The 72,089-nt window shown below is 40.9% G+C and overlaps 3 protein-coding genes across 4 annotated transcripts; all 3 read right to left on the bottom strand.

Annotated features, from left to right (window-relative positions):
• Positions 1-12,002: 12,002 nt before the first annotated feature.
• On the bottom strand, positions 12,003-13,007 carry LOC138070689 (platelet-activating factor receptor-like). The gene has a single exon (XM_068961920.1). It carries the CDS (start codon positions 13,005-13,007, stop codon positions 12,003-12,005), a length of 1,005 nt encoding a protein of 334 aa, XP_068818021.1.
• A 4,021-nt stretch (positions 13,008-17,028) lies between these two features.
• TMEM35B (transmembrane protein 35B) lies at positions 17,029-20,201 on the bottom strand. Its single transcript, XM_068966699.1, has 3 exons — positions 20,094-20,201; positions 18,450-18,630; positions 17,029-17,501 (listed from the first exon to the last, which is right to left on the bottom strand). Exons 1-3 carry the CDS (start codon positions 20,199-20,201, stop codon positions 17,404-17,406), a joined length of 387 nt encoding a protein of 128 aa, XP_068822800.1. The 3' UTR covers positions 17,029-17,403.
• A 1,817-nt stretch (positions 20,202-22,018) lies between these two features.
• ZMYM6 (zinc finger MYM-type containing 6) lies at positions 22,019-69,153 on the bottom strand. 2 transcript variants are annotated; one of them, XM_068964554.1, is made up of 16 exons: positions 69,049-69,153; positions 67,980-68,141; positions 57,025-57,109; positions 55,960-56,209; positions 52,229-52,403; positions 51,939-52,130; positions 46,643-46,793; positions 45,904-46,019; positions 44,795-45,067; positions 44,474-44,624; positions 43,720-43,892; positions 42,110-42,260; positions 39,443-39,577; positions 38,963-39,003; positions 25,755-25,899; positions 23,193-23,350 (listed from the first exon to the last, which is right to left on the bottom strand). In XM_068964554.1, the coding sequence occupies exons 2-16, from the start codon at positions 68,070-68,072 to the stop codon at positions 23,313-23,315; spliced, it is 2,169 nt and encodes a 722-aa protein (XP_068820655.1). In that variant the 5' UTR covers positions 68,073-68,141; positions 69,049-69,153; the 3' UTR covers positions 23,193-23,312. The 2 variants fall into 2 exon arrangements, with proteins under 2 accessions (XP_068820654.1, XP_068820655.1); XM_068964553.1 differs by lacking the exons at positions 51,939-52,130; positions 52,229-52,403; positions 55,960-56,209; ... (1 more) ...; positions 67,980-68,141; positions 69,049-69,153 and having other exon boundaries at positions 22,019-23,861; positions 46,643-47,479.
• Positions 69,154-72,089: the final 2,936 nt, after the last annotated feature.

Raw genomic sequence — 72,089 nt, 5'->3', positions numbered from 1 at the left:
ATCAGCAGGTAGTGCCAGAAGGGACTCTCCCTTCTAACAAGATTCTCTGTTCCATTTGCAATGGAAATATGTGAACACTTCTTTTAGCAGAGGATATAACCTACTATCCCTGTTTGTTTAAGCCTGTCCCACTTCTTAATAACAACAGCCTTTTCAGAGTGGTCACTCACCTGCGTCAGCCAGAGGAACCTGTTTTTTTCAGTACATCCTCTTGTTTTAGTTAAAATGCATAATGTAGAAGATCAGTTACAATACAAAAGCTCAAACATCTCCACTTCTGACATTGTGCTAACAATAAGTTTCTTCTTATTGTTACATTCCAGCTTCTCTGTTTCATGTTGAAAAATATACAGATATAATTCATTTTTACATATCCAAATTTCCTATTCAATATTCAGCTTCAGTGTCTGTCCTGATTGTGACCAGTGTTTAGATGCTACATTTTATATTCCATTATATTACACTTGGGCTTCCTTGGTGGCTCAGCGGGTAAAGAATCCGCCTGCAGTGTGGGAGACCTGGGTTTGATCCCTCGGTTGGGAAGATCCCCTGGAGAAGGGAATGGCTACCCACTCCAATATTCTGGCCTGGAGAATTCTATGGACTGTATAGTCCATGGGGTCTCAAAGAGTCAGACATGACTGAGTGACTTTCACTTTCATATTACACTTTATTCCTACAGCACTATAGAAGCAAATCTATGCAAAGAAGTCCAAATTAAAAACAAAATTTTCAAACTGAGCATTTAATCTTCAACCACTAGTTCATCACAATTGCAAGAATTAGCACCACTATCTTTTGACACCTTTCCATATTTAAGTATTTTAAAATTTTTTATTTACTCATTTATTTGGCTGCCTGAGGTCTTAGTCTGCATACAAAGGTCCGTCTAGTCAAGGCTATGGTTTTTCCAGTGGTCATGTATGGATGTGAGAGTTGGACAGTGAAGAAAGCTGAGCACCAAAGAATTGATGCTTTTGAACTGTGGTGGTGCTAGAGAAGACTCTGGAGAGTCCCTTGGACTGCAAGGAGATCCAACCAGTCCATCTTAAAAGAGAACAGTCCTGGGTGTTCATTGGAAGGACTGATGTTGAAGCTGAAACTCCAATACTTTGGCCACCTCATGCGAACAGCTGACTCATTAGAAAAGATCCTGATGCTGGGAAAGATTGAGGGCCGGAGGAGAAGGGGACGACAGAATATGAGATGGCTGGATGGCATCACCGACTCAATGCACATCAGTTTGGGTGAACTCCGGGAGTTGGTGTTGGACAGGGAGGCCTGGCGTGCTGCAGCTCATGGGGTCGCAAAGAGTCGGACACGACTGAGCAGCTGAGCTGAACTGAGCTGAGGTCTTGGTTGTGTCATGTAGGATCTTTTATTGCAGCACACAGAATCCCCAGAACACAGGCTTAGCTGTTCTGCAGCTTATTGGGTCTTACTTTCCCAATTAGGGATCAAACACTTGTCCTCTGCATTGCAAAGCAGATTTTTAACCACTGGACTACCAGGAAAGTCCAATATCCAAGTATTAGAAGAGACACCTTATGAGTGTTATCTCATCTTTTACATCTGAGTAAAATTGATTATGCGAAGGGGCAGCACTTTGCCAAGGTCCTGTATCTGGAACACGGTAAAGGTGGGATTCTATCCTGCTGCTGCTGCTGCTAAGTTGCTTCCATTGTGTCCGACTCTGTGCAACCCCATAGACGGCAGCCCACCAGGCTCCCTCATCCCTGGGAGTCTCCAGGCAAGAACACTGGAGTGGGTTGCCATTTCCCTCTCCAATGCATGAAAGTGAAAAGTGAAAGTGAAGTCGCTTCAGTCATGTCTGACTCTTAGCAACCCCATGGACTGCAGCCTACCAGGCTCCTCCATCCATGGGACTTTCCAGGCAAGAGTACTGGAGTGGGGTGCCATCGCCTTCTCTGGGATTCTATCCTAGGTCTCTCTAACTCCAGATCCCATGCTTTTCCCCCTCTGTATCCCATGCTTCTGTCATGCGTTAATTTACAAGAAAAATTTAACAATCCAAGCAAAATAATTTGAACGTATTGGAATATTAGATTTTGCATTTTCTTCCAAATCATAGTAATATATCATTTTTTTCCCCTCAGTTGACACTTTTACAAAGACAGTTTGCTTATATGGCTTAGGCCATCCCTATGCAAACTGCTGCCAGTTTTGAATTTTCAACCCCAGCTCTGATTTTCTCTGATGCTCCAAGACAGAAGCCTTGACAGGCTACAGCTAAGAAGGTTATTTGACTCTTCGTTTTGTGTGCCAGAGGCCAATAAATTATTTGATGACAGACTTTTCCTATGTTGTTTCCATCAGTGTTGAAATGCTAATGATTTTTTCTTCCCGCCAAAATTACGATGGTAAAAATTTATCATGTAACACTAATTACTCATGTTTATTGATAGATTTGCTTCTAGCAAGAGATTAATTTTTTTAACCTTTATATATAGGTTTTTGACTGGATGAAATTAGATATGTGAATTATGCTTGTTAACTGTTATTTTGTTAATTAAAAAATCCCAAGGTTGCCAGTATTACCTTCTCTCTATTGTTCTCAAATCAATCATTGGATTCCTTTTTGAGAATTCTAATTCTCCACTGAAAATGTCTATTTTTAATATATTTTGTCCTTATTTTCCTCTATTTTCTTTAATCATTTTAGTTAATTTTAAATATTTAAAGTCTTTGTCTTATACTCCAACACCTAGATCATTTACGGATCCATTTCTATTTTCTGTTTATTCTCTTGATGATCAGTTTCATTTTCCTACCTCTTTGCATGCCTAATAACTTTATTGTGCCAGACATTGTCTGTAAAAGACATGTAGAAGCTCTGTATGATATCTCCCATCATAGAAAAGTCCATCTTTTATCTCTTAGGCAGACAGAATAAGGGACTGGTCACCTCAGTCCAGTCAGAAGTTAACTAAGACAGAACTGGGTGACAGTTTTAGTATGATTTGGTCCACTTATGATTCATTTCTGCTTTCAGGCTGGTGTTTCTCTAGATTTTGACCAAGAGTCCAGAGGCTGTCTGTCTCCTCAACCCTGAAAGACATACCGGAGATTCAGCTCTGCCCTTTAATGATTCTGCACCTAGCCCTACTTCCTATTTACCCTCACATCTTCTAAGTCTGGAAACTTTCTTGAGGGGAATATCAGCAATGTTTTTACATCAGGCCTTATTCTTCTAGTTGGACTTTGTGTCCTAAGCATCTCAAGATTATGAGAGACTTCGCTTGGGCTTTTGGAAGCCCTCATCCTAGCTTCCCAGCCTTTCATACTCAAATTCTGAACTCAGAAAATGTCCTGTAGTTATAACCAGCATGTTTTAGAGATCCCAACTTTTCACAACAGCCCCACTTAACTGCCAAAAGACTTGTAGTTCCTTTTTTCTACCAGCAGAAGCTCTCTGCATGAGTCAAGCTCAGTTCATGAATAGAATGAGCAAATGCCCAGGGAAGAAAATATCCAGTGACTATCAACCCAACTTAAAAGGAATCCTTGCTATCTGAATTCCCATTCTCCTAGTCTTTGCTCCTCCCACGGCTCTTCAGTATATTTAACGTATGATTTTTGTAATTTATTTAGCTTTTTCTAGTTATTACAAACAGAGTGGAATATTAGGGTGCTGTATCCTATGCAAATCAGAAGCCCAGAACACAAGTTTGATTTGAATTAAGAGCTAAAGAAAAAAACAGCTTTCAATTTTCAATGCTGACTTAAAAGATTGTCAAAGATAAATCTATGGTCATGATGCTGATGTGATTAATGAAGATAGGTATACAAGGCAAAAGCTGGGCCAAAATCCAGAAATATTCTTTGGCCATGTATTGTACATTGTTTGGATTTACTAAAAGACATAGTTTCAAATTTTCACATTGTTCATGGGGTTCTCAAGGCAAGAATACTGAAGTGGTTTGCCATTTCCTTCTCCAGTGGACCATGTTTTGTGGGTCATGGCATCCAGTCCCATCATTTCATGGCAAATAGATGGCGAAACGAAGGAAACAGCGACAGACTTTATTTTCTTGGGCTCCAAAATCACTGCAGATGGTGGCTGCAGCCATGAAATTAAAAGATGTTTGCTCCTTGGAAGAAAAGCGATGAAAAATCTAGACAGCATATTAAAAAGCAGAGACATTACTCTGCCGACAAAGGTCTGTACAGTCAAAGCTATGGTTTTTGCAGTAGCCATGTATGGATGTGAGAGTTAGATCATAAAGAGAGCTGAGTGTTGGAGAATTGATGCTTTTGAACTGTGATGTTGAAGAAGACTCTTGAGGGTCCCTTGGACACCTAGGAGATCAAACCAGTCAATCCTAAAGGAAATCAGTCCTGAATATTCATTGGAAGGACTGATGCTGAAGCTCCAATACTTTAGCCACCTGATGCAAAGAACTGACTCACTGGAAAAGACCCTGATGCTGGGAAAGATTGAGGGCAGGAGGAGAAGGGGGCAACAGAGGATAAAGTGGTTGGATGGCATCACCGACTTGATAGACGTGAGTTTGAGCAAGCTCTGGGAGTTGGTGACAGACAGGAAAGCCTGGCGTGCTGCAGTCCATGGGGTCGCAAAGAGTCAGACACAACTGAATGACTGAAATCAACTGAACTGATAGTTTCAAACTGTTCTGATAGCAGTGACATTTTTTGGAGTAATTCCGATTATACACAATACTTTCTGGAAATTCCCAAAGATAGAATACAATGATGAAATACAATAGATATGACCTCAGTGTCACTTTCAGACACATGGTAGAAATCTCAACTAAATGCCATTAATTATATTTAATTTATTTAAGATATATACCAGAAAATTAAATGAAACAACTAACATTCTCCAATAAAGAGCAAACCATACCCATTGATGGAAAAATATATTAATTTTAAATAGGTATTACCAAGTTACTTGATTTATACTATTGCTTGTTAATTAAAAATATTAGTAAAAGTTTATAGAAACAGCTGACTAGTTCAGTTTTGAAACCAAAAAATATTTCTATCAGTTCAGTTCAGTTCAGTCACTCAGTCGTGTCTGACTCTTTGCGACCCCATGGACTGCAACACGCCAGGCCTCCCTGTCCATCACCAACTCCTGGAGTTGACCCAAACTCATGTCCATTGAGTCGGTGATGCCTTCCAACTACCTCATCCTCTGTTGTCCCCTTCTCCTCCTGCCTTCAATCTTTCCCAGCAATGGGGTCTTTTCAAAATAGTCAGTTCTTCGCAGCAGGTGGCCAAAGTACTGGAGTTCCAGCTTCAACATCAGTCCTTCCAATGAATATTCAGGACTGATTTCCTTTAAGATGGACTGGTTAGATCTCCTTGCAGTCCAAGGGACTCTCAAGAGTCTTCTCCAACACCACAGTTCAAAAGCATCAATTTTTTGGCACTCAGCTTTCTTTATAGTCCAACTCTCACATCCATACATGACTACTGGAAAAACCATAGCCTAGATTAGACAGACCTATGTTGGCAAAGTAATGTCTCTGCTTTTTCATATGCTGTCTAGGTTGGTCATAACTTTCCTTCCAAGGAGTAAGAGTCTTTTAATTTCATGGCTGCAGTCACCATCTGCAGTGATTTTGGAGCCCCAAAAAATAAAGTCAGCCACTGTTTCCCCATCTATTTCCCATGAAGTGATGGGACTAAATGCCATGATCTTAGTTTTCTGAATGTTGAGTTTTAAGCCAACTTTTTCACTCTCCTCTTTCACTTTCATCAAGAGGCTCTTTACTTCTTTGCTTTCTACCATAAGTGTGGTGTCATCTGCATATCTGAGGTTATTAATATTTCTCCTGGCAATCTTGATTCCAGCTTGTGCTTCATCCAGCCCAGTATTTCTTATGATGTACTCTGCATGTAAGTTAAATAAGCAGGATGACAATATATAGCCTTGACATACTTCTTTTCCTATTTGAAACCAGTCTGTTGTTCCACGTCCAGTTCTAACTGTTGCTTCCTGACCTGCATACAGATTTTTCAAGAGGCAGGTCAGGTGATTTGGTATTCCCATCTCTTTCAGAATTTTCCACAGTTTAGTGTGATCCACACAGTCAAAGGCTTTGGCATAGTCAATAAAGCAGAAATAGATGTGTTTCTGGGATTCTCTTGCTTTTTCGATGATTCATCAGATGTTGGCAATTTGATCTCTGGTTCCTCTGCTTTTTCTAAACCCAGCTTGGACATCTGGAAGTTCACAGTTCATGTACTGTTGAAGCCTGGCTTGGAGAATTTTGAGCATTATTTTACTAGTGTGTGAGATGAGTGCAATTGTGCGGTAGTTTGAGCATTCTTCGGCATTGCCTTTCTTTGGGATTGGAATGAAAACTGACCTTTTCCAGTCCTGTGGCCACTACTGAGTTTTCCAAATTTGCTGGCATATTGAGTGCAGCACTTTCACAGCATCATCTTTTAGGATTTGAAATAGCTCAACTGGAATTCCATCACCTCCACTAACTTTGTTTGTAGGGATGCTTCTTAAGACCCAGTTGACTTTGCATTCCAGGATGTCTGGCTCTAGGTGAGTGATTACACCATCATGGTTCTCTGGGTCATGAAGATCTTTTTTGTACAGTTCTTCCGTGTATTCTTGCTACCTCTTCTTAATATCTTCTGCTTCTGTTAGTCCATACCATTTCTGTCCTTTATTGTGCCCATCTTTGCATGAAATGTTCCCTTGGTATCTCTAATTTTCTTGAAGAGATCTCTAGTCTTTCTCATTCTATTGTCTCCCTCTATCTCTTTGCACTGATCGCTGAGGAAGGCTTTCTTATCTCTCCTTGCTATTCTTTGGAACTCTGCATTCAAATGGGTATATCTTTCCTTTCTCCTTTGCTTTTTGCTTCTCTTCTTTTCACAGCTATTTGTATGGCCTCCTCATACAGCCATTTCATGTTTTTTGCAAAATTGTATTTATATTTCTATACATATCAGAAAATGTTTTTTTGAAATAAAAAAACACGGCATGTGAAATACACAACCATAATGAGATCTCACTAAAATATAAGGCAGTAGGAACAATGAAAGGAAAATATTTGTCTGACAATGAATAAGATTCAGACCAATAATCTCAAAACAAATTACTATAGAGACTACTTTGTGGCCACTGTAGATTGAGTTATAACCCTGATTGAAGAGAGAGCTGAAGAAATTTAGCAACAAGGTGTCCTTTTCTGTTATTTTAAAATTAAATTCCATTATTGAAGTTTTTGAAAAAAAACTCAAGAATTTCTGTGTGAGAATAGAAATGGCTTGAAGAAATGGTAAAAAAATAAAAAGATTATAAATTATAGTAACACATATAATGAAATTAAAGTAACATTTTTTCTGCAATAATAATTTATTAAATACCACCCAAATATAATATTTAAACATAATATGTAGAATTAAATTCAGTCACCTTTGATAATTTGCTTTCAGTCTTGAAAACCACAGCTTTAAACATATTTTTCTAGTCTGTCGTTATAAAGGTATGTTTGTCAAGATAGATGGATGAAACACATTTTATTTAACAATGTGTTTGCTTAATTAATTTGCTTAATTTTGGCTTAGCAGTAATAGAATCCACCAGCAATCAGGAGATGCAGGAGACATGGGTTCAATCCCAGCATCAGGAAGATCCCCTGGAAGAGGAACTGGCAAGCCATTCCAGTAGGCTTGCCCAGAAAATCCCATGGACAGAGGAGTCTGGCAGGCTACAGTCTGGGGTCACAGAGAGTCAGACAGGAATGAGCACGCACACTTCCATTGCTTATTTAATTTATAACTTGCAAATATTTAGACATATAATATGTGGGCCTCCATCCATACTTTTGCCCAGGATCCCACAAAGGCTAGGGACGAGCATGAGCCCAGCAGCCCAACCAGTACATTTCAGAACTAGACTGGTGCTCACTAAGAATTAGAGGTGAGGAAGTATGCTTTAATGATCGCATTAGGGGACTTCCCTGGTGGTCCAGTGGTTAAAGAATCCACGTGCAAATGCAGGGGACATGGGATCCATCCTGGGTCCAGGAAGATTCCACATGCCACAGGGAAGCTAAGCCCATGCACAACAAATACCAAAGCCTGCATACTCTAGGGCCTGCAAGCCATAACTAGTGAGCTCCTGTGCCAACAACTACTCAAGCCTGCACATGCCCTAGAGTAGGTGCTCCGCAACAAGAGAAGCCCCCGCAAGAAGAAGCCGTGCACCACAACTAAAGAAGAGCCCCTACTCGCCACAACTAGAGAAAGCCTGCACACAGCAACCAGGGCAGCCAAAAAAATATTTTAATGTTAAAAAAAAATGATAGCATTAGGGCCAGGTGGTGGACATGTGCCAAACCAGTGGCAGAACAGTCCTGGGAGAATCCTAGGATGACAGTTCTGGGAAGAAGGCCCCAGTCCCTGAAGCTGGAATGTAGTCCATGGAGCTGGTTTCAGGGCCAGTGAAGGACAGCTGCAGCCACAGGGGCACCTAGGGGACCCAAGGGGAAACACTATACTCCCGCTAAGTCTAGAAGAAAGGGAAATAGATAGCAAGGCAAAGAATCAGCTGTAGAGAGCACACCTGGGGCCAGGACCTGAGGACAAGAGAGAAACCAGCTGAAGTCTGGTTTCCCTACAGAGGTGGAAGGAGCAGGTGGGGCCTGGTCTCCAGGGGAGGACTCAGGAAGAGCAAGCAGGGTCGCAGAGGATGCAGGGCTGGCTGAGGGACTCTAAGCAGGTGTTTGCAGAGCCCAAGGGTTGGATCCAGAGACCTGGACAGTAACTGAATTGAGGGAAAGAGCGGGAGTCAGTAGAGAAGGGAAACTTTCTTCTTTCTGAGTCAGGAGCAGCTTCTCTGCACCACATGTGCACCCCACAGCCACAGGGTGTAGCCTGGGTGGGTCGGGGTAAGAGTTGGGCATTTCTGGCTTGATTAGAGGGACAGGGCCCTAGGGCATACTGAAAACATGCCCTAGACGCCACCAGCTTCTGGAAACAGTTGGCAGATGAGTTTTTCCTGGATCCTAGAGAAAGTGGGTGTCCAGCATCTAATCAAGGACCAACCTGGGCTCCTTCTTTTTCATCCTGGATTGAGAGTGGGTCTTAGGTCAAATTCTTGAAGGTTTAGAATAAATGAGGCAACCAAGAATCCAAAAGGATTGACAGTGCAAAGCAGTCTAGTCTCTCTCATCCCTAGGCTCTTTGCCTCTGGGTTATCTCCCCAGGTTCCCACTCCTCTGAGTCAGCAGGGAGAGAATTCCAACACACAGTAACTCCAGACAGATGCCTTCTTTCCACTGTGCCTGACCTCCCAGAGGCAATCGACTCTCAGTTCTTTTTCCCCAGGTCAGACAAAGAAGACTAAGTTAGACATCTCCCAAAGGAAACTACTTCACTAAGGGAAGAGTCACATCAAAAGCAAGATAGTACAAGACCACAGGGATGGATGATGCCACAGGGAATCATTTTTTATTTGGACAAAATAAAATTCGGCCTCAGGAGATTCAGCTGGCTCTAGTGCGGACACAGGATCATTTCTCAGACTCAGCTTTGCACAGTCCCTGGGGATGAGCAATTCATTCCACCAGAGCAAGTGAATTCATGATGTGGACTCAAGCTGTTTCTGCTGGCCTTGGCTTGAGATGATGGTCGGTGTTGCATGGAATGAGCCAACGTAACTCCCAGGGAAGGAGAGATGACAATTACTGCAGACCTACCAATGGGTATTTGGGCTCTTGCTTAATTCCTCCAGTGAGAAAGACAGAGTAAAGTTTGGCTAGTGCAAGGTCTCAGGTGATACCCTTTCTCTTCCTACTCCTGCCCCAGACAGGTTTCAAACAAATATGGAGGAGACTGAGAAGCCTTCTAGGAAAAAAAAAAAAACAAATTAACTATGCTCACAGTTGAAATACAGACAGAAGTCCAGAGAGGCAAGTGAAAATATCCATTTCTAATGAGGGTGTGGTAAAACAGGGAGTGTTACAAGCTGTTGATTGGTATGTAATTGGTACCCCATTTTTGGAGGCAATTTGGTGATGTGATTAAACAATTTAAGTGCACATACATACTCCTTGACACAGCAATATTATTGCCAGGGATTTATTCTATAGATTTACAAGTATGCAAAGATTTTTGGACAGCGACACTCATTGTATCATTATTTATCACAGTAAAACAGTAGAAACAAATGCCCATTAACAGGGGGATCAATTGAGTAAAATAAATACTTTGCATTTATTAAAAAAATGAGGTTGATCAATATGTGCTGATATTTTTAAATGTACAAGATATATTAAATGAGGAAAGCACAGAAAAACCTTGTACTACTATCCCATTTGTGGATTTTTGGAGGAAATTGACTATACATACATTTGTACTGAAATAGAAAACCTCTGGAAAAATATACACTACAAGAAACTGTGAACAGTGGTTACCACTGGGAGACCTTTATTTTCTATTTTGCATTTTTCTCTACTACTTTGTATTTTTATGAACGTGCATTACTTTTAAAATGCAATAGAAAACATTTAAATAAGGAATAAAGGACCAATGAAAGGTAATTTATCAAAAATAAAAGGAGAAATTTCTCAAACTTATTAGAAGGCAAATTCAGTAATAGGACCGGAAGTCAGCAAGACATGGTGGCTGATTGGTGAACTTGTCCTGACCCAGCTGACTTGGCAACATGAATATGCTGCCCTCACTCATTAAACTAAACTCAAGCTTGAGACCCAAGCAGTCTTGCTATGGAGCCCCCAATAACATGGCTAAAGAGAGGGAGAGGTTCCCTTTCCCACTTGAAGCCAACTGCTAAGTCATCAAGGCACAAGGAGAGAAAGAACCAGAGGCCAGAACCATTGGCAGGGATTTGCACCCAGTGGACAGAGTCTCTGCTCAGCTGAAGCTGAAGGCAGCAAGTCTGGCCAACCCCTCTCCCAGGTAATAGCAAGATGGATATCCAGCTTGGTTATCACCAAGTCAGCCCAGGAATCTTGGCATATTGGAGTTTATGGACGAGTTGCAGATAACCAGCAACAGCAAAAGGAAGCAATCTTCAGTACTCAGTCAGGAACGCATCTGGGTAATATAAGCTTAGAGAATCCCGGAAACACTTGAAGAAAATCTGAGACTGGAGTGTCTGAATGAGTCCTTGGGCATTTTAAGCTAATGAAATTCACATTTCATGCATTCATCTGACATAGTGAAGTGTTACTACGTGCAAAGAACAGTAGCAAGCAGTAAATAAGGCAAACATGGAATTCATTAAGGTGAATTGGATACAAATAAACCTGCCACTATTCAACCTTTCTGGGTCTATAAAAATGGCACTTTCTTATGGATCAACATAAACACATTCTGAAAAGAGAAAGAACTACAGGGAGAAAAACAAAGGAAAAAAAAAAAAGGATAGAACTATCCAGTTAATTGCTTGATTGCAGTTATGGAAAGACCTATAAGGGAACAATCATTTCTAATCCAGTCTAGGGTATGGTGTATGTGGTGCTGATCAAGAAAGCTTCCACCTTTGAGGAGGTGACAATGAAAAGGAATTAGTGAAGGAGACCGAGGGACATCATTCCTGGCAATCAATTCCAAAGGCCCTGAAGGGCAGGAAACTGGTCTGTTCCAGGAACTGATAATGTGACTCAACCCATGGAGACGGGCAGACGTGGTAAAGAGGGAAGATGCGGATGAGAAGATGCTGAGAGTGAAGCTGGAGCCAGTCAGGCCTTGGAGGACCTTTTAAGGACTTTGGGGTTTATCCCAAGAGATTTTAAAAACAATGGCATACTATGCGTATCCAAACACTGGTAAAGTCTAGGGAACTTTCGGGTTACAAAGAACGTTTTTTCCCCTTTTGGCAGAGCCTGGAGGTCTACAGTTACAGGCGGCTAGTATGTGGCTGTGTCAGAATTGGAATCCACGTCCTTGCAAAGAGCTTCCACCACCCAGGACTCGGCTGGGAGGGTCCCAGGGGTGAAGCAGGCAGCGGGCCAGGGACCCTTCTAGGAAGAGGCCAAGGAGGCCGAGTGCACCCCAGATGCCCCCACCCCCAGACGGCAGCTCAGCGCCCAGCAGTCCTGGCGGAAGCGGCGCACTGAGAAGCAGTAGATGAGAGGGTCCAGGCAGCTGTTGAGACTCAGCAACGCCAGGCTGAGGGTGTGCAGGACGTCGAGCGTGGAGGTGGCCCGGCATCCACCGCCTTCGCGGCTCGCGGCGACCTCCTGCCCGGTTACCCAGGGCGCCAGCAGCAGATGGTAGGGTGCCAGGCAGAGGGCGAAGACCAGCAGGAGCCCCAACACCATGGTCCTGGCCGCGCGCCGGTGCGGACCGGCGGGGGCTGGGCCCGGGCCCGAGGGCGAGGCGAGCGCCCGCGCCAGGCTCAGGTAGGCCGCGAGCACCAGCAGGAAGGCGGCGGTGAAGAAGGCCACGGTGGTGTAGGCCAGGCCGGCGCGCGCCCAGCCGCGCTCCAGGCAGCGAGAGGCGCCGCCCGGCCCGGGGCGCAGCGCGTGCGGGGCGGCCAGCGAGGGTGCGGCGCAGGCCAGGCCTGCCAGCCAGGCGGCGGCGCACGCGGCGCGGGCGGGGCCGCGGCGGCGCAAGGCCGGGCGGGCGGCCGCCTTGGGCCCGGGCCGCTGCACGGAGCTGCAGCGGCACACGCTGATGAGCGCCGCGAAGGCCACGGCCGCGTAGGTGGACACATAGTAGGCGGCCCCGGCTGCGCGGCAGACGGCCTCCGGAAAGGGCCAGTGGGCCGGGCCCAGGTAGTAGGTGAGCCACAGCGGCAGCGTGAGCGTGAAGAGCACGTCGGCCAGGGCCAGGTTGAGCAGGTAGAGACGCAGGGCCTGGCCCAGGCGCCTGCCGCTGCGGACGAACACCGCCAGGGCCGCCACGTTGGCCGGCAGCCCCAGGCCCAGCGCCAAGGCATAGGCCGCGGGCACCACAATGAAGCGAGCAGGGTCGTCCCAGGGGCTGCAGCCGCCAACACCCAGGTCCCCCACGCTCCTGTTCATCTCGGACCTTGGACTAGCAAGAGGAAGAGAGGTCACTGCGGAGGCCAGCCGCACAAGAAGCCCTCCACCCCGCCTTTCCTCGCCAGACCCGTCCTCTCTTCCAAAATCCGTGGTGGGAGGAGACTAGAAGCCGGGAAGCCCCTGTGAGGGGCTGAGGAATTAGTTCCGCCGGCACCCGCTGGAGGTGGAGCAGGGAGGACGCCAGTTAGTAGAATGAGCTTGGTGAAAGATGTGGGAAATGAGGGTGGGTCAGGAATCCCAGACAGCTTGGAAATTTTTCACCTTGGTGACTGGGAAGGTGGAAGTGCCCCCTTATAGGTGGAGTAGGGTTCCACTTTGTGGGGCACTGGCATGTGCATTAAGCCCCAGCAAGGCTGAGCCAACAGGAAGTCATAGAGAAACCAGGGTGGAATACAGACTCCTTCCCCGAAAGCCTCCAGCTCCAGTGCCATCCAGGTCAGTAGGGGAGACGCATGGATGGAGTTACGGCCGTAGGATGCAGAGACCCAGGAGACAGGCCCCTGCACAGTGACCTTGGACTTACCTTGGTGAATGTCCTCTCTGGGGCTTGCCTGGAGCACCTTGGGCAGGGCTGAAAAGGTTTCACATCTCAGGCTTTCCAGCCTGTTTCCTTCCCCCTCGTCTTTTGACCACAAAGAAGTCCGGAGTCTGATTTGGAACTTTACACAGCAAAGCAAATGGAGCACAGGCCCAGAAATCAGGCAGATTCTAGATACACACATTTATCTGCCGTGTGACCTTGGGCAAATTACTCAGCTTCACGGAGCCTATCTTCTCTGCTGTAAAATGGAGACTAAAATACCTACCTCACAGGGTTGTTCGGAGGATTATGAGAAAACATAAGTAAAACTCTGAGCACTGGCTGACACTGGGGAGATACGTCATAACCATTAGCTCCCTTCCCCTCTAGGCAGCACACAGATAAATGTGTGCACCCACACAGGCACACACACAGCGTTAAGAGACAGACACCTCAGTCAAACAGCACAAAGACATCTGGGCATACTGCCCCTCTCTCCAAGGGGGGATAAGCACACAAGCCTATGTCCTGTTCCTATTTTTGGCATACAGTCACACTCCTAGGATATCCCAAAACTTGGTTCCTCCAATACCAAAATTTGTACTTCTGCCTTTGAACTTCGCAGGTTCATCCTTTCTGGGATCCTGAATGAGTCTATCCCTTTCTCCCCCTCCCTCCAGGCACTGTCCACCAAGTCTCCGGCCCTCCACTTCCCCACTCTGAACCTCTCTCTGCCATCCCACCAGATCACTCCTACCTCTTGCTGCTCTGGCTGCTACAGCTCTCTGGGGCCCTGGGTTTAAGCAGCTGAGACAAAGCAGAATCCACTCCCACCCACACATTCTAGACCCTCCCATCAACCAACTAATCCTAGACAGGACATGAAGAATGGGAGCAACAGCTGGAGGGGCAGGGGTCCACCTGTGGCAGCTATGAGTGGGGTTTGTGGGATGCAGCCAGAGCCCCAAAGGAAAGGAGTATCATTGCAAGGCATGGGGGCACAGGGAGGGAGACAGAAATGTATAAGGAAGGCCTTGCTGCTGAATGTCATTCTGCTGACCTGACCAATGCTTAGGCTGTGGTTTGGGGAGGAGGGTGCCATTTCCTAAGGCTTGGCTTCTCCTGCGAGTGAGGCAGCACTGCTAAAGCTGAAGATACTCCTGCTGCTGTCAATCCCAACTACTCCTCCATACCAGCTGGCCAGCCTACTTCTCCAGCACCCTGCCTTTCCTGCAGCTGCTGGTTGGGCCCTAGAGTCAAGCTTGCAGGGCCCTGTAGCTTCTCATCACCTTACAGGCCAGGCCTTCAATCTAATGCCAGCTGTGAGAGATTTTACTCAAAGTCCCGGCTGGAGACAGGCTGGCTGTGGAATCCTGGAAGGGGTGGAAATGGGAAGAGGCCAGGCTCCTAGGGTGTCCAGGCTCTACTTTCAAGAGCTTCAAAATATCCATGCAGAGGGGCAATTCCGGGAAGCAATGCAGATTTAATTACGTTGGACTGATCATCCCATTTACCTTCAAGTTGAAGAGCAGGGGTGCCACGCCTGCCCACTTCTGACTTTGGCAGCTGGTGCGGTGGGAAGTGTGGGTTCTGGAGTCAATCAAGCCTTAATTCTAGTCTCAGCACTGACACGTGGGCACTTAAGCTTTCTGAATCCACTTTCCCATCTGTAGAACTGCTATTTAATAACAGCATTTACTGAGCACTTATTATGTGCAGGCACTATTGTAGCACTTTAACTCACTAAGTCTTCGCAGCAACTCTATGAAAACATTTGCCATTATTACCCATATTTTGCAAGTAAGCTGTAAGAGGCACTACCTACTCTCTCCCTTCTCTTTGCTGACCACTTGACCAGTGTGGGTAAATCTTAACTAGTCTAAGTCCATCATGGGAATTCCATTCCCCATGCCAGTGATGTAATTCTGTAGAGTGGGATATGAGGGGAAACCTAGGGGTCTTCTAAAAGAGCTCTCCTCTTTCTTTTCATCGTGGTATATTATATGCAAATGTGTTATCTGGAGCTACTGCAGCTATTTTGCAACCCTGATGTCAGTAGTCAATAAACTGAAAGCAGCAGAGGACAAAGTTGAAAGAATATCAGTCTGGTGTCATCGTAAAGCAGCCAAAATATGCAACATTGAAACTGAAGCTATGTTATCTCTGGACCTCTCATGACAGAAAAAGGTTCCTCATTGTTTTGACACTGTATATGTCGTGGGTTTCCCAGATGGCTCAGCAGGTGAAGAAACTACCTGCAATGTAGGAGACACAAGTTTGATCCCCAAGTTGGGATGATCCACCAGAGAAGGAAATGGCAACCCACTCCAGTATTCTTGCCTGGAGAATTCCATGGACAGAGGAGCCTGGCAGGCTACAGTCCTTGGGGTCAGAAAGAGTCAAACACGACTGAGCAGCACCGGCGTATGTAGTATGCATATATATACACATACATACCCACACACACCTACTATAGATAGACTGCATCACTGTGTTTTCAGACACCAAAGAGTGCCAGTTCGCCTGAGATTCCCAGCTTGTCAGTGTCAGAGCAGAAATTAGTGTTCTATAGTGAAGATGAAATGGAGTAATATACAGAGATTTCTTTTACTCCTGTGGGCTCCAAAAAGCCACTGACCCTACCCGCAAAAGCAATTTGTAGGCTGGTGGCTAGCGTATTTGTATAAGTAAATGAACATTTTTTCTTCATTATTTCCCTTGATAGGAAGCACATCATTTCCCTACCTAGGTGAAGACAGTTGGTGATATGACAGTAGGCACCCTAACATGGTCACTGTCCCTTGAGAACTGTCTCACACACACGCTTCTGAGTCCCTAGGGCTTCTGCAATTCATCCCAGGTTTCCGGCACTGCTTTAACACGCAGCACCTTTTGGAATTGGCTGTCCCCTGCCTCTACATAGATGTCCAAGGAGCACTGCACTGAGTGCCCTGGCGGTTTCAGATCCTGTAAAATGATGACTCAATGCGCATTTTTGTTAGCTTTGTGACTCTAAAGTGCATGAGATAAAAAGGAATAGAAGGGATTATCTCATGTGGCTCAGCAGGCAAAATCAGGTATTTGTAATATTCTGCCATACTCAGTGTGTAAATTCTAAGCTTATAATAAAATCTTAAAAACATGCATGCCTTTTGAATCAGCCCCTCACTTCAAAGGAAAGAAAATAAGTATGTAGAGGTGATTTACTGTGAGGTTTACAATAGCTAAAAAAATTGGGAACAATCCAAATGTTCCTAGTGGGGGCTTTTATAAATACATCACACTGTACCCTTACAGTGGACTACTACGCAACCATTAACATCAATGAGATAAAACAGACATGGGGAATGGTGTTAGTTACAGTGTGTTAGGTTTAGAAAGCAAGCAAAATAAAGTAGTACATACAGTCTCATTTTCATTAAAAACATCTGAATAAAGACACAGAAAAAAGTTGGGAGGTACAGTTATACAAAGGAATAGAAAGTATCAATAGTTATTTGGGGGCATTAAAAGTTCGGGTGATTTAAATTTACTTTCACATGACATGAGGAATGCTAAGAGTATGTAACATGGACTCTTCAAAAAAAGAGCAGTAAAATGTCCGAGTGAAAGGCAGGGCCAGGCAGACCAGATGTCTACTTGAGAAAGCAGAGCCAGGTAGACCAAATGTCTACTTCAACACTGGCCACCCTTGGGTATACGGGTAACAAGGTGATGCTCTGCGTCCCACCACATTTCTGCTTTGACAGTGACATGGCCTGAAGGGACAAGACACTCTACTCCCAGGATTCCTTGAATGGACTTGGAGACTTCTTCCTAGTGGGTCTGGACATCTTTTCTGGTTTGGACTTAGAGCTAGCAGATATCCAGCAGCAGCAGGAGCCCCAGGCAGACGATGGCTGGGATGCAGGTGTTCAGTGACTCTTTTAGAGACATCAAAGTGAAGATAGCCCCTAGAATGGAAAATGAGGTTTCTGAAGCTCCCTGGAAATGCCTGGGAGATCCAGATCAAGGCCCTCCAGCCAAGGCTGACCCACTCCAGCCTAAGCCCTCTCTTGAACACCGTCCCCCTCCCCCCACATACACACCCTAAACTAGCTGCTCTCAACCCTCTGATCCCCCAGAAAAAGCAGAACCAGAAATCAGAAGCTTCTTAAACTAACACAGCCCCTCTCAGATGGCAAGAAAGAAAACAGGAACAATCCAACCAAACAGGGCATGGAGTGAGTAGGTGGGCATTTTCTGAAGGATCAGATTGCCCCTGATCCTTCTCCTTCTCATCCCCAGGGAAGGGAAGGGAAGGCCCATGGACTGGTGGTGGATATGGTGGGGAAGAGCTGAAAATGGGGCAAGCTGCGGAGATGGAAAGCAAGCCTGGAAGAAGGGCAGGAGCACCAGCAGCAAGGGTGACACAAAGCCAGGGGATACAGAAGAGCCTAAAGATGTCTGGCCTTTGAAGCAGCAGCTGTCTTTGTACACTGGCAGTTCCTGTGGGGAGAGCCACTAAAAGGGGGCCCTCCAGGAATCATCTGCCTTTCTGTTCAGGGGGCCCAGCTTTCTTGCTGTTCCACCTGCCAGACACATGAGTCCAGTAGCAGCTGCTACTCCCTCCCCTCATCTCAGGGCAGGGGGTGAAGAGAATGGGGTAGGGGCTTTTAGGTTCCAATATATCCTTATGACAGAAATATCATGCAGCCAATAGAACTGCCGACAATTGTTATAGTGTAAGTTTTAAAAGCACCTATCCTAATCTGAAGACCATGGAAACTGCAATTGAGCAGAAAGCGCTTCTGGTTCCAGAGAAAAAAGGGTGGCAACAGTAAACAGAATAGTCAGATTTTTTCCATCACCCTCCCCCAGAAGTCCCCATTTCACCAGCCCGGGTGCACACCCCCCCTTACCCATCATGAGCAGTGTCAAAATCAAGTTACTCATCTCTTGCAGCATCGGTGGGCCCAGGACCAGCAGCAGCCCAGCCAGCAGTTCCAGCCAGCCCACAGCCACTTGGTAGCTCATGGGATCTGGCTGGTAGCCGAACACCTTCAGCGGAAACACCTCAGCGAACTGCACGAACAGGGCTTTCTAGGGGTGGCAGGGAATGCCTGTCAGCCACAGTCACCAAGGATCCACTGCCCAGATGCTCCGCAGGGGCATTCTGTGCCAGCACCCTTAACTCCCCCAGCAAAGGAGCTGGTACTCTAGGCCAGGGCCAGGGCTGACCTCAGCCAGCCTGGAAAGGAGAGGGCCTCCCTGAGGGGCTGAGCTTTGGCATCAGAGAACACTTTATGCTCCAAAAAGGGCTGGATGGTGGTACAGAGATGGACAAACTTTCTCACCAGTTTACAACCCAGCCCCAGATTCCAGGAAGAGGAAGCTAGGCTTGGCCCCTCTCATCTAGTGCCAAGACTTGGGAACTTCATGACTTCTCTTTCCTTCTGCCTGGCCTGGTTTCTCTTCAGGCTACTACGCAGGGAGTATTTGGAGATGAGGAAGGGGATGGAAGGAGAGACTTTTTTGTTCATTAAACAGATTCTACTGAATATCATATGCTGGGACCCAGATCTCACTGCAGCAGACAGAACAGGAGGTGACGGGTTCAGAGTGAGTGACTCAACTCACTGAGTCAAACTCTGTCCTGAGCCACATGACTTCACCTGGACCCTTAGCGTGGCTACTTTTTCCTGCTCCCCAACCTCAGTTCTACCTCCCCTACTCAGGGCTCTAAGGAAGAAACTTTAAGCCGTCAGGCTCTGAGGATGTTTCCCCAAACAACCCACCCTAAGCCAGGCCAAAAGAGGGCAGGGGCGGGGAGGTGGGGTGTACTTTGTCTAGAAAGTCTGGCTGGTTTAAGGGGCTCGGTGGATTGGTGTGCAGAAGGACATGTCAGCATTCCCGAGTGGAACTAGACAGGGAGCCGAAGGGCGACTTTCTAGGCCTCCCTCTCCGGTTCCGGGAAGGATTCCGGATTCTAAGTTCAGTTCAGTTCAGCTGCTCAGTCGCGCCGACTCTGCGACCCCACGGAGAGCATCACGCCAGGCTTCCCTAAGGTAGTTGAAGGTCTAAAGTTTGGGTCCTGCTTCCTGACTAGCTGTGTAACCTTTAGCAGAAACACTCCACCTTCAGGGCAAGTTTCCTATCCGGCTAAGCGGGGATTAGTTAAACCTCTGCCTCGTGAACTTTCCAAGAACTCAAGCAAACGAAGGAGGGCAGCAAGGGAGCTCGGTCCTACTCCCTCCCGCAAAGGGACCCCGAGCTTTCCTCTTCCGGCTCTAGATTTGCCTGGAAAGGGATACCCGATGGGAAGGGGATGCCAGAGAACTCGGAGGAACTCCCCAGGCCGGTGCCCACGTGTACGCCGCGGGGCAGGCGCTCTCCCCCAGCGCTAGCGCCATCTAGCCCGAAGGCAGGCGGGTCCGCGGGTCCGCGGGGCGCGGGCAGGAGGGGCGGGCCGGCCGGGCACCTGGGTAACGGCCGGGGTTGCAGCCCCCGCTGCCGCGCGGTCGATCCCCCGCCCGAACGCCCTCCGCCCACGCCGCGCCGCTCACCATCTGCTCCGACACCGGAGCCGAGATCTGCTCCGAGAGCTTGGCCGCCCCCGTGAGCGCAAAGAAGCTGCCCAGCAGCACGCGCAGAGCGGTGAGCGGGAGCGCCATGGCCGCGCAGGCATGCGGGCCGCGCCCGCCCCGGGGTAGGCGCCGCCGAAAACCCGCCCCCTGCCGCCCGGGCGTTGCCTCCCTCCCCGGGCGGCCGGAAGACTTCACCTCCCAGCGGGGCTGCCTCCCTCGCTCGGCCCTGCACCGGCTGCGAGAAGAGACGGCGCTGAGGCAGGGCATCCCCATCTCACAGCTGGGGACACTGACGCCCGCTTGCTTTCACACTAAACGGTCCCTTCTGAATTTAGGGAAAGTTTCCCAGCCAATATGGACAGAGCAGAAGAATCAAACATGGGTATCTGGACGTGGCTTGCAAAAGAGCTCCATTTGGGTCAAAAGACGTGGGGGGGGTGGGGGGGGTAGGGGGTCGCTCCTGCCCCTGCCACGCTAGCTTGGCGATCGGAGCTGTCACCTAACTTCAGCGGGCCTCAGTGGTGTCCTCATCTGAAATGTGGATAGCGCCGTATCAGTCCTGAGATACAGCACAACGCCTGGCACAAAGAATTATTTGTAAATTATTTGTGAAATTATTAGGAATAAATAATTGCCAGTGATTATAAAATCAGCTGTTTCTTATCTTTGCCTGAAATATATTTTCGCTCTAATATCTCTCAGTTGAAATTACAATGTGAAAGGTGTTTGAAAATTCAGCTATGTGCAGCGGTGGGTAGAGACGTTTTCACTGAACAAAACCCTACAGTCCACTCCTGGCCCATTTTCTTTTACTGAAATCTATCTAAACCTGGATGAGAAAACTGAGACAAATTCAGAAAGTGCTTTTTTTTTTAACCAACCCCCCCCCCCAGCTAACAATGCTTGTTTACATTTTTTAATGATTTTTTTAAAAATTTAAGGTAGCTTTCATGACACTTGAAAATATATGAAATTCATATTACAGTGTTCATAAGTAAGCAGTTTTATTGAACCAGTTTGTCTGTGTATTGTCTACCACTGCATTTGTGATGCAACAAGAGAATTGAGTAGTTCCCACCGCATTGCCTGCAAAACCTAACATAGTCACTACCTGGCCTCTTACGAGAAAGGTTTGCTAAGCCAGGTCTAGAGACAGAGAGGCCCCTAACAGGGGTCTCAAATTCTCCTGCTGCTTCCATTTCCTGTTAGCCACTCCCCTTGGATCTGGTTTTCTATCTACCCATGTGTTTCTAAAGGCCAAGCAGTTTCAACATCCAGGTGTGTTAGCTATTACACTATAAACTGGGCCTTTCACTGAGTCCCTTTGCTGTCCACCTGAAACTCACAACACTGACAACACTGTTAACTGGCTATACCCCAACGAAAAATAAAAAGTTAAAAAAAAACACCAAAAAAAACCACAAAACCTTGGCCTTTCATTACCTACATCTTTGTCACTAATCCAAATGACTGATCCATCAATAAAATAGCTAAGTTCTCTACCTTGGACTATTAAAATTATATATAGTTATGAACTTCCCTGGTGGCTCAGATGGTAAAGCGTCTGTCTACAATGCGGGAGACCCGGGTTCGATCCCTGGGTCGGGAAGATCCTCTGGAGAAGGAAATGGCAATCCACTCCAGTACTATTGCCTGGAAAATCCCATGGACAGAGGAGCCTGGTACGCTACAGTCCATGGGGTCCCAAAGGGTTGGACACGACTGAGCGACTTCACTTACTTACTTATGTATAAATGTGTAATTATTAAATTCCTCAACAAAAAGAGAAAAATTATTAAAACACATATTTAATCACCAAGAACATATATCCACATTAGGAAATTATTATTTTCAGATACTCATACAAAATTCAACACAAAATTATAGACTCTGATAATAAGGAATATGCAGATTACTATTCTTTCTCCTTTACCAATTTTTCTATCCTTGGAATTAAAGATGTGACAGCAAGTCGTAGTGCAGGGCCAGAAACCAACAGATTTCTTTGTTTTGACTCAGTCAAAGCTGAAAAGGTAGCATCACATAAATAAATAGTTGAAAAAGGTAATAAGCATTTCATTGCCTTTTCATGAAGTTCTGGGTAACTTGCCTTTGCGTTTATCCAAAACTGAGTTACAGACATTGATTTAAATACTGATTGTAACCTTAAATCTGATGATAATTGTGCTAATTTTTCTTCTTCAAAGTCCGTGAGATTACTATTTTGGTGATTTGTAAAAGGATTAATTATCCACAAATTTCCTGAACGCAAGTCGTCTTCTGGTGGATAATAGTCATTGAGCATTTGAGAAAGTCCTTCCAGGTGCTCTAATATAATGCTTGCCATACCACTCATATTTAAGCCTGATGAGCTTGAGAATTCAGAAAATGAAGGGAACATGTCATAATCATTCTCTTGTGTGCGCTTCAACCACGTTTTTAACTTTTTCTTAAGCATATCCATTTTATTATACAAATTGAAGAGTGTAGTCATAGTTCCTTGGAGACTTAAATTTAACCCATTTATAAGTGAAAAAACATCTGATAAATAGGCCACCTTTGCAACCCATTCCTCATCAAAAAAATACTTGGCCAAATCTGAATGCTTCTGATTTAAAAATATTTCAATTTCATGTCGTAATTCAAATAATCTTGTTAAAATTCTTCCTCTTGATATCCAACGTACTTCAGCATGAAGTGGTAAATTCACGTGCTCAGACCCCATCTCTTCACACAAAATTGTCAACATTCGTGAATTCAATGCATTGCTCTTTATAAAGCTTAAAATTTGTGCTGACTGCAAAAGAATTTCATGTAAGCATGGAGACAACTTTTCTGCTGCCAAATGTTCACGGTGAATAAAACAATGTGTAAATGCCACTGTATTCGTGGCAACTTCTTGAATTTTTGCCCTTAAACCAGAACACCTACCAGTCATGCTTGCAGCCCCATCTGTACAGAGACCAACACAATGCTTCCAATTCAGAGATTTACTATCAATATATTTATTTATTAGTTCAAATATTTCAAAACCCGTCATTTGGGAAGGTATTTCAATGCAACATAATAATTCTTCTTTTATATCATTACAACCATAATCAATGAAACGAATATAGCACAAAAGAAGGGTGGTATTTGAGATTTCTGATGATTCATCTATCTGGAGGGCAAACCACTTGGACTCCCTGACTTTTTGAATCAGCTGATCTTCAATGTCTGCAGACAGTTCATCAATCCTGTGTCCAATTGTATTATTAGAAAGAGGAATGGTTTTCATTTTGTCTCCAGCACTGGAACCCAAAACTTCTGAACACATTTCTACTAAATATGGTTTAATTAATTCTTCAGCAATGGAAAATGGCTTTTTGCTGGCAGCAATTTGGAAAGCAATTAAATAAGAAGCTTTCACAAGTGACTTTTCAACTAGTAAACACTTTTTTAAAGCACTGTTTTGACATTCCATTTCAAGAGATTTTTCTTCAAAAAAATCTACTGGTTTGTTTTCTAATTCTGAATGCTTTGTCTTCAAATGATGAGAAAGATTTGCTGGCTTCATGTTTTCACTGGATAAAATTTCTCCACAGATGACACACTGTGGCCTCGGTGAGCTTTCTTTTGATCCCGGACAGATAATAAAACCAACTTTTAAATATTCCGCATCATAAGTCTGGAAAAAACCTATTCTTTTTTTCTTTGCAGGTGGAGAATCAAGTTCCACATCATTTTTCTCATTAGGCATAGATAAATCTGAATGAAATATTTGAATCAGTTATTTTCAAGAATAAGCAATTTATGTTTATCCCCCAAGCATTTAAAATTTATATTTTGTTACTATTTATATTTCTCAAGAGCATATACTAATTAAGGTTTAAACACAAACCATAATACTTCCATGATGCCATTTTTAATTCAGCTTTTAGTTGAATTTCTGTTTGTTCAAAGCTTGGTCACTGACAGTAGTATTAATAAAGCTGTAGGCAGTCATACATGTCCTAGCAATGCCATGTATTTAATACGTTAGTGGAATTAGGGTGATGTCTACAGAATACACCAAGTTAAAAATAAACTATTTTACTTTTTAAAAGATGTGGGGACAGGAGTAAGAGGAGAAAAAAAATGCTGAAAAAAGTTAATATTTAGTGAATCTAGACGAAGGGTATATTCATTGTGTATATTCATATACTCATCCAAGGGTGTTCATTGTGCTGTTATTTTCAATCTTTCCAAATTTTGAATTTTTCAAAATTAAAGTTGAGGGGAAAGGGGTTTCATACCCAGTGTCAAAGTGCTGAGAAATGGATGTTCCCAAACATTGCTAGCTGGAGCATAAATTGATATAACTTTTCAGGAGGGTAATTCTGCAGTAACACATTAAAATCTAAGCCTTAACAATCTATGACAGCTTTTGAATCAGTAATCCCACTACTTAGGATTTATCCTAAGGATATAATTATACAAGTGAAGAAAGATCTGTTTATACACCCTTAACTCAATACTGTTTATAACATTAAAAAACAGGCAGCAATCTAAATGTTCAACCTTAGGAAGATGGATATACGTTATATATATATTCATATGTTATATACACTGGAATCTATGCATCCATTAAGAATCTCAGTATATATTTAAATTTATGTTGATATGAAATGTTTTCATGCAATGTCAAGTAAAAAAGTAGTTTACAACAGTATATGGAAAACATCCTAATAGAATCTAGAAATTCAAAAAATGTAATAAGCACACACATACCCACATATGTAGTTGTCCACAGATCCCTTACTACCTTCCATATGTGGATGTGTATTTAATATAAAATATAGGTAAACAAAGAGTGTATCATTTTAACAGGAATATAAAACAAATCAGATTTACTGAGGAAGGAAAACAGAATTCTCCTTGACTCCTACCAAAAGAAAGACATCCTACATAAAAACTTATGGTTAGTTGTTGACAGAATAAGCTTTTAAATATAGTATATTCTGTGAAGTAAAATTATCATTAAAAAGAAATAGCAAAAAACGTTTTCGGCAGTATATTTATGGCTGAGTACCTTTGCTGTCCACCTGAAATTATCACAATATTGTTAACTGGTTATATATTCCAATATAAAATAAAAAGTTAAAGAAAATGTTTCAGGCAGAATAGGCTATAAAAATACTTGAAAATATAAGGGTAGTGGGATTAAAAGCAGTTAACATGGATTGGGGCAAGAGTATACAACATTTTCAAGTAATTTTCCTGATCACCAATACCTCAGACATATAGTTATACTTTTAGTAAATTAATTCAGTGTTTAAAAAAGAACCAAGGGTAATCCACTAAGGCTTTTAACTAAATTTGTATTTAGTAATTATAATAGCCTGTCAGTACATCTCAAGAGCAAGGCACATGTACAGAAGATGCTTGTTCAGAAGATACTGTCCACATAACGCTTTGGTACATATGGATTCAATTTAGTAGTTATTAGTGTTAATGACAATAAATACAAAAGGAGTAAATTAGATGTTCAAAGTAGGTGATCCAAGAATTAATGATTTTCACATTTAAGAAACTGTCAATGACTCTTCTTTCTTAAAAAATCAAAAACAAGCACACAAAGCAGAGAACAAACTTACTATATGTGGAAAGCACAACACATACCTGTCTGACATTCCTTGTGTTGTGTATGTGGTTTGCAAGAGGTAGCCTTGGTCTGTGTGACAGGCTTGCACAATAACGCTTTGTTCTTTAAAACTTTTGAAGACTGGGAAGACAGAAGTTTCATGGCATCTGTCTGCACACTTCCCTAGTTAAAAACAAATTCAGAAACCAAAGAGAGATTTTTTTTTTTTTTTAGTATCTTCTCACTGACTAGAATTGCTATTGATTGAAAGGTGATATATATAAAAAGAAATATAATTCTCTGAAAGAGTGGTACAATAAAATTGCTTTGGATAATATATATTAATTACTAATTCTTCTTCAATCAGTATCAGTACTATTTATTGATTTTTAAAAGTATTCTGCCTACAGTAAGTACAACGAAAACAATCTGCAGATTAGGACAACTGGATATTCAGAAAAACTGGATTGCTGGGAGCCAGCATGAGGAATTCCACCTGTGACAAGGTCATGTGGCAGAGCTCTGATGGCAAGGCTAATCAGATCTCAGGTTTTCCCCCTGGAATTTCCTGAGCATCCACCCCCCAAAAATAATAATCTGCCTACTTTTCCACTCTTCTAATATTCTCTGGAAAAAAGTCAACTCAGGGCTTTAGTCTTCTGCATTTGAAACGGATGTTTCAGTTAAACCCCCTCTGATAACTCTCTAGCTTGCCTAACAGGTTCCGCCCCCACGCCTCCCTCCCCGCCCACCCCCCCACCTCTTACAGCTTGTGAACTGCTTGCAGCCCCCAACTGCGAGAGGCACAAAGCTTGAAGCATCTTAAAGATACACAGCCTTTTCTAAAGAGTTAAAAATTATATTGGTAGAGGGTTTTCACTGTTGACTCAATGACTACTGCCAGGCCTCCATATTCTTTATCTTTTAGGCACCTGGGAGGATGTTAATCAATGTAAACGGGATATGGAAAAAGATATATAGTAGTTTTGATGTTAGCAACACTAGACTTTTGAGTTAATTACTTTTCTCTTTGTTATATATCACTGCACTCCTCTTGTGTCCTTACTATGTAAAAATGTAACTTTATTTAGTGCTTTCTGAGAATGGCACCAGACTTTGGGAAGATCAACACCAATAAGTCTTCTGGTTGACAAACCCTTATCAGAAAAAAGGCTGTAAAATGTTAATTGGCCTTTTTGGCCAGAAGATGATGTAAATCACCTAACACTTGTGTATACAATTAGGTATGCAGAGAGAAAAGCCTGGTTTTTGAGAAGAGTCTGGGCTGCTAACGCTGCATAACTTTGTGTTACCCACTGATCTCCAAGTTTTATCAAAAGTATAAAAGGCCTTCTAAACAATAGAGGACGGAGCCAGTTGCTGGACTGGTTTCCCCCGCGTCTCCTCTTTATTCTAATTTCGGGCTGAATTCCCACCTGGAGCCGGGCGGCTCACTAAGTCTACTTACTTGCCCGGGCTTTTAAGACCTGCGCGAAAGGGAGCCTAAGGAGGGGCACCCTTAGATATTCAAGTGGGCGCCGGTGGCCCAACGTAGATAGTGCAAGCTCCTTGTCTGGAACTTTATTGGCCTTCCCCGTAAGCCAAGTTATTCAGCCTTCTTTCTCCACTTAATTTTCCTACTACACTATTTCTTCCTAATCTAATCTTATATTCTTATATTAATAAACAATTAAGTTTTCCTCTCCGACTCCGTCCACCCTTCGAATTCCCTGGATCCACCGGGGCTGGACCCCGGCACTGGATCAAACTTCAGACCATATGCAAAAAAATACTTCATATTGATTAGAGCCCTCAACACGAAAAAAAACAAAACTTTAAAATTAATGGAGAATTTTCAAATAACCAGAACTCAGAGAAAATACTGTTCATCTAAGAAGGCCTTCTCATCTCTCCTTGCTATTCTTGGGAACCCTGCGTTCAGTGTATCTTTCCCTTTCTCTCTTGCCTTCTTTCTCCTTTCCCATTCTTCTGTGCCTGGTTCAAAATTGGGAAAGGAGTATGACAAGGCTGAATACTGTTACCCTGCTGATTTAACTTAAAAGCAGAGAACATAGGGCTTCCCAGGTGGCACTAGTAGTAAAGAACCTGCCTGCAAATGCAGGAGAAATAAGAGATCCAGGCTCAATCCCTGGGTCAAGAAGATCCCCTGGAGGAGGGCACGGTAACCCACTCCACTACCCTTGCCTGGAGGATCCCATGGACAGAGGAGCCTGGTGGGCTACAGTCCATAGGGTCCAAAAGAGTTGGACATGACTGAAGTGACTTAGCATGCATGCACACAGATTACATCACACCAAATGCCAGGCTGGATCAATCACAAGCTGGAATCAAGACTGCCTGGAGAAATATCAACAACCTCAGATATGCAGATGATACTAGATGGTAGAAAGTGAACAGGAACCAAAGAGCCTCTTGATAAGGGTGAAAGAGGAAAGTGAAAAAGCTGGCATAAAATTCAACTTTCAGAAAACTAAAGATCATTGCATCTGGTTCCATCACTTCATGGGAAACAGAAGGGCAAAGAGTGGAAACAGTGGCAGATTTTATTTTCATGGGCTCCAGAGTCACTGCAGATGGTGACTGCAGCCATGAAATTAAAAGACACTTGCTCCTTGGAAGAAAAGCTAGGGCAAACCTAGGTAGTGTATTAAAAAGCAGAGATACCACTTTGCCAACAAAGGTCCGTATAGTCAAAGCTATGGTTTTTCCAGTAGTCATGTACAGACGTTAGAGTTAGACCATAAAGAATGCTGAGCGCCAAAGAATTGATGTTTTTGAATTGTGGTGCTGGAAAAGACTCTTGAGAGTCCCTTGGACTGCAAGGAGTTCAAACCAGTCAATCCTCAAGAGCAGTCCTGAACATTCATTGGAAGGACTGATGCTGAAGCTGAAGCTCCAATACTTCGTCCATCTGATAAGAGCTGACTCACTAGAAAAGACCCTGATGCTGGGAAAGACTGAAGGCAAAAGGAGAAGAGAGCAGCAGAGGATGAGACGGTCAGATAGCATCACCGACTCAATGAACATGGATCTGAGCAAACTCCAGGAGATAATGAAGGACAGCCGAGCCTGGTGTGCTGCAGTCCAAGGGATCGCAGAGTCAGACACGACTTAGCGACTGAACAACAACAACAGAGAAAGTATTCTTAAATAAAACATGAAAGACTACAAGTAGAAAAGGCTGATACAATTGACTACCTTGAAATTTTAAACTTTTGCAAACAATGGCCTTTAAACCTGAAGGACAAACAACAGAATGGGCGAATGTATTTAAAACATGTTCTTTCATTCAGTAAACATTTACTGAATATTTACTACAAGCCAGGCACTGTTCTTAGCCCTGCAAGGTCTTAATTTAAAAACAAAACCCAGAAAATTAGGATTGTATTTTAAGAGTGATAGGGAACCACCAAACGGTACATAGCAGTCCCTCCTGTCTGCAGTTTTGCTTTCCTTGGTTTCAGTTACCCATGGTCAACCGCAGTCTGAAAATATAGTATTACTCCGGAAATACACAATTCACAAGTTTATGTTATGGAACTGTGCACCATTCTGAGCAGCATGATAAAATCTCCTGCTGTCCCGTTCTGTCCTGAAGAGGAAGTCAACCATTCCTTTGTCTGGCATATCCTGCCCCATTAGTCATTTCGTAGCCCTGGTGGTTCAGACAGTAAAGAATCCGCCTGCAATGCAGGAGACCTGGGTTTGAAACCTGGGTTGGGAAGAGTCCCTGGAGAAGGGAGTGGCTACCCACCTCAGTATTCTTGCCTGGAGAATCCATGGACAGAGGAACCTGGCAGGCTACAGTCCATGGGATCTCATAGTCACACATGACTGAAGCAATTAACACTTCCACTATTTTTTCCACTTTCAGCCATCAACGATGTCAAATGATTGCTGCGGTATCACAGTGCTTGCGGTCAAGTAACTGTTACTGTATTTAGGCTCCCAGATAGCTCAGTGGGTAAAGAATCTGCCTACAATGCAGGAGACACAAGAGACGCAGGTTCAATCCCTGGGTCGGGAAGATCCTCTGGAGAAGGCCATGGCAACCCACTCCAGTCTTGCCTGGAGAATCCTGTGGACAGAGGAGCCTGGCGGGCTATAGTCCATGGGGTCACAAAGAGTCAGACACGACTGAGTGACTGAGCACAGCACAGCCTAACTCTTACTGTACTTGATAATGGCATCCCAAAAGGCAAGAGCAGCAATTCAGATATGCCAAAGAGAAGTCCTAAAGTGCATCCTTCAAGTGCAAAGGGAAAAGCGTAACACTTCATCACAACGCCTGCGTACTTCACCTCACTTAATCATCTCATATCACGACAACAATGCTGATACAGTACAATAAGGTATTTTGAAACAGAGACCACATTCATATAACTTCCATGATAGTATACTGTTATAACTGTTCTATGTTATTGCTATTGTTGTTAATCTCTGTGCCTAAGTTATAAATTAAACTTTATCACAGATGTGTAGCACAGGAAAAAAATTAGTGTATATATTGGGTTTGGTACTGTCCATAGTTTCAGGCATCCACTGAGGGTTTTGCAACATTTTCCCCACAGGTAAGGGGAAGACTGTTATTTAAACTTACTTTTAAAATAGATTTTGAAAGAAAATAAAGTGAAGTCGCTCAGTCATGTCCAACTCTTTGTGACCCCATGGACTGTAACCTACCAGACTCCACTGTCCATGGGATTTTCCAGGCAAGAGTGGGTTGCCATTTCCTTCTCCAGGGGATCTTCCCAACCCAGGGATTGAACATGGGTCTCCGGCATTGCAGGCAGGCACTTTACCATCTGAGCCACCAGGGAAAGCCACAAAAGATGTTAGATGCAATAATTTTGAATGATGTAGTCATTCATAAAGTATATGCGTGAAAAGTAAGTTTTCTACAACTGTGTGCCATGTGTCCAAACTCAGTCTTGAACACAATGTTCTCAGTCTCTTATACATCCTTCTAGAGATGGGCTATATAATTAAGTTGCTTCTGATTACACATGATGTTGTTGTTCAGTTGCTCAGTCGTGTCCAACTCTTTGTGACGCCATGAACTGCAGCAAGCCAGGCTCGCCTGTCCTTCACTATCTCCTGGAGTTTGCTTAAACTCATGTCCATTGAGTTGATGATGCCATCCAACATCTCATCCTCTGTTGCCACCTTCTCTTGCCCTTAATTTTTCCCAGCATCAGGGTCTTTTCCAATGAGTAGGCTCTTCACATCAGGTGGCCCAAGTATTGAAGTTTCAGCTTCAACATCAGTCCTTCCAATGAATATTCAGTGTTGATTTCCTTTAGGACTGACTTGCTGTCCAAGGGACACTCAAGAGTCTTCTCCAGCACCACAGTTCAAAAGCATCAATTCTTCAGCACTCAGCCTTTACACATGGTAGCATATTATTAGCAAGGTTCAGCACCTTGCTTTGCCACTTAGCTAACTATCTTGGAGGTATTTTCATATAACTATACAAAGCTGCCTGTTAACACTTTTATACACTGAATGCACTATATGTAATTTGAAGAGTCCCTGCTGCTGAACATTAAATGTTACAAATCTTTTGCTACTATTAACAAAAAAAATATCCTTACATACAAATTGATTCTGCATGTGCTAGTGTATCTATAGACTGAGGTCTCTTCTCTTTTCCTGCAAAGCTTTTACTGTCTCCATTTGGTCCATGGCTTGGGAGAGGGCTCCTGGGTCATTAAAAAGCTGCCTAGTGGCTGCAGGAAGACACTCAGGCAGAAGTCCTGACACCTGGGGAGTCCACAGTGGCCCCTCAAAGGCAGCTGGGCCAGAGGCTCCGAGCCCTTCTTGAGTTGAGGTTGACCCCTCAAAGGGACACTCGCCAGCCCAACGGCAGCCAGTCTGTCAGGTGGATGCCCAACTTCTTGCTGAGTTTCACCTCCTCATCTATGAAGTGATTCTCTAAGACGTCACAGAGATGGGGGTCTACACAGGCAGAACCACGGTATGAAGATCCAAAAGGGCTTGGTTCAGGTTCTTCTCCACGACCACAGCAGTGTCCATGGTGTCCAGGGTTTTACCTCACTCATCTTGGGACAGCTTCTGCACACCCTGGAAGAGGATACAGCCACTGCACCAGTTTTGTATCTTCAAGAGACCAACTCTCAGAATAAGTGGCCCACATTCTCCAGAGCCACAGTGCCATGGTGGAAATGGATGCTCAGAGAACAGTACGTGTAGGAGGCCTGCAGATGCAGGCTGACCACACGTTTCATGCTGGCCTCCACCTTGGTGGAATAATTCTGATTAATCTGGGAGTTCTTGGTTGACTGGTCCTGGAGACAGTGAATAGCTGAGAAGATGGTTCTGAAGGTTAGGACTGGAAAAGAGGTTGGAGGGTAGTCAGAGGCTGGAAGAAGAAGCATCCCTGGGTCTAATCCAGCTAGACCCTATTGAAACAAGAGAGATCTGCAGGACCACCAGGCGTGCTGACTAGAATAAGGTCGTATAAGTGCTATTTGGTGGGTCAAAGTATATGAAAATCTGTATATTACAATGTATAGGAGTCTGTTTCCCAATACTGTTAAACATCATCAAACGTTTTTTGCTGTTTCTCAGTAAGTGAGAAATTATATAATAGTAGTATGGTTAGATATTTTTCATGTTTAAGCATTATTTATATTTCCTCTTCTGTGAACTGTCTACTCATATCCTTTTCCCGGTTTTCCTTTATCTTTTAATTCTATGCATGTTTTTGAATGGGCAGCATAACACGGGACAAATCCAAAAATTCAAATAGCAAATAATGAAAAAAAAAAATTCTCCCTGTTAAAATTCTCCCCCAGTCTTTCAGTTCTCCTCAGAGGTAATCACTGCTGTCTCTTTATTGGCTGCCTTCCAGAGGTATTCTATACAAACATACAAGCATGAAACATATATAAGACTGCTTTGTGTCTGTACATAAAAGAGCCACCACATTCTTTTTAACTGCATGATATTCCACTGCACAGGATATGGTATATATAACTACAGTCTGAAAAGAGCAGCTGTGTATGCGTGCAAGGAACTCCACTTGCCACACCATGTGACTAAGTGTGGGATTGGAGAGGATGCACTTCAGACTCTCTATTTAGGGCTATTTTCTTTTTTTCTAATTTATACAATATCTCAGGATGAACTTACAACAGCCCTGATCACTGATGAAACAACTAGGATGTTTATAGGCTTTTCCCACTACAAACAATACTGCAATTGTTATCCTTGTACATCATTTCATAAATGTGCAGAATATATCTGAAGGGTAAATTCTTAAAACTGGAGTTCCTGAGTAAAATGGTATTTACATTTTAAATTTTAACAGGTTTTACTAAGTTGCCCTCTGTAGCAGTTTTACCAACTGCTATTGGCATTTTTATCTTTCCCATCTGATAAAACTATAGTTCTAAATGGCATTTCTCTAATCTTGAAGCTGAATTATGTTTGTGTATATTTAAGAACTATTTTTTTTCCAAGTCTGTAAAATTATGGCTCATACTTTTACCCATGTTCCTAATGGGTGTTGGATCTTCTCAATGACTCACAGAAACTCTTTACATATGGGAAAAAATAGCCTTCTACAACATAAATTGCAACTTCTTCATTTTTCTCATGTGTCCTGACTTTGAAATGTAGTTGAATTTTCCTCACAAATCTTTATGGCTTTTGGGTTCTGTGACATATCTAGAAAGACTTTCCCTATTTCTGCATTAAAATTCTTTCCTATACTTTTTCCTAATACTTTCATTATTTTTTAAACTTGAAACTTTTCTCCATCTGGGCATCATTTTGGTTTAACTTAGGAGGTAGAAATCCTATGGTATTTTCTTCCATATGTCTACTCAGTTGTCACAACACTGTTTATTGAATAATCTAGATCTCTCCTAATGATGTGAACTGCCACCTTTATTATTTCTAAAATCGTGTGTGTATATATATACATACATATATATATTTACATATATATTTATGCATGCATGCACGCATGCTAAGTCACTTCAGTCATGTCCGACTCTGTGCGACCCTATGGACAGCAGCCCCCAGGTTCCTCTGTCCACAGGATTCTCTAGTCAAGAATACTGCAGTGGGTTGCCATTTCCTTCTCCAGATTTATATATAATATATACATAATATTTCTATAATATTTATAATTATATATAATTTTAAAATGTTTTTATTAAATATATATTATACATTTATAAATATAGAATATATTTTTATATATTTAGGTCTATTTCTGGACTTCTTTTCTATTGAATTGTCTATCCATGGCTTCCTGTTGTTTCAACTATGTAGCTCTATAAAATCTGTTGTATAAATGATTCACTTAACATCTAAAACTACCACAGCATTGTAAATCAACAATATGCTAATAAAATTTTTTAAACTTTTTTTCCAAATGTGTAGTTATAATTTGGGGAACTAGCTCTTCCCCTTCTTTATTCTTCTTTTTCAGAATTTCGTTGAAGGTTTTTAAAGCATCAGAGTGACAATCTGATTTGTGTTTTAAAATGATCATTCTGGCAACACTGTGGAGAAAAAAAACTGCAAATGGCAAGAATGGAAGGAGAAAGACAAGTAGGAGGTCACTGCAATAATACAGAAGAAAGATGATGATGGCCCAGACTAAGAAGATGGCACCAGAAGTGATAAGAAGGAACACTGGAGAGGAAGTAAAAGGACTGGACGAAATAAAAGGACTCTGCTTTACCTGAGATGACTATTCATCATCTAAGAGTAGTTGGATGGATACCTGAACCTACAGCTCAGAGGTCACGGCAAGAGAAGTCAGTCTGTAATCAGCCACTATCCAGGTGGTTTAAAACCAGAGGACTGTATGAGTCCCCTATAAAGAAATGTGTAGACTGACAAAAGGGATAAGTATGATGACCTAGAAGTTGAAGGTATTTCAAGGAAGGGAAGAGAGATCAGCTGTATCAAATGTTACTGAAAGCATGAGGAGAAGGAGAACTGAAAACTGACCACTAGATTTGGCAAAATAAAGACTGATGGAGGTCTTGACAAGACATATTTCAGCAGAGTGGTACAGACAAAAGCCTGACTAGAGTGAGTTAAGGAAAGAAAGCAGATTTAAAAAATGATGCAACAAGCAGAGGCCACCCTTAGAGGATTTCTTTCCAAAATGGAAAGCAGAAAAATGGGACAGTAACTGAAAGGCCATGGTATTAAATAAGGATTTTTTTCAGGTAGGAAATAATACCACATGTTTTTGTGTTGATAAAAATGATGAGTAGAAATCCAGAATACAGAAAGAAATCTATAAGAAAAAAAAATACAAAAATGAAAGAAAATGTAGATGTTCAGAAACAGAAATATAAGCAAACTCACTAGTAATCAGTGACATACAAAATAAAACAATAAGATATTACTGAAGACTGGCAAAAAAAAGTTTAAATCTGAAAACATAAAATGACAGTAAGGCTATAGGAAATGAGTACAAACATAAACTGCTGGTGGAAATAAAAACTGGAACACCCACTCAATAGGGCAATTTGAAAACTAAAAATGTAAATACACTTTGTCCTCAAAATTCCACTCTTCCATGTCTACACTAGACAAACACACCTGTCACATGCACAAGAAGACATATACAAGAATGTTCATTCATTGCGGCAGATATTTTTGATAATGAAGCAACATATGTTTATCAACAGGGCAATAGATAAATAAAATGTGGTATCTATAGGCAATATAGGAGATCAAACCAATCAATCCTAAAGGAAATCAACCCTGAATATTCACTGGAAGGAGTTTGGCTGAAGCTGAAGCTCCAATACTTTCGTCACCTGATGCAAAGAGCCAACTCATTGGAAAAGACACTGATGCTAAGAAAGACTGAAGGCAAAAGGAGAAGGGGGCAGCAGAGGTTAGACAGTATCACTGACCCAATGCACCTGAATTTGAACAAATTCCGGGCGACAGTAGTGGAGAGAGGAGCCTGGCATGCTGCAGTTTATGGGGGTGCAAAGAGTCAGACTACAACCGAGCAACTGAACAACAACAAAATATACAATATTATACAGTAGTAGTAGAAATGTACCAAATCTATTAAGAATCAGATGGATATTTTAAAAAATAATATTACTTTCGATGGATGTGTATATATGAATGCGAAAGATTAAAAACAGTCTGAAAGGACACACACCAAATTTGTAACAGTAGCTGCATCGAGGGATGTGAAAAAGGACTGGGGGCAGTGATTCATTGTTTAAAAAGGGAGGGTAAGAAAAGAAAAAACTATGAGCAAATAAGCCAAATCTATCAATGGTTAATTATGGATGGAGGGAATATAGTAGAACATGGAGTTGGCAAAGCTTGGTTTATGGGCCCATCATTTGTTTTAAAGTTTTACTAGAACAGAGCCACTTACTTATATATTGTCGACGGCTACTTCTCCACTACAATGGCAGAAGTAAGGAGCTGCAACAGAGACTGCATGGCCTGCAAAGTCTAATTTATTCTCTAGACCTTTACAGAAGAAGTTTGCTGACATTTGCAGTATGTTTTCGTCTTTGCACTTTCCAATACCTCACCTTTCCCCCAAACTTAAGACCACTTAAATAACCTGAAGGAATCCAGACCAAAGTCCCAGAGAAACAAAGAAAAAGATTCTAAAACAGTCTGGTTTTCTTTTTTTAAAATCATAAAAATACATTATTTATTATTATACTTTTTATAGACTAAACTGAAAATATTAATCAGAACTATTCTGTAACACAGTTTAAATGACTGGTGAATTACAGAAGTACTCCATATAGGGAAAACATATATAGGGCAGTCACATTTAATATGAGAGATATGCTTCTGAATAATTCAAAAAACCAACATAATTTAAGACTAATTGTCCCATACATATAGAGGAAGAATGCATTATCACAGAATATACACTTGTAATATAGAATATTTTTATAATATATAACATAATAAATAACAATACTTACTTCATAACAATAATATTAATTTAAGGCACAATGCATTAATAATTCATTATATAATTAAGCAGTTAATAAAATTATTAATTCTATAACAGTGATTTTTTAATCATGTAATTTTAAAATATAATTTAAAGTACAATACATAATATACATATAAATATGAAATTAACTTAATGACAGTTCATTAACTAATGTGGTATACTGCCTAAAAATAATTAACTAGTGTTATCATTATCCTCTTCCAGCCTTAATAATGGAAGAGTTAAGAGATATCAAATTAAGTAGGATAAACTCTCTCTCCACATTATGGTGAAGGCTGGTCTGACTTCCTAGAAGACTTTCGCTAAAGAATGAAGCTAATGAATCTAACATGGTTTGGGTTTTTTCTCTTTTTCTTTCCCACTGAGGATTTCTTCATATGCAAAGACACTTGTCCATCTTTCACCTCACCACCATGGAACTGCAATCCACCTATGGATCATCTTCAAAACTAGCAACTGTTGCTGAAATATGGTCAAAAGTCTATGCCAGTCACTTCATTGCTAGCTGATGTGCTGAAGACCCAGGCTAATTGCTGGGGCCCTCTTCCTATTACCTCTGTTTTTCTAATTCTAGCAAGTCCTCCTTCATTAATCCCTGGGAAACAACCCAAGCAAAATCTCAACATCCCTTCCATCAACCTTGCACAAATTTACCTTCTTTACCATTTTAAAATCTTCTTTATTAGCAGATGTTATGTTGTCTTCCAAGTTAAAGACTCTTTAAATTCTGGTAAAGCTGAAATAACCAGTCCATCCTAAAGGAGATCAGTCCTGAATATTCACTGGAAGGACTGACGTTGAAGCTGAAACGCCAATACTTTGGCCACCTGATGCGAAGAACTGACTCAATGGAAAAGGCCCTGATGCTGAGAAAGATTGAAGGTGGGAGGAGAAGGGGACGACAGAGGGTGAGATGGTTGGATGGCATCACCGACTCAATGGACATGAGTCTGAGTAAACTCCGGGAGTTGGTGATGGACAGGGAGGCCTCGCATGCTGCAGTCCATGGGGTCGCAAAGAGTAGGACACGACTGAGCGACTGGACTGACTGACTGACTGAAAGCTGAAATGTTTTGATAGCTTCAGCGCTCCAGATATAGCTTGCTTGCTCATTTTTATATTCTTAAAACCCTGGTGGGCTTTAAACTTGAAAAGCCAGCCATGACTTGTAGTAAACCTTTTTGTCTCAGTGTCACCTCCTTTCAAATCATCAAAAATACTTCATGTCTTAGCACAGATGAGAGCTTGGCCTTAGGGGCACATTATAGCAGCATTGATCTTACATCTGTGTTGCCAGGATTTCTTCAATTTATTCCATCATCCTTGCCTGGTTACAAGATAATTTTGTGAACTGAAGGGTGTATCTGCTCTAAAACCACTTTGGGGCTTTTTGAACATTATCTCTAATACCCTGCAGGGTGCACTCTCCTAAATTAACAGCATGAGATATCATAGCAATGGTCTAGCCTTCTTCACAGAGTTTTATGACATCTAACTTCTCCAAATTTATTGAATTTGGGGCACACTTTTTAGTACAGCACTACCACTTAATGAACCTGAATCACACTGTTATATGATATTTTTTTAAATACTTTTAATTGTATCAAGAGCAAATATTAAGAGAGCAACACCGTAATGAAAACATTAACCCAAGATCTGACACATTAGGTTTTGTGTGATACTGATAAAGGACGATAGGAATTTTGTTTTCCTGCTAAAATGATGCTGACATAAGACAATGACAAAGTCTGCAATTCTTTCAGCCTGCCAGAAATTATGCATTTCTTTACATTTTTTTTAAATTTCGGGAAGTTTCACAATAAAAAGAGAATTTAAATATTATTTTACTTTGCACTATTTTCAGCTTCACGTAATTCAAAGATGCATAAAACAATAATACAGTGAACTTTTTCAGAACCTTCTAGTCGAAAAGAAAAATACTTAAAAGTAGTAACAGGAAAATAACCACCCAGATGGAATTAACAAGTATTTAAAGAAACTAAGGAACCAGAACACAAACAGTAAAATAAATGAGAAATGCATTATTAATGAGCCAAGTTTAAAATTCAAAAACAAAAATTAGTGCATAATATATTACTCCACTTTTTAAAACAACTAAGTAGCAAATAGAAATGTACTCAGACATACATTAGAAGCTATATATTAAAATGAAACTAAACACAAAGAATATTAATCAGGAAGATAATTAATAAAACTTACATTTTCAATGATCTTTGTTGCCTCTTCAGTAACAACTGCACCTGTTATAAATTAAAATACATTATTATCCCTAGAATATACACAAGTAAACACTGAAACCAAGAGGTTACTTTCCTCTCTCTAAGGTGGTCTAGAGTCTAGTCCAGAATTTCTCAAAAAATAGTACAAGGAAATTTGGCATCAATATCACCTGGGGTGCTTGGTAAAGGCAAGGGATTCCTGGGTCGCAATCCTAACATACTGTGTTAGAATCTCTGATGTTAAAGGCAGCTATATTAAATCACTGGGGTTCCTTAAAAAATAAATTATATATACCACTTCCTTCTCTATGCACGCCACCCTGCTTGCTACCCACTTCCCTCAGAGACAGAGGGCCATGTTTCTTCATATAAATGTACATGTGAGTATTACCAGTAAGCGCTATTTACACTAGGAAAAAACCTCTACAGTTTACCCAAATGCCTTTACTTCAAGTCATACCTTTTAAAACACCACTCCCTGTGTGCTGGGCCGGAGATATTTTTGCCAATGACACCACATTGGTTATAACTGGTGTTGTATTTGTCCTTGAAGCAGGGAGCACCGCTGGAGCAATGTGTGCCTTAGAAATATTTGCTGATTAAAATAAACAAAAAGGTAAGACAAAAGGATCACATGCACACATTAAAAAAACTCTAACAACTAAGTTTCAAGGCAGTACAAATATATAACTGCATAATGTTGGGTTTCCCAAAGAAAGGCAATGCCAAAGAATGTGCAAACTACCGCGCAATTGCACTCATCTCACATGCTAGTAAAGTAATGCTCAAAATTCTCCAAGCCAGGCTTCAACAATACGTGAACCATGAACCTCCAGATGTTCAAGCTGGATTTAGAAAAGGCAGAGGAACCAGAGATCAAAATGCCAACATCCACTGGATCACTGAAAAAGCAAGAGAGTTCCAGAAAAACATCTATTTCTGCTTTATTGACTATGCCAAAGCCTTTGACTGTGTGGATCACCACAAACTGTGGAAAATTTTTCAAGAGATGGGAATATCAGACCACCTGACTTGCCTCTTGAGAAATCTGTATGCAGGTCAGAAAGCAACAGTTAGAACTGGACATGGAACAACAGACTGGTTCCAAATAAGAAAAGGAGTACATCAAGGCTGTATATTGTCACCCTGCTTATTTAACGTATATGCAGAGTACATCACGTGAAATGCTGGGCTGGAAGAAACACAAGCTGGAATCCAGATTGCCGGGACAAATATTAATAACCTCAGATATGCAGATGACACCACCCTTATGGCAGAAAGCGAAGAAGAACTAAAGAACCTCTTGATGAAAGTGAAAGAGGAGAGTGAAAAAGTTGGCTTAAAGCTCAACTTTCAGAAAAGTAAGATCATGGCATCCGGTCCCATCACTACATGGCAAACAGATGGGGAGACAGTGTAAACAGTAGCAGACTTTATTTTCTGGGGCTTCAAAATCATTGCAGATGGTGACTGCAGCCATGAAATTAAAAGACGCTTATTCCTTGAAAGAAAAGTTATGACCAACCTAGACAGTATATTGAAAAGCAGAGACGTTACTTTGTCAACAAAGGTCCGTCTAGTCAAGGCTACAGTTTTTCCAGTGGCCACGTATGGATGATAGTCAGACTATAATGAAAGCTGAGCACCGAAGAATTGATGCTTTTGAACTCTGGTGTTGGAGAAGACTCTTAAGAGTCCCTTGGACGGGAAAGAGATCCAACCAGTCCATCCTAAAGGAAATCAGTCCTGAATATTCACTGGAAGGACTGATGTCAAAACTGAAACTCCGATACTTTGGCCACCTGATGCGAAGAACTGACTCATTTGAAAAGACCCTGATGCTAGGAAAGATTGAAAGCGGGAGGAGAAGGGGATGACAGAGGATGAGGTGGTTGGATGGCATCACCGGCTCAATGGACATGAGTCTAAGTAAACTCCAGGTGTTGGTGATGGGCACGGAGGCCTGGCATGCTGCAGTCCATGGGGTCGCAAAGAGTCAGACACGATTGAGCAACTGAACTGAACTGAACTGAATGTTGGGTTGGGTGATCCTGTTTAGATTAGTGTTCACTAGGACTTAAAGGGTGCTTAATTCTCTAAAATTAGAAACTTCAAATGATACTCAATGTGTAAAAATACAGTTATCGGCTTCAGGATTAACAGGACTTTTCCATTAGCGAATGTTAAAATTTCTACACTTAAAGCTTGATTCAAATAAAAATTTAACCTGGTAATTTTTATGAATAAGTTGGTGACGTAGCTCTCCATCCACATAAGAACACTGATTTTGTTAACCCACATTATACAATGAAAATTCCACCATTACTGGTCTTAGGGAATGGATGATAACACAAAAGATTAGCACAAAGCATATGTGGTTAAGGTGATGATTAATAAGACTGCAAAAGTAGACAAAGGCCACACCATAAAGCCAGAGCATATGAATTCTGTCAATTCAGGAGCACTCCAGGCTTTGATGACAGAACATAACATCAAATGTTTTTAGCCTAACTCAGAGAAGTGCTACTTCAGAGAGCTACTTTCAGAACATGCCATGTATCTATTCATCTGGATATTTTGACCACATTAGCTGTCCTACTTGCAAAATTATTTTATTCTTAGCCGGGAAAAGCTTTGCTACCCATGAAGAACTGGTCTACTTTATTTTTTCTGATATAATTAATGTGTTGTTCTTTTTCCCTTGGCTACAAGCAAGCTCTGAATCAAATCTTACACCAGTAACAGCCACCATATTACTATATCCTCTTCCTTTGTTTGCCCTGATTTTCTATTTTTATTTCTGCTTTATTAACTGAATAGCAATATATCACTTAGTGTAAGTTATTTATATACAGATAAATTCAATCAAAAGCAAGCAAATCTAATTTTCCTAAAAAATTATTGCTTACATATTTATTGATTCCCTGGTATGTTTGATTTTGAAAACAAAAAGCATCAAGATTAATTTGCCCACTAGGGCAATCTTTAAGGATTCTTAAAGGAAAATTTAAGTAAATTTAGGCTATGTGAATGCAGTGAAATTTTGTTATTACATTATTTACAACTTTGAGTGCTGACAGTAACTTAGCACTGACGGAAAGATCCCATTAGCCAAGTTTAATTTTACCTTTATTTTGTGGAAAAGGGTCATTCATAATTTGCTGACGATGACAAAACTCCAAAACACAAAATAGGTTACAGAAATGTTTGATGTTTCCTCGCCATTTTATGGACTCACTTAGCTTTCCCTGTCGTTTACAACCATCACACTTGGCCATCTGAGAAAGAAATGTGAAACAGGATAGGCTGAAAACTATAAAATAATGAAAACATAACACTAATCATAAAACCAGAAGGAACTATGAAAACAGAATGTGTGAGTCAGTTGAGATCACAAAACGTAAGGTTCCTACCTTAAGATACTGTAGTCAAAAATATACACACTATTCGTTTTATATAGATGCCCTCAATTGAGAGGATATAAAAATTGATCTCCTGTTTTCAAAATTACTGGTGAAGGAATCAAAAGATGGGGTTTGTTTTTTTTTTAAGGTTAAGAGGCAGCCCACTGCAGTATAAAGAATATGGGCTGTGGTCCCTCTGCTGTGCACCTGGACTGATACATCATTGTTAATCAGCTATACTCCAATATAAAATAAGTTAAAAAAAAAAAAGAATATGGGCTTTGTAGTCATAAAGACTTTGATTCATTCGACAAATATCTAACTAGGTTTCCTTCGTCTTGAGCATTGAGATAGGTCCTAGTCACATAATTATGAAAATGACATACCTTCTCTCAAAGAAAACTATAGTTTAGGTAGGTAAACAAGTAAACAGATGATTTTACTGGAGTGTTACAGGTGCTCTTCCTCTCCTACCAAATTCTTCATGGGAACATTACATAACCTCCCTGGACCTTATTCTTTTTCCTTATTTATAAACAGGCAATACCAGAACAACCTAACAATAGCAATACTATACCTTATCTCTTAGGACTGTGAAAGTGTTAGTCACTTAGTCGTGTCCAACTCTTTGCAACCTCATGGGCTGTAGCCCACCAGGCTCTTCTGTCCATGGGATTCTCCAGGCAAGAAAACTAGAGTGGGTACCCATTTCCTTCTCCAGGGATCTTCCCGACCCAGGGATCAAACCTACATCTCCTGCACTGTGGGCACATTCTTTTACCATCTGAGCCACCAAGGAATGTGGTGAAGATTAAATGAAATAATATTTATGAAGCACCAGACAGGTATTAGTGGTTTAATCAATTGCAGCTTTTGTTGTTGGGCTTTCAAGAAAGTAATTTTTTAAAAAAGAAGGTAGATGAAGGGTAGGGAGGTCAGAGTCATTTAACTCATGAAGTGAGAGCAAAGGCTCACTTCAAGTTCCTCAGAACTCCTTCTGAATGAGAGAGCCACTTAAGGCAACATAACTGTGTAAAATTCCAACTATAAAGAACTAAAAGTTATAAATAAGATCCATGTGCCTTACAAGAAAGCAAAAATTAAAAGGAACAGTTCCCCAAACAACAATAAAAATCTCCAAAAATCCTATCTTCTTGACCCCAAAGATTTCATGTTTGTAGTCAACTGAATTTTGCTTTAGGAGCCCACAGCCCATAATTTATTTATTTACCTAGTTCTAAACAACCAATTTCTCTTCACATAATCTGAATATATTTTAAATAGAAAATAATGGTACCAACTTCAGAAAGTCGAAGAGGCACATCATATTTACCTGATAAAACAGAACCGTAAATTTGGTCATGCAGTCTTCACAACAGAACTCTTCCAACTTGCCCTCCAGTCGATTTTCTACCAAATTAGGGGATGTCTGTGAACAATAACTGCACATCTTACAGTAGTTTCCCCATCGTTCTCCAAAGTCACGGGCAGAGAGGAATCTGCAAACTGAGAACCAGCAGGATAAAACGAAGAGACATCAAGTTTACATTAACCAGAAGGCAGTGAAGTGAATTTCTACAGTCTTCAATAATACCAGCCTTAAGCTAACTTTTAAATCTGGACACAATTATTTGGCTCTAGGTTAAAAGAGAGTCCTATCTGTATTCACAAAACAAACTGATATCACCTTTGAAACATACACTGTAAATATTAGGTTATCTATATTCAGAAACATAAGAGGTATAAAAGTTCCTTAAGACAAGAAGCAGTAATTGCCCAAGTACCCCATTTATGAAAGGGTACAAACAATGATCTTTGAAGTTAAACTTAACAAAGAGATTTTCTATACTCCATACCAATACCATTGTTCTAATTATATTTGGAAAGGTTTTCTTTACTGAGATTATTATAACATTTAAAAGGATAGACTGAGAAGTGAGTTAACTATACACTCAATAAAAAAGCTTCAAATTATACCTCAAAAAAGAAATTTCTTGAAAATTAATTGTGGATTAAGAGCCCAACTCATCACGAGTTACTTCATAACCACCACATGCTCTGTGGCTACAATGAGCTTTTTTTCTTACCTTCACTACAGAATGGCTTATCAACCCCTGAGAATCGTACAGTCTCCTTTATAATTTTTTGTAGTTTACAGTAGTCACACATTGCCATAACTCTGTTTTTCTTTTTGTATTCATCAGAGCAAAGCTTGCCACAAAACAGAAACATCTTCCCCTGCAGAGGAAGAATAGTCATTAATATCTAATTAAAGTGTTGCTTTATTTTTAAGAAATCTTTTTCTTTCTCACTTCAAAGCAAAGTGAGTGACTGTCAAAGATGAAAAGACAAAAATGCTTCTATTGGATAAACTCATATATTCAATCCCTTTTATGATCTCTCTTTACCTTGTAGAAAAGAAGTTCTGGTTTTGTCGCAAACAGATAGTTACAGTGCTGACACCTGAGTCTGACAATCCTGTGGGTTAAAGCAACTTGCTGGAACTGAGCAGGAGGCTGGAGACTGGTTGCAACAGACCCACTGATGGAGCGGGGGGGAAAGGCAGAGGTGTGAGCTCTTCCGGCTGACACTGCTGACCCAGAGGGTGGGCTTACGATCACTTGGGTCTGAGATACGGGCACTGCTGAAGAGTTTGCTCCTTTTGGCTTGTTAAATACATTCTGAATAAATACAGATAAGGCAAAGATTGTATCAAGTAAGAAATAAGATAACTTGGTCATTTTCATTTTCTCACTTTAATAAATTAATTTCCCCCAATGTTTCTGCAAAGTTTTCCTAAGGAGTTCACAGAATGAGTTGAAATGGCATATTCCCAGAATAGGACTGAGGAATGTAACACTAAAAGGTTGCAAAAAGAAAAAAAAAAGGCTGCAGACTAAAATTCAGGCTTTCCAGACAAAGATCTCTAGTACATGACTCTAATAAATAAGAGCAGGCCTCTCCTTTCCCTCCACCTGCACACCTATTACCAACCAGAATCTCCTAGCTATTAAGAGCACAGTGGACACTTTGCTTTCTCCCTGGGGCCAAGGATACCACATGAGGGATCTTCCCACCCAGGAGGATCACTAAATTCTACCCTTTCTCTGTGTATTAGAGAGTAAGGAGAGAATGCGACAAGTGGAGGCTTCCAATTCCGTGCTGGGAGTCATGATGTATCTGGCCCAGGATGAGAGGAAGGGACACAGGAACCCATCACCATGCCACCTATCCAAACCACAGCCGACTTCCATTCTTTTGAAAGGGAGACAGCCAGGGGAGAAAGTGGAAGAGAAAGGTAGTTAGGTGAGAAGGCTGAATAAAGAAGGATTAAAGCTCAAACCTTGGGCTCAGACATTCTGCAGAAACGGCCTCCTGGACTGTAACTGAACAGAATCTCTTTCCTTCCTACCCGAAGCTTAATCTTTGATAAGGATGGTCCCTTCAGCAGTTAACATTTTGCCACAGACCACTGCCTGAGAGAACTGCAAGGGTACAGTACTACCTAAGGTCGTACCTGGAAAGCCACCACGCAACTGGAGTTGCAGAAGCTATGTATCGTTCCATTGGACATGGCCAGGTGATACTGAGGGACTGCTTTAGTTTTACAGCTATGGCACAAAACCTGGACACCTTGGTAACAAAACACAAAAACCAATGACTAAGTTACACAGATGAACAAATAAACCAAAAATGTATTAGGGGAGTAAAAATATCAAATATTCAGTAATATGCAGAACAAAAATGAAAGAACTTTACAGTAACATGTACAGCTAACTACAATTAAGTCCCACTTACACAAAAATTAACTTGGAACATACATGTGTTTTTCTCTCTTTTCACATATGAAATTACAAAATAAATACTTTGATCAAGAAAATCATTGAAAAACTTTGTTGCTTAAAAATCAGCTCTTTGAGGGACTTCCCTGACATCCAATGGTTAAAACTTTTACCTTCCAATGCAGGGGGTGTGGGTTTGATCCCTGCTTGGGGAACTAAGATTCCACATGCCTTGTGGCCAAAAAACAAAACATAATACAGAAAATATTGTAATAAATTCAATGAAATTTTTTTTTAATGGTCACATCAAAAAAATCTTAAAAAAAAAATTCAGCTCTTTGAAACTAAAGCAACCTTGGGTCTTTATTTAAACCATACAGATTGCTTTAGTTTTGTAATAAAGTGAAAAAAAAAAGCAGTTACATTCCTCTTCAATAGTTACAAAATCTATACATGTATGGAATTAAACATTACCTGAAGAAGTAACTGTCTTAACTCTGTAAGCAGATAAGCAATTAATAGAGCAGAAAAGCTCTGTTTTCCCTGAGTCATTCGTAGTCTCAATCATCTCAGCTGAGGGCCTCAATGATTTCCCCAAGGCATATGGAGGAGTTTGGGCTGAGTTCTATTAAAATAAAATAACATTTAAATACCGAGTACAAGTATACATATATATATATGCTCTAAGGAAAGAAAAAAGGAAACGCTACCTACGACCAAAGCCTTTGGCTAAAATATTTGAGCACGATATTTGACAATGATAGCAGCTACACTAAGTATAGGTTTTCCTAAAACTGGGATGTGGGAAAAATAAATTCTTTCGTCTACTAATACAGGCGTACTTCATTTCATTGTGCTTCGCTTTGTTATGCTTTGCAGACACTGCATTTTTCACAAATGGAAGCTTCGGTGGCAATCCTGCATCAGGCAAGTCTATCAGTGCCATTTTCCCAACAGCCTTTGCTCACTGTGACACATTTTTGGTAGATCTCGCAATCTTGCAAACTTTTTCATTATTTTGTTATGGCTGTCTGTAATCAGTGATCTTTAAGGTTACCATTGTACCTACTTTGGGGCTGCCATGAGCCACAGCCATTTAAGACAAGCTTAACTGGGAAACGTTGTATGTGCTCGGACTCCTACACTGACTGCTCGTTTCCCGTCACTCTCCCTCTCCTCAAGCCTCCCTATTCCCTGAGACACAATAATATTTCAATTAGGCTAATTAATACCCTACAATGGTCTTCAGATAGTCAAGTGAAAGGAAGAGTCACATATCTTTCACTTCAAATCAAAAGCTGTAAATGATTAAACTTAGAGAGGAACACAGAAAAAGCTGACGCAGGCCTAAAGCGAGGCCTCTTGTGCCAGTAAGCCAAGTTCTGAATGCAAAGGAGAAGTTCTTGAACGCAATTAAACCTGCTGCTCCAGTGAACACACAGATGTTAAGAAAGCAAAAATGTCTTACTGCTGATATGGAGGAAGTTTTAGTGTCTGAAAAGATCAAAGCAACCACAATCTTCCCTTAAATCAATGCCTAACCCAAACCAAGGCCCTGCTGCTGCTGCTAAGTCGCTTCAGTTGTGTCCGACTCTGTGCAACCCCATAGACGGCAGCCCACCAGGCTCCCCTGTCTGTAGGATTCTCCAGGCAAGAATAATGGAGTAGGTTGCCATTTCCTTCTCCAATGCATGAAAGTGAAAAGTGAAAGTGAAGTCGCTCAGTCGTGTCGGACTCTTTGCGACCCCATGGACTGCAGCCTACTAGGCTCCTCAGCCCATGGGATTTTCCAGGCAAGAGTACTGGAGTGGGTTGCCACTGCCTTTTCCAAGTAAGGCCCTACCACTCTTCAATTCAACAAAGTCTGAGACAGGTGAGGAAGCTTCAGAAGAAAATTTTTAAGTGGGCAGAGGTTGGTTTATGAGTTTTAAGGAAAGACACCATCTCTATAACATCCAAGTACAATGGGAAGCACCACGTGCTGATGCAGAAACTACGAGCTATTCAGAAGACCCAGCTAAGACCGTTAACAAAGGTGGCTACACTGAACAACAGATTTTCAACACAGATCAAATAGCCTTCCACTGGAAGAAGATTCCATCTAGGACTTTCACCCTACAGAGAAGCCAATGCGTGGTTTCAAAGCTTCAAGGAAAGGCTGACTCTCTTGTTAGGGGCTAATGCAGCTGGTAACTTGAAGTGGAAGCCAATGTTCACTTATCATTCTAAAAATCCTCAGGCCCTTAAGAATAAGGCTAATTCTACTCTGCCTGTGCTCTGTAAATGGAACAACAAAGCCTAGATGACAGTGTATCTATTGACAACACGGTTTACTGAATATTTGAAGCCCACTGTTGAGACCAACTCCTCAGAAAAAAAGATTCCTTTCAAAATACTACTGTTCAATGACAATGCAACTGGTCACACAAGAGCTCTGACAGAGATGTACAATGAGATTAATGTTGTCTGAAAACACGCCTCCTAACAAAGCATCCATTCTGCAGCCCATGGATCAAATTCAAGTTTCATTATTTAAGAAATACATTTTATAAGGCTATTCCTGCCATAGTGATTCTTCTGACAGATCTGGACAAAGTAAATGAAAAGCCTTCTGGAAAGGATTCACCATTCTAGTTAGTGATTCATGGGAAAAGGTCAAAGTATCTACATTAACAGGAGTCTAGAAGCAGTTGACTCCAACTTTCAAGGATGACTTTGAGGGATTTAAGACTTCAGTGAATAAAGTAACTGTGCCTGTGAAGTCGCTTCAGTCATGTCCGACTCTTTGCCACCCCATGGACTGTAGCCCACCAGGCTGCACTGTCCATGGGATTCTCCAGGCAAGAATACTGGAGTGGGTTGCCATGCCCTCCTCCAGGGGATCTTCCCAACCCAGGGATCGAGCCCGTGTCTCCTGAGGCTCCTGTACTGCAGGCGATTCTCTACCGCTGAGCCACTGTGGAAGCCCCTGCAGATTGGTAGAAATAGCAAGAGAACCAGAATTAGAAGTGGAGCCCAACGATGTGACTCAGTTTCTGCTATCTCATCATAAAACTTTAATGCTCACAAAAAAGTGATTCCTTGAGATGCAATCTACTCCTGTAAAGATTCTGCAAAGATCACTGAAATGTCAACAAAGGATTTAGAATATTATGTAAGTTTGGTTTAATAAAGCAGTGACGAGGTTTGACAGGATTGACCCCCATTTTGAAAGAAGTTCTATTTTGGGTCAAACGCTATTGAACAGCATTGTATGGCTAGAGAGAAACTGTTCATGAAAGGAAGAGTCAATCCATGCAGCAGACTTCATTGTTGTCTTATTTTAATAAACTGCCATAGCCACCCCAACCTTTAGTAATCATCACGTTGAGCAGTCAGCGGCCATTAACATCAAGGCAAGACCTTCTTCTAGAAAAGAGATTATGACTCTCTGAAGGCTCAAATGAATGGTTAGCATTTTTAAGCAATAAAGTATGTTTAAATTAAGGTATGCACATTATTTTTTAAGACATAATTCCACTGCACACAGCATAGTATTTACACAGTATAATGTAAATAAACTTTTATATGCACTGGGAAACCAAAAATTCATGTGTCACTTTATTGCAATATTTGCTTTACTGTGGGGGAATGGAAATGAACACATAATATCTCTGAGGTATGCCTATAAACGCTCTCTTTCTAAAGGTGAGGAAAAGACACATTCTGCATAAGTTAGTTATCTAGTAAGCTGCTTTCCTAGCTACAGAAACTGGATGAACTCAATTATGCCTCTAAAACTCTGAACTGATGAAAACTCATTAATACCATCTTGGAATTATTTAAAGATAAGTTGTTCACTTTTTCAAAGGACCCAATGAGACCTGAAACATACCTCTTTAAACCAAATATATATAAATGATATATATGTGTGTATATATATACATTATATTTGTGTGTATATATGTATATAAGAATTGCTAATATACTCTTCCTTTATTGCAGTGGCCTAGAACCAAACTCACAGTATTTCTGAAGTATGTCTGTAAAATAAAAACTGAAAAAAATTAGTAACTATTCAAATATATTAGCAACAACAAAATACATTAAAAATAATGAATTAATTAGTCATAACATACTTTTCTCATCACAAATAATCAGAGACCAAGTAATACACAAACCTAAGGACCACCCCCAGGAGAGACTTGGACATCAGTCTAAGAGAGAGTCTACCACCTTGAAGGTTATTTAACTAGTTAAACTCTTTAGCAGGAGACAAAAAAGATGTTTAATGTATATTAGGAGATTCTGCAGAACAACCTGTTTTTCAAGCTGAGTTTCACAATAAAATTTGCCTGTAAGTTTATTCACATTTTAAGAAACACAATAATAATGCCCGCCATTTATATAAATTAAAAATATTATTACTTACTGAGTGCTCATCATGAGCCAGGCGCCATACTAAGCAATTTTATTTACACTGTACCAAAAAATCCTTCCAATAACACAGTGAGATACTTTAAAAAATTATATTAACAAACTGTAATTTTAATTAACTTAACCAAAAAAACCCAAAAAACAGAAAAGTAGGAGATTTAACTTACTTCATCTGGATCCAAAGTCCAGGCTCCTAACCACTACCCTATACTATCACTGGCACACTGCAAAATCTTTCACTAATAAATTACACAGGGAAGGAAAAAGTAGGAAAACATAAATTGCAAAGTTTCTTTACATAATCTTCTGAGTAAAAGAGGAACACCACTTACACAGCGGACAGAATACAATACCAGTAACAAAATCAGGAATGGGACTGATTTGGGGACTATATATACGCACACACACACACATACATACACATATAACATGGATTCTATTCTTGCAAAAATAGTAAGCAGACTGCCAAAAGAGGCTAAGTTCCTAGAAAAAGGATACTTTATGAAGATGAATGTCCATTACCAACTGCTCAGAGGAATTAAACCAAACTCCCTAACTGAAAAAAAAATTTAATTATTATTTACATGTTTTTTGAAAATAATAACTTCTTTTTTTCAGGACTTCCCTGGCAGTCCAGTTAGTAAGACTCTGTGCTTCCAATGCAGAGGGCACAGGCTCAATCCTTGGTCAGGGAACTAAGATCCCACATGTCACATGGTATAGCCAAAAAATAAATAAAAATAAAATTTCAGTTTATTTCTTAAATAAATAACTTTTAAAGACCCCAATTTATTCAGCAATGATTAAATTGACAAATTAATACATTTAGTAACAAAACTAATTAAAAATTAGCTAAAGTAAAAAAAAAAGGCAGTTGGAAAACATAAAAATGCAAAAAAAATATCTGAAGCATCCTAATAAAGCAATGTTACCAAAATAATGACAAATTAATTCCAAGACACACTTAAAATACATACTTTCTAAAATGAAAAAGATATGTTTTATATTTGCTGATTATATCATTTTTTAACTCTTGGTCATAGTTTATCCACAATAATATGGAGTTTTCTTCACTATTAATAGAGCACAAAATTTCAGACTCATAGCAAACCATGAAATTATGTTTGTGAATTCGTGGCCATGAAGGAAACCCTAACGAATGATCTAGTTCATCTATATTATCTTACTATCAAAATCAACCCTTACAGTTTTAGAATCTACCCCATTTTTCTGGAGGGGAAATCACACACCAGGGTCAACTGGTGGGAAGAGCTCACTCTCTTCTGCACTTCGTCCCTGTGCCGCCATCTGGAAAGGCGCGAGCCTGCAGAGCACACGAGACGGCTATTCGTACCTGCTTATATGCCGTGATACTTGTGGAACTAAACACCTTCTGGGACTGGCAGGGGCCAGAGCTACTGTAGCAGTAGCTCCCACAGTTCTCACAACAGTTCATGCTGAGGTTGTTGGCAGAATGAAATTTTGAAAAACAGGCATCGCTACAAAGACCATGTACCACATTTTGATATTTAACTTCAAATCGAATCTAGGAAAGAAAAACACACACAGACACAAAGTAAGCAGAGCCAGTAGAAAACCTCTGATCTGTGAACAGAATCTCAACAAAGACAAAATAGAACTTACATCAGCATTCTTCTGACACATACTGCACTTAGTTGAAATGCTACTGGTATATATGGTAACAACAGGTTTTTTCTTTAGCTCATAAGAAGAAAGGCATGATTGGCTGCAGAAATCTTTGCTGGGAGAGGAATTTTCAAATGGGGTTGTGATCACATCCTTTGGATTTAAAATGTCTCTAAAAATAAATAACAAAGGCAAAATGAAATGTGTTCCTCCTAATTGTAATTTCTTCCTCTTTGTGAGCTAAAATAACTACATTTACTAAGGGCAGCTATTGTATAAGTAGAAAATGGCTGGCCCTGGGAAAGGCTTCTGGAAAACTGGGTTTGATGATTAGTTCTATTACTTCTCAGCTGAGGGACAATGAGTGAGGCAACGGGCAATTACTGGCTCAATTTCCTCATGTATAAAATGGAGTTCATAAAACTTAATTTATAGACGCGTTGAGGGAGAATTACATTTAAAAGATATCCAGCCAGATGCTCATGAAAAAAACATTGAGGCTTCCAATTCCAACCAAGTTTCATCTACTGGAGCCAAAAACACTTGTCCATCCCACAACTCCAGACCACAAAACACTTGTCCTCTTATGAGCCAGTAGCTGCCAAGAGTAGAAACATAAATGAAACAATGAATGGAAAAAAAATTTTTTATTCAAATGTAAGATTTGAGAAACATAAATTATCAAAGATTTGCATTAAAAATTAGCATGATATAGAAAACTTCATTGTAACTGAGGAGATCCAAGAAACAAATGACAAACAAAAGGGTTATTAAGGCTTGGTATCAGAGGACAGATGGAAATAAGAATGAGAAAAAAAGAACAGAAATAACTGAGTTCGTCTATGAGACTCCTAGAGTTATTTTGTGAGAGCTCACTGTTACAATAAGCACTGCCAGTAAAAACAGAGGCTAAGTTATTGCCATTCTTCTGACAAGTATAAAAACTGAAGGAAATAGTCATTAATTAGAAACACTAGTATAGGCCACATAGTAAAGAATAATAATGGCAATAATATTATGTACTATAATAATGTACTGGGTAACTACTATGTGCCAGATATTGTTCTCTTTACTCAAATTATCCAATCTAATGATCACAAAAAACTCTATAAGGTAAGTATTATTGGGAGACCAAATCAGAAAGGTTAAATAGCTTGTCATTCAGCTGAGTAGGCAGTGAAGCCAAGAATGTAAATCATGGCAGTCTGCTTCTATCATCCACACAGTTCACCACTCCACTATTCTACCTTCCATCCTGTACCTTCATCACACTTAACTATTCTATGGTAAACTACAAAAGAATTTCAAAGGTGACAGAGCACTACTTTACTTTTCTATAACTCAGCCTTAATAAAAGTGGATATGCTTACTGCACACGAAATATTAAGACTGAAAAGTGATTCTTCTACTAAGCAATTAAGAATTTCACTTAACAATGAAAACCTACAAGTGCCATGTATACATACATATACCAATGAGAATGACTTTTTAATGAAAACCTGTGCACATGAATATAAATGCATTCTGAACCTTACACATCCAAATGTATATGCTACACCTAAACATTTACCTTAGAAAAACTATACCTCTTCCAACATCAACATGGCTCAAACACTTTCTCTAATTTCCCATTTAGTTTATAAGAACTCTAAGTACAACTTTTTAATTTTATCCTCAGATACCATGTTTAACAGTATGACTCAGTTTAATTATCTACAACAGTCAGTTGGTAAGACATCAAGTAACTTTTGGCAACTTGCAAAAATCAAACCCCAGCTGAAAGGATAGATTTATCACCTACCTTAGCCTAAAGGAATGTTTCACAGTCTCTGAAGGCAATGCCAAAGAAGGAGACAAAAAATTTTTCTCAACAACAGTACCGTGGTAAAAAGCCAGTGACAAGAATGACTACTTTTAAGATAACAATATGTATTTGGATGTATAAGTCATGTTACATTCTTTCAAATTTCATTAATTTGCGCTTCCTCGGTCCAGTGGTTAAGACTCCACATTTCTACTGCAGGGGGCATGGGTTCAATCCTTGGGTGGAACTAAGACCCCATGTACCACGTGACTTGGTCAAAAAATAAAATAAAGTAAAATATAATTAATTTCCTCTTGATATTTGATATATTCAAGCTGAACACCTAAAAATAGAAAACTAAATTTGGTTTTCCCTGTAGTCATGTATGGATGTGAGAGTTGGACCATAAAGAAGGCTGAGCACCAAATAATTCATGGTTTTGAACTGTGGTGCAGGAGAAGACTCTTGAGAGTCCCTTGGACTGCAAGATCAAACCAGTCAGTCCTAAAGGAAATCAACCCTGAATATTCATTGGCAGGACCACTGCTGAAGCTAAAGGTCCAATACTTTGGCCACCTGATACAAAGAGCCAACTCACTGGAAAAGACCCTGATACTGGGAAAGACTGAGGCAGAAAGAAAAGGGGGCAGCAGAGAATGAAATGGTACGGGATGGTTAGACAGCATCACCAACTCAATAGACACGACCTTGAGCAAACTGGGAGACAGAGGAGAGTTTATTCTTCCACATCAGTTTCATGAGAATGACATAAAAAGTTAAAATAAGGTATTGGGCATTTTGTAACAAAAGTAAATTTGAATATTTAAGTAAAATATTTTAAAATTTCTCTTTCTTTTTAGATGGGGATTTCCATTTTAATAGGATCTACTTTTAGATACCTAAGGTCAACACAACCAAGCAGAGACAAAACAGACGTCACAAATTATATGTTAACTATACATAAATTCAATAGGATCCCACTTATTAAGCATTTGCTATGTGCTAGGTCCTGTGCTAACACTTTCTCACTAAAACCTGAGGAAGTAGATACTATTTACTAATGAACAAACTGAGGCTGAGAAAAGTTAAATATTTAGCCCAAGGTCATGCAGCCTGTAAGTGATAGAACTACTAATACAATCAAAGCCAAGCTCGTTTCTTGCCCCACATTAGTGACTACTCCACAACTCACTACATTCCTAGAATTACACTACCACCCAAATAGGCAAAACACGCCAAATTCTTCAAACTTACTAAGTTTATGATTATTAATTTTATTATTTTTTATTTTTCTGGCCACACCATGCCCACCACGCCCATCTTACCTAGTTCCCCAACCAGGGACCAAACGCATGCCCCCTGCACTGGAAGTGCAGAGTCCTAACCACTTGACCACCAAGTAATTCCCAAGAAAGAAGTTTATAGGACTCTGTTGCTACTTCCTCCTTTCTCTTCATCTACGGGTTATTACAAGGCACCAGTGATCTCCAAAAAGAGCTCACAAGGACTTCTCAGGAATAAATGCATTGTTTTTGTGGCCAATTACCTTCTATAGAATTAAATAACTTTCATATACTATTATAAGGGTGATATTATTTCATTCTATACTTCAGTAACTTTCAAGATAACAAATAATTTTGAATGGTTGTCTACAGTTACAACAGACATACAATACGTGTGTGGTCCTGCAATTTCTCACTCCTTTCTGGTAAAATTTAAACTGAAAGACATAGGAAAACTGGTTTAGGCAATCCTTTTTTACATCAAGTCACTTATTTAACTTTATAAACTTTAGAATTTGCAAATTTCTCAATTAGCTAAAAAATATTTCCAAAGAAATGTGCTAAAGAGATTTAAAGTAGCAATAGTATGTTTGAACTAAATACACTAAAAAAATTAAAAGATGTAATTAAGAATCTCATACTTTGAGCAGTTTGCACAGGTTTTCTTGGGAGGAGGTAGTAGGCAGACAGATGAAGAATGTCCAATGATGCACCTTGTGGAGCAAAAGAGCTGAGTAGATCCTGTCTTATGAAATGCAGTTTGACCCTTATAAAGCATCTTTTTACAACCAGAGCAAAAAACCTGAAGAGCTACAGCTGGAACTGGAGGAAGCGATATATTTGGGCCAGATGATGCAAGGGAAAGCTGAAAGCCTGGGGTCAACTGTTGGGCTATAAAAACAAAATAAGAAAAAGAAACAAACAGGAAAAAAAAAGTTTTCATATCAACATGAACATATATCCATTCTCTATATTTTAGGACAAATTCCCTCAGTCTGGAAATGCAATACTGAGACAAGGAACCACTCCAGAACAGGTGATTTCCAATTTATTTAACCATGATACACAGAAAGAACCACACTTCACATCACAACCCAGGAGGCACATACGCAGATTTGTATGTATGTGAACAGGCATACAAAATTAAATAGCTGAAACAACAGTTTTATGAAGTAATATGTTTCCTTACTATATGCATCACACTCTGATATACAGTTGACCCATGAACAACTCAGAGGCTGGGGTGCCAACCCCTGCAGTGGAAAATCTGTGTCCTGCTATCTCTGCCTCAAAAACAAAAGAACGGACAAATGACCCATCCAAGGGCAGGCAGATGAAACTGTGGATAGAATCAGGACTCAAAATCTAATTCCTCTGATTTCACATACTGCGATTTCCAACTGAACATAAAAATTTCCCCATACTTAATTTACAGATCTATAAAATGAAAACACTGGTACTATATTTATTGAAAAAAATCACCCAAATAAGTTGACCTGCACCTATTCAAATCCATGTGTTCAAGGATCAACTGTAATTATATTCCACTTTTTAAAAGTGTGGTCAAGACCAGCCAGCCAGCCTGAAAAGCACTGCTTTGTCTAAAGGAAGAAAACAGACTTACATGAGGAGGTACTTTCCATCCATTCTACTAGTCAGAATATAACAGAATCGGATCGTAACTAACTTACAGTTCTGCTTCTTACCAAGAGGACTGTCACTGACTGAAAACACAGCACTAATTTTCAGTTCACTTTCCTGAGCTTTTGGCTTTGAAGCATGTATATATTCCTTAAAGAAAAAGAAGAGATAGAGAAACAATATAGTGTTAGTACCTGAGTAAACTAGAAATTCAAACAAAAAAAATAATTGTCATATTTATTTCTTCTACCTGATAATCCTAGTCACCTTCACAAATACCTCAAAAGTCAAAATTTACGAATTAGACTGATTTAATCTTTACAAAAAAAGATTCTGTAACTGGAGAATCTTTTATGATACTTATATTTACTTACCACATGTAATCTTGAGAGGGAGGGGACATACATATACCTGTGGCTGATTCATGTTGCTATATGGCAGAAACCAACAGAATATTCTAAGCCAATTGTCCTCCAATTAAAAAAAATTTGTTTAATGTAATCTCGCTATACACAGCTATTTCAATGCTGAGCACTACTTTTTTTTTAGGCTGCATTTATAAGGGAGCAATAAATGAAATTAAATCTGAGTGATTTAGAGTTTGGATCAAATTAGTAATTTTATCCAACAGGTTTGCAAGCTGTCATATCTGTTAATGGCAGAAAAGATATGTGTTTCAATGCAATCTGCTCATTATATACAAAATCATCACAGCCTAAATCAGATTTATCTTTAATATATTCTTCAAAATGCTTTAAAATAATATATACAATCATGGAAAAAAATTTAAATATACAAATCTCCCTTTAAAAAGACTGCCCTTTATTCTGAGATATGAACTATCCTACCTTTGGGGGGAGGGAATGGGTGTTAAAATAGCCTTACATATTTCAAAATAAAAAGCTTTTTTAAAAATAGTCTTACTTTTTTGGAACAATGGTGACAATTAGTAACTATATTTTTAATCTCCCTGTACTTAGCAAAATAACTGATATATCAGTTTCCAAAGTTACTCCAGCATTTCTCTGGAATATTAAATGCCAAAGATCAAAAACCACTGCATTAATTACCACTCTCCATGGCACCAAACAAGCTACTGCCTTTAACATAAGACCTACTGAACCTTCTCTATGGACGAGAAAAGTGAGCTTTAGAGACGTTCATCAACTTGCACAAGGTCACAAAAATACCAAGCGCACAAATGGGAATCAAACCTAGGTCTGTTTCAAAACCCATGCTCTCTCCCTCATAAATGCACAAATACAATATAACATAATTACAATAATGAATTCAAACCCTGGCCCCCAAGTCAAGTTTCCCTGGTATAGGCTCTCCCATCTCCTTTCACTCACAGCACTTGTCATAATACATCACTTCACATTTATTTGGGTGATAATCTGTTCAATGTCTAACATCCCTCTTCCTCCCACACTAGACTGAAAGGACCATGTCCACTATAGGCAGGGATCCCATCTGTTTTTCCACTTCTGTACATTCAACACCCAGCACAGTCAACATAACACAACGGAGAAGACTATGGGCTCTGAGAGCAGACAGAAACAAGTATAACCCTGGTTCTTTTTTTGCAGTGGGGTGGCCAGGCACCAATACAACTTGCAACTTTTTATTGTATAGGACAACGGTTACAGAACACAAAGATTCGGGAAAACCCACTGCCTGGGCCCAACAAAAGTATTTGCCTTCTCAGTTCACAGTTCTCTGGGCCGCACGGGGACAGGCTTCTTCCTACATGGCTCTAGTAGAAGGTCCGTGACAGTAATCAATACAAGAAGAGCCACATCTGAGTCTAGCTGTAGGCGGGTGGGTGGTTAAAGTGGGCCAGCCTCATTTCAATTTCTTGAGTGTGACCCTGAAGACACAGATATGGATGGCTGAGTTGTTGCAGATCTGGAGCAGCGGCTCTCCTGTATCCATCCCTGGTTCCCACTCATCCACAAGCTCCACGGCAGAGGTACCGGCAGCCTTGTGCAAAGCCCTGAAGCTGCTAGCCTGCAGCTGTAGGGCAATGTGAATGACACCGATGATAGGCAGGCCCAAGTGGTGGATGAAGATCTCAGTGCAGGCATTCTGACTCCCAGCCCTTTGGCCTAGCAGTTTCTGGCAGCAGGCCAGCTGGACTATAAGGCCAGTCTTGTGGACATAAATGTCACTGGGCCTCCAGGGCAGAAGTGGGGAAGCCGCTCCCACAGGGTGTATTCCACTGGGTCAGGCTCAGCCTTGACCACCCCAACAGGCTCTCAATTTTCAGCCACGCTGTGTGTCTCTCTCCAGTCCACAGTGCCCTCCACGTGCTCGTGGCCCACTCCCCACTCAAGCAATCGGCTGATACAAGACGCTGTCCACAACCCCCAGGCTCTAAGAAGGGAGAGAAAGAAAGGGTGCACCGCAGGAATGACAGGACACTAGCAATCCCAGTGTTCAGGAATAAGTCATTTAATTTTTTTCAGTTCCAATTTCCTTATCTAAAAAGACAGTATTACCTAACCCACTGGACTGAATTTATGGGACATATGATTTAAAACAAATAAAGTACATAGCATGATCCCTTACAATTAGCCAAAAGTTAAATATGACTCATGAACAAAATGCTACCTCTTATTATTATTTTCATAATTATAACACCGAATAAACATTTGTTGAATGAATGAATCCAAATTCATTCAATTCAAAGTGTGTGTGCGTGCTCAGTAACTCAGTCGTGTCCAACTCTTTGCAACCCCACAGGCTGTAGCCACCAGGCTCCTCTGTCCACGGAATTTTCCAGGCAAGAATACTGGAGTGTGTTGCCATTTTGTCCTCTAGGGGATATTCCCAACCGAGGAACTGAACCCACATCTCCGTGATCTCCTGCACTGGCAGGTGGAGTCTTTTACCACTGAACCACCTGGCAATTCAAAGTGGACATTCTTAAACAGTATACTTAAATAACAATATTCACTTATTGGCACTTGTAAAAAAGGAGAAGTTAAAAGTACATATATAGACTGCCTTCAACTTAACAAAAAAAACACTTAAGACTCAATAAAAGGTTGTCCATCATCAACTCAATCTCTTAATATTTTTCTAATATGCCTGCTACATTTCCCTAGTCAGTCTGTCTTACTTCACAAAGTAAGTGTTCCACACCTCCATCACTCCTAAGTCCAAACCCCATATATTTCTGACTCAGTAATGTTTCTGTTTCACCAAGAAAACAGTAGCAGTTAAGTAAGAATTCCCTCAGCATCCTGACTGCCTACACATGGACTGGCAAACTGTCCTTGAACCTTACAGGAAAAGGGAACCTTCTCAGCCACAGCTGAAACAATGCCTGTGTTCGGGGTCCCTTTCCCTCCCCCTTTTTACAGCACTTCATACTCTCTTTGTGTATCCTAAGCCTCTCCCCACCTTGTCAAGGAAAGCAGCATGAACTGTAAAGAGGCAAAAAGGCAGTCTATATGGGTTCTTAGAACTGCAATTCAGGGGTCACAGATTCTGGAGGAACCCAGAATAGTGTCCCAGTGGAGGAGAGTGCATAGGAGATTTTACGGGGAAAAGGAGGAAGTTCAAGCAGGCTTACACAAGCTGTTGACTAAGAATTTGGATTGGAGGATAAATCTGTTCTGTACATTCAATTGGGTTATCGAGCACACCTCATCTGTTACTAGAGAAAGGTATGGTTTCCTTAGTCCAGAAGTAGTCCAGTTCTTAGCACTGTTCTTTCCTTTCGGCAACTCAGCAACTATTCAGCAATTTTATGTTACAGAGTTCACCAAGAGTTCAGCATGGGTACCAAATATGATGACCCTCAAGGAGTCTCAGCCATTCCTGCCTTTGTTCCTTTCACAACTTCCATGTTGGTCTCTTCCCTTTAGCTTATAAGGAACCTATCCCATAGGGAACTACTGCCCTCTCTTCTCTCTCCCTTTACAACCAAACTTAACAGAAAAAGTGTTCCATTCTTTCTCTACCTTTTCACTTTGATTCCCTCCTGAACACAATGCAATCAAGCTGTTGCTTCAACTGAAAGATAACCAATTATCTCAAATTGCATAAGTCAATAAACAATTTTAGGTGTTATCTTTCTCGGTCTCTCAAAAACATCTGACATCACCAATAATTCTATTGGTTGTCTTCTGATTATGTTATTTCAATTCATCATTACTATTTCTTAGCATCCTTCATTAATCTTATACTCACCCCAAGTAAATGGTGGGCTCCCCAGGTGGTTCAGTGGTAAAGAATCTGCCTGCCAATGCAGGAGACACAGGTTCAATCCCGAGGTCAGGAAGATCCTCTGGAGAAGGAAATGGCAACCCACTCCAGTATTTTTGCTTGGGAAATCCCATGGACACAGAAGTTTGGTGGGCTACAGTCCATGGGGTCACGAAAAAGCTGGACACAACTTAGCAACTAAGCAACAACAAATGGTTCCAAATTCAGTGGCATCGGAAACCCTTAAGGTCTTGTTAAGACATAGATTTTTGGGTTTCAGCCTCAAAATTTCTTATTCAGCAGGTCTGGAGCATGAACTAAGAACATACATTTCTAATGTGTTCCCAGGTAATAACAAGGCTGCTGCTTGGGAGATTACTTGAAGCCATTTTGAAGCATTAAATTAATCCAGTTCCTAGCGCTCTATCCTGAGCTCTACTCTTTTCTCTATTTTTGTTCCCTGAACAATGTCATCCACTTTCATGACTTCAACCATCACCTTATATAGGGTGACCAAATATAAATATAGCAAATAAAAATATAAAACAACCACTTAATTTTAAGTTTCAAATAAACAACAAGTAATTTTTTAGTATAAGTCCCAAATACTGCATGCAACATGCATGCCAAGTCACTTCAGTCATGTCCGACTCTTTGCAACCCTATGGACTATGGCCCACCAGGCTCTGTCCATGGGGTTTTCCAGGCAAGAATACTGGAGTGGGTTGCCATGCCCTTCTCCAGGGGATCTTCCCAACCCAGGGACCAAACCTACATCTCTTACATCTACCTATATTGGCAAGCAGGTTCTTTACCACTAGCTCCACCAATACTTACATGAAAAAAATATTCATTGTTCATTTGATAGGCAAATGTAACCGAACATTCTGTTTTTAACTGGCAACACAATACCTACATACAGATAACTCTCTAATCTCTAAATACCACTCTCTAATCTCTAAATATGTGCAAGTGCCTCCAAGGGCAAAATTATCACTTGAATGCCCCCATGAGCCCCTTGAACACAACAGATCTCCAACTACACTCATTACTTCCTCTTAAATCCTGCTCCTAGCCCCTCAGTAAATAGTATCATCACAAACTGAACTTACTGAAGCCCAGAAACCTCTGAGTTTTCCTGGATCCTCCTTGACCCTCATACCTCATATACTATCTCTAAGTCAGATCTGCTGCTGCTAAGTCACTTCAGTCGTGTCCGACTCTGTGCGACCCCATAGACATCAGCCTACCAGGCTCCCGCGTCCCTGGGATTCTCCAGGCAAAACACTGGAGCGGGTTGCCATGTCCTTCTCCAATGCATGAAAGTGAAAAGTGAAAGTGGAGTTGCTCAGTCGTGTCTGACTCTTCGCAACCCATGGACTGCAGCCCACCAGGCTCCTCTGCCCATGGGATTTTGCAGGCAAGAGTACTGGAGTGGGGTGCCATTGCCTTCTCCGCTAAGTCGGATCAATTCTATCAAAATATCTAAAATTTATTCTCTTCTCCCACTTTACTGTTGAAATACCCAACCACTGAATATATCACATTCTCTCACCCCTCAATGAGTTGGCACATGCTCTCTTCTCTGTCTGAAGGTTTTAATCAACTGCTATAACTCAAGCACTACCCACCCTGTGAGACCCTCCTCTTCTCCCTAGACAGACATAAGGTATCCTTTCCCTATGCTCCCCATGCATCTTACACAATTTTTTAAATTATGGTAATTATATCATATTCTGAGTCTGTATCTGTACAGATTATCTGCACAGATTCTGTATCTGTACAGAGGGAGCACAAAGCAACAGAAAGAATACATGTTTGAAGTCAGTCCAAGCTAAGTTCCTACTCTAACTCTGATGCTTCCTTTGAGTTTGGTAAGTTACCTAACCTGTCCTTCCTTCAGTTCCCTCCTTTTTAAAACGGGGTGAGGATACTTTCCTCCTATGTTTGTAGAGTTTAAATGAGAATGGGCAAGACACAGTGAGCATACCTTTTGGCAGGGCACAGTCACCCACAAAATAACTACCTCTCCCATTTCCATACCGTTACTCCCCCTCATGGCATCAATTCACTTGAGAGCAGAGGCCCTATCTTTTCATCTCTGTAGCGCCTCTGAAAACAAAGTAACTAACACAGCTTAGCATCCTGGTTAAGGGTTTGGGCTCTTGAACCAGACCACTTGGGTTCAAATGCTAGCTCATCGATTTATTAGGTTGTGTTATGTTTTATCTGTGTCTCTGTTTCCCTGTGTGTGAAACGGGAATAATACCATACTTAACTCACAGGATTTGTGAGTGTCACGTATAAACTGCTTACAACAGTGTTCAACAAGTGCTATAGGTCATATATGCAGGAATAAAAGCTCACTGAATAACTATGAGTGACAATTCATATAGCTTTAGTAGCCAGGCTTCAGCAATACGTGAACCGTGACCTCCCTGATGTTCAAGCTGGCTTTAGAAAAGACAGAGGAACCAGAGATCAAATTGCCAACATCTGCTGGATCATGGAAAAAGCAAGAGAGTTCCAGAAAAAACATCTATTTCTGCTTTATTGACTATGCCAAAGCCTTTGACTGTGTGGATCACAATAAACTGTGGAAAATTCTGAAAGAGATGGGAATACCAGACCACCTGACCTGCCTCTTGAGAAATCTGTATGCAGGTCAGGAAGCAACAGTTAGAACTGGACATGGAACAACAGACTGGTTCCAAATAGGAAAAGGAGTACGTCAAGGCTGTATATTGTCACCCTGCTTATTTAACTTCTATGCAGAGTACATCATGAGAAATGCTGGACTGGAAGAAACACAAGCTGGAATCAAGATTGCCAGGAGAAAGATCAATAATCTCAGATATGCAGATGAAACCACCCTTACTGCAGAAAGTGAAGAGGAACTAGAAAGCCTCTTGATGAAAGTGAAAGAGGAGAGTGAAAAAGTTGGCTTAAAGCTCAACATTCAGAAAACGAAGATCATGGCATCCGGTCCCATCACTTCATGGGAAATAGATGGGGAAACAGTAGAAACAGTGTCAGACTTTATTTTGGGGGGCTCCAAAATCACTGCAGATGGTGATTGCAGCCATGAAATTAAAAGACACTTACTCCTTAGAAGAAAAGTTATGACCAACCTAGATAGTATATTCAAAAGCAGAGACATTACTTTGCCAACAAAGGTCCGTCTAGTCAAGGCTATGGTTTTTCCAGTATTCACGTATGGATGTGAAAGTTGGACTGTGAAGGAGGCTGAGAGCCGAAGAATTGATGCTTTTGAAGTGTGGTGTTGGAGAAGACCCTTGAGAGTCCCTTGAACTGCAAGAAGATCCAACCAGTCCATTCTGAAGGAGATCAGCCCTGAGATTTCTTTGGAAGGAATGATGCTAAAGCTGAAACTCCAGTACCCTGGCCACCTCATGCGAAGAGTTGACTCATTGGAAAAGACTCTGATGCTGGGAGGGATTGTGGGCAGGAGGAGAAGGGGACGACAAAGGATGAGATGGCTGGATGGCATCTCGGACTCGATGGACGTGAGTCTGAGTGAACTCCGGGAGTTGGTAATGGACAGGGAGGCCTGGCGTGCTGCGATTCATGGGGTCACAAAGAGTCAGACACGACTGAACGACTGAACTTGAACTTGAACTTGACTTAGTATCCAGAGCAGACCCCTAGTACATGAGAAAACAGTCAACTTTTTCAACTTCTTCTCTACTATTTTCCAATATTCAAATATTTCCAATATGCAAACATGAAAAGGAGCACACACTATTTGTTCAATTGGCTTTTCCATCATAGCCGACACTCAATCATGAAAAATTATAGCCCATTCACCTTCAAGCATTAATATAAACCAAAGAGAACTGAAGAAGCCCCCATCCACTTAAATTTACATTGCAAGCTGTCAGTGGGATTTTCTTTACCACAATTTTTATATTCAGGAAGAATACTCAATTAATTCATAGTTCAATATTTCTTAAATTTTTAGACTACAGGCAAAGTACAATGAAAGAAATATTGGATTTGGAATCTTTAAAAACTGGTTTTGTATGCCAGCTTTGCCATGAGACGAAGTCGCTTACTCCTTCATGCTCAGTTTCCTCATCTGTGAAACACAGGCTGTTTTATTTTAATTACTGAGCATATGCAGTCATTGTGCAGGCAACTGAGGTCACATGAGACCAGACTCTGAAAACAAAATTCACTGACCTGTAGATGCCATAACAAAAGTGAAAGCACTACACACAATTTAAAGAAAAATAGAGAGTGGCTAGTTCTAAGTGACAAGACAGTTAAACCGTATCTTAAAAGAGGAGAAACTTTCTGCCAAGCTACCTAGTTTAGGATACAAAGGCAGAAGAAATGGCATGTGCAAAGGCAAGGAAACAAAAATTAACATAATATACCTTTTTGTGAAATGCAAATAGTTTGCAGGATCATAGATTAGAAAAGGTGGGAAGGATGAGTGACGATAGCGAAGAGGGAAACAAAGGTCTAAATATGGATAGTTTGGATATAACACGAAAAAGTCTGTTTTATCCCACAGGAGGAGACAAGGTCTTTAAAGAGAACAATGTCATCAAATTTGTAAAGAGTACCTTAGAGCTCTTTCCCTGTCACTGTGGAGTCACATGGGAGGCAGAGGTTTAGGTGCATTCAAAATTCGGCTCCAACCACTGCCATGGCACCATGGCTATAACCCACCGCACCGTGGTGGAGGAAGGCATTTCTGCTGGAGGTGTAATGGACATGAATGCTGCTTTACAAGAGGTGCTAAAGACTACCCTTACCCAGGATAGCCTAGCAAGGGGAATTTCAAAGCTACCAAACCCCATCTTTTTGTGTTTGCATCTAATTCTGATGAGATTATCTCAAGTTGGTGAAGGCCCTTGTGATGAATGACAAATCAACCTAATTAAGGACAATGATAACAAAAAAACCAGAAGAAAGGGCAGGCCTCTGTAAAACTGACAAGAGAGGGGAAAAATCCTGTAAAACAGATAGTTGCAGTTGTGCGGTGGTTATGGACTATAGCAGAGAGTCTCAAGCAAAGGATGTCATTGAGGGGTACTTCTAATATTAATATAAGAAATGATTTAATTAAAAACTTGGCTCTTGTTACTCAAAAAGAGAGAGAGAGAGAGAGTACCATGGTATCACTGTATAGGATTTTCATGAATGTGACTGAAGAGATAATGTTTAATAGGAAACTCAATGTTATAAAAGTCCAGATGAGAAATAATGAAACAGAGAGGAAAAGGAAGAGTGAAAAACTCTTAAAAGGTAGAATCCACAAAACTGGGCAAACAAATGGTTACTTTTGGCAAAGGAAGAATTACTATCTGGAGGGAAAATAAGTGTCACAGATACCACCATCCCCTACCCCACATCCTGCAGACACTCCCTCAGAACCCTTCACTGCACACCCCTTTAGGAAGGCGTGGGGGTGATGAACAGACAAATTATTTGACATCCCTGTCCTGGAATGATACTGCCTTTGAGATAATATGAGAAATAAAGTATTATCATTATTATTTATATTTTCAGTATTATTGGTTTGCTTCTGCAATAAAGCCAGTAACTGGAGTATACGGCAAAGGAATTGTCCAAGACAAACAAAAAAATCACTTTTTGCCAAAACAACTAGCTGGTCTCTCCACATTGATCTCCACAGGTTTCTAATCTGGGTCCCTAAAGGGTAGCCATGTGATCTTTCCAAACATGTTTATCTTATTCTACCAAGTAATACCCTACAATGGCTTCACAAAGTTCTCATGATAAGACCAACATAAAACCAAAATTTGTAACAAAGTCCTGCATAATCTGGCCTCAAATTACTTACAGTGCCTCATCCTAGAAGCAAGATAGCACAGGCTCTCAAGTCTGACACCTGGATTTGAATTCAGTTTTTGCCATTTAGGAGCTATGATCTGTGGTAAACTGCTGTGTACTTTGGTTTCCTCACCTCAAAAATGAGGATAATGATAAGGTTGTCAAAGTGGTGCTCATCACGGTCTAAGCACATGTAAGTTTTAACAAGTTAGTATTTATAATGTCATGTTATGATATACTCTACATATTGATATATCAATACCACTATTAGTATTGTCATTATGATCACCATTATCATCGTCATCACCATTTTCAGTTTTTATGTTCCAGGCCCACTGGTCTTGCAGTTCTTCAAAAGAACAATGCATCTTTCCAGATCAGAGCTTTCCTATATGCAGATCACTCTGTCTGGAACACTATCCTCCATGCCTTTGCCTAGTCAATTCATTCTGCAAAATTCAGCTGACAAATCCTCCTCCAGCCCGCACCCACCAATCAAAACTAGGCCAGATTTCCCATTTTAGGCCTTTTTTCCACAGCATTTGTCATAGTTTGTAATTATATGTATTTATACAATGTGATCAATTACTTGTGTAATGTCCATTTCCTCTACTAACCTGCAAGTTCTATGAGGGAAGAGATTAAACTGACCTTGCTCACTGCTGAATTTCCAAAGCCTGGCATAGAGTAGACCACAAATACTTACAGAGTAAAAGAAAACTACTATCAGATACATGAGAACTCTTTGTAAAGGTACCAAATAATGGGAAAAGGGTAATACACAGTAGCTTCCTCTCACAAAAAGAAAGAGTTATCAAGATCTTTTTTCATTCAAGGAACATAAGAGGTAATTTACCCATCTAACGGGGGAAAAATCAATTTGGGTTACAAGTCAGAAACTTTACTAAAAATTTGAATTCAACAGATACAAGAAAAGAAATTAAAAAACAATTTTTTAAATTAAAGCGGAAATGCTTACTTGAGCATTGTCAGGTTCTTCTTTCATTTTGTCCAGAAGTGCTTGCTGTGGTGCCAGTGCTTTGCCACATTCACCATCCAAAGGTTCTTTCATCCTAATTTTTTACGTAAAGGGATTCCTCAGTCTAAATAGATTTCTTCTTGGTGGTAGACAGCTGGATTCCTAAAACACAACATAAAGGATTGATACTCAAGCTTATTCTTTTTTTTTTTTCCTCCTTCATGTGTATCTGTATCAAAAGCTCTGTGTTGAGCACAAGATTTTAGGGCTAAGCATTTGAAAAAACAACTCTTCTGAGGCCATGACTATACTCCTTCCTGACTTCTGTTCCTTCAGTAGCTGCCTTCACACTCAAAAAAAAAGTCTTAGAACAATAGTTCCCACTTCCCTGATATCTTTAAAGACAAACACTCTTGATTTTTCGTACGTTGAAAGTTACTGCGGGATTGAGCCTTGAAGACCAAGAAGGGAGAGGAAATTACCAAGCTCTTGGAAGAAAGGACCTAGAAATACAGTTTCTGAGACCATGAGAATTAGTACTTGAAGCACACCTCCAGCTTATATGTCTCAAAATGGGGCACACCAAGCTCCCCAGCCCCACCTCTAACTCAGCCTTCACTGGAGGTCTCCATAGGGGCCCCATCTTTGGCCTTACGACAAGCTCTAAGCTCAAGATGCCACCAAATGAACTGGTGTGCCCTTAAAGTGGTCCACCTGCACCTTTCAGGGTCTCATGGGGTCCATGTCCAGGAAGGAGCCCCTCTGAGCTCCACTGCCCAATCGCCTTCTTGTAAACAAGATTAGTCATTCAGATTTCCCTTCCCCTAGGAGACAACATATTAAATTGGACGTAGTACACCTAAAGCAAACGAAAACCCTGCCAAGTTGTCTTGATCCAGTCAAGCGAGGCATGGAAATGGTCAACGCCAGGCTTAAAAGCCAGTGCGAGAGATGAGAACTTATATGCCCACTTGCCACAGTTGTAACAATCTATGAGCGCTCATGTATTATTCGCTTCCCAAATCTTGTCCCCCACCAGTAAGTCCCACGCCTGTCAGTGGGTACAAACACGGCAACGCTGCATCTGATAGAGGTAACGCGACCAGCATATGCCTGTCAGCCCATCTCTGCGGCGAAAACCCCAACGTTTCAGCTACCCAGCCAGACTGCGCTTCTTCCGCCCTGCGCCCGCCTTATCACGTGGCGCGGCCGCCGCCCCGCCCCATACGGCCCCTCCCGCTCCAATCGACCGCGCTCACTGTCTGCTGCCCTCGTCGCTCCTGGGAAGCCGTCGTCGCTCCGGGAAGCGGGGATAGAACCTGGGGACCCCACGCCGGGACAATGACTACTTTCTCTTACTGAAATTTTTCTCAACGGTCCATCGCAACGCAACAACCATACAACTGCGCGTGCGCAGCCCCGGTTGCCGCCCCGCCCCCTTCGCCCTTTCCCATCATGCTTCAGATCTGAGCTGAGCTGATTTCCCAGCATCCTCTCTCCTCATATATGGCTGACTTCTTAAAGAGACAGAGATCCAATGGTGAGAAGCTAGAGGAAGGGATTTGGGGGGAGAACCTAAGGGATACTGTAAGTGCTCTGCACCATTCTTATTTCCAGAAAGGTGACCTACTAAGAGAAGTTGAATAAGTGATAGCTAATATTTATTAAGCCAAGTGTTTGGTAAACACTTGGTATGAATCTTTCCACTTATTCCTGACCACGACTCCAATGGTACAAATGTTTCTCTGGGAGCTGTAAATGAAGAGATTAATGAACTTGTTCAAAGTCAAGATTTGGTACATTTGCATTAAACATTATTTTGGAGATACAGCTATGATTTGTGAGGCTGTCATTTATTCATTTTGACTGCTATATAATATTCCATTTTATGAATGTGATACAATTTATCTACTAGTGATGGACATTTGAGTTATTTCCAATTTTTGGCTATTAGAAATAATACTGCTGTGAACATTCTTGCCTCTTGTGACACATATGCTAGGTTTATACATAGCAGTGAAATTGCTTGTTTTGTTTATATGAAAGTTAAGCAAATAGTTTCAATTTTTTTTAATTTTTATTTTTACTTTATTTTACTTTACAATACTGTATTGGTTTTGCCATACATTGACATGAATCCACCACGGGTGTACATGCGTTCCCAAACATGAACCCCCCTCCCACCTCCCTCCCGATAACATCTCTCTGGGTCATCCCCATGCACCAGCCCCAAGCATGCTGTATCCTGCGTCGGACATAAACTGGCAATTCGATTCTTACATGATAGTATACATGTTACAATGCCATTCTCCCAAATCATCCCACCCTCTCCCTCTCCCTCTGAGTCCAAAAGTCCGTTATACAACTCTGTGTTAAGATTTAATTTAATTTATTTATTTGATTGCCCTAGGTCTTGGTGGGCTACAGTATGTGAGGTCACAAAGAGTTGGACACACATATTAGTTATACCACATGAAATCTTCTTTAAGATGTGCAAAATCTTCTAAATGGGGCATGAAGCATCTTAAGCTGTGACAGTCAAGATCTACTTTCCATTGAACCAGGATACCCTGCATTGGGAGGTCCTCAAACAACAACTGAGCTGAACAAACAACTTTAGAAAATGGTTGTTTCGCTTTGTACTCCCACCAGCCATTTATAAGAATTCCAGTTGCCCCACATCCCTGCAGATAATTACTGTTATTGTTGTAGTTCAGTCACCGAGTCATCTCTGACTCTTTGCAACCCCATGGACTGCAGCATGCCAGACTTCCCTGTCCCTACTGTACACCTTTTAAATTTTAAACATTCTGGTGGGGGTATAGTCGTATCTTACTGTGATTTTCATTTGGATTTCCCAGGCTTCTAATGAGACTGAACCCATTTTCCTGTTTTTTGATATCTGGATAGCCTCTTTTATGAATTGCCCATTCAAGTGTCTTACTCATTTTTGTATTGGATTGTCCGCTATTTTCTTATGCATATGAGTTCTTTGTTGAATACATGTGTTGCAACTATCTTCTCCCACTCTGTTGCCAGCCTTTCCGCTTTATTATTGGTGTCCTTTGATGAACATGGGCTTCCCTTGTGCCTCAGCTGGTAAAGAATCTGCCTGCAATGTGGGAGACTTGGGTTCAATCCCTGGGTTGGGAAGATCGCCTGGAGAAGGGAAAGGCTACCCACTCCAGTATTCTGGCCTGGAGAATTCCATGGACTGTATAGTCCATGGGGTCACAAAGAGTCAGACACAACTGAGCGACTTTCACTTCACTTTGATATATATAAAAGACATTTAAGTGTTTCTTGTGTCCTGTCAAAAAAAATTTTTCCTACCAAAGGTTCTGATTAATTTATAGAATTATCACTAATTTGCCTTCCTCATTAGATCTACAGTCCATCTTCAGGTGAGTTTTGTGTATGGGTGTAAGATAAGTCAGGTTTCATTTTTTCGATGTGAATATTAAACTGATTAAGTGCTATTTTTTAAAGGTCTGTCCTTTCCCCACTGTTCTTTATCATCACCTTTACATATATAAGCTGTCTATAAATGTGTTAGCTTATTTGAAGACTATGTAATCTATTCTTTTTGTCTTTTTTGTAGAAATATGACTCTGTCTTAATTTCTATAATAACTATATAACAAATCTTGATGTATGTGCTCCTTTATGTCCAACTCTTTGCAGCCCCATGAACTATAGCTCGCTAGGCTCCTCTGTCCGTGGAATTTTCTAAGGCAAGAATACTGGACTAGGTGGCTATTTCCTACTCCAGGGCATTGTCCCAACCCAGGGATCGAACCCGACTCTCTTGCATCTCCTGCATTGGCAGGCAGATTCTTTACCACTTGAGCCACCTGGGAAGATTCACTGAATGTTGATATCTAGCAGCAAAGGTCCTTCATCTCATTATGTTTTCAAGAATGTTTTGGCTCTTCTTGGTCCTTTGCATTCCATTATATTCTTCAAGACTGTCTTGACTTCTCGATCCTTTGCATATCTATATGCATTTTAAAATCAGTTAGGATTTTGTTTAGGATTACAGTAAAGCTGTAGGCCTATTTTGGAGAATTGGCATTTGTTATTCACTGTGTTGGATTGTTTCCCCAAAAAA

This window comes from Capricornis sumatraensis, chromosome 2 (assembly GCF_032405125.1).
Source record: "Capricornis sumatraensis isolate serow.1 chromosome 2, serow.2, whole genome shotgun sequence".
Classification (NCBI taxonomy): Eukaryota; Metazoa; Chordata; class Mammalia; order Artiodactyla; family Bovidae; genus Capricornis; species Capricornis sumatraensis.
The sequence above is the reverse complement of the archived record's forward strand: the minus strand, read 5'-3'. Positions and strand labels throughout refer to the sequence as shown.

What these genes read in the sequence shown, in the direction of transcription:
- LOC138070689 (XM_068961920.1), bottom strand. Translation starts at nt 13,007, where the DNA reads ATGAACAGGAGCGTGGGGGACCTGGGTGTTGGCGGCTGCAGCCCCTGG.
- TMEM35B (XM_068966699.1), bottom strand. Translation starts at nt 20,201, where the DNA reads ATGGCGCTCCCGCTCACCGCTCTGCGCGTGCTGCTGGGCAGCTTCTTT. An exon ending in CTCCGGTGTCGGAGCAGATG is followed by an intron (nt 18,631 to 20,093) that starts GTGAGCGGCGCG and finishes TGCCACCCCTAG; the next exon opens with AAAGCCCTGTTCGTGCAGTT. An exon ending in TTTGACACTGCTCATGATGG is followed by an intron (nt 17,502 to 18,449) that starts GTAAGGGGGGGT and finishes TTTCCATTCTAG; the next exon opens with GGGCTATCTTCACTTTGATG.
- ZMYM6 (XM_068964553.1), bottom strand. Translation starts at nt 46,736, where the DNA reads ATGATTGAGACTACGAATGACTCAGGGAAAACAGAGCTTTTCTGCTCT. An exon ending in TAAGACAGTTACTTCTTCAG is followed by an intron (nt 46,020 to 46,642) that starts GTAATGTTTAAT and finishes TTTGTTACCAAG; the next exon opens with GTGTCCAGGTTTTGTGCCAT. An exon ending in CAACAAAGATCATTGAAAAT is followed by an intron (nt 25,900 to 38,962) that starts GTAAGTTTTATT and finishes GTTTTTAACTAG; the next exon opens with GGAAGTGTGCAGACAGATGC.